At 47.1% G+C, this 54,430-nt stretch overlaps 1 protein-coding gene and 1 long non-coding RNA gene across 2 annotated transcripts; one reads left to right on the plus strand and one right to left on the minus strand.

Moving 5' to 3' along the window:
• The first annotated feature begins 10,081 nt into the window (after window positions 1-10,081).
• Window positions 10,082-14,124, plus strand: LOC129528243 (uncharacterized). Its single transcript, XR_008673486.2, has 3 exons — window positions 10,082-10,278; window positions 10,484-10,572; window positions 14,077-14,124. It is a non-coding gene; the product is annotated as an uncharacterized lncRNA (long non-coding RNA).
• Window positions 11,359-32,995, minus strand: DIPK1C (divergent protein kinase domain 1C). The gene is made up of 4 exons (XM_055368064.2): window positions 32,745-32,995; window positions 22,249-22,926; window positions 17,585-17,749; window positions 11,359-12,351 (listed from the first exon to the last, which is right to left on the minus strand). Exons 1-4 carry the CDS (start codon window positions 32,940-32,942, stop codon window positions 12,133-12,135), a joined length of 1,260 nt encoding a protein of 419 aa, XP_055224039.1. The 5' UTR covers window positions 32,943-32,995; the 3' UTR covers window positions 11,359-12,132.
• Window positions 32,996-54,430: the final 21,435 nt, after the last annotated feature.

The following is a 54,430-nucleotide window of genomic DNA, read 5'->3' on the forward strand; positions in this document are numbered from 1 at the left end:
TCCTGACTTGGGCAAGTGTGTCTCTGGAATGGTGTTGAGTCCCTCAGTAAGGGACAGGATGAGCGTGGCACGACCCTGCGGACAAGGAGAGCCTTGCTGGCCTCAGGAGGTGGCCTCCAGCCTCAGATTCACAGTCACTGGGAGTGGGCCTCGAAGCTCCAGAAAAATGTTTCCAGCTTTTTCTTTTAAAACAGACAGATCGCTTTTCAAATAAAAGCTGACTTGGGCCACCTGTATCTAAGAACATTAGGAAAAATGTTCTGGCCGAAATAGGATGAGGGGGCTCAGGGACAGGCCTTAGTTTCCCCTTTTCTCCCCATGCCTGCTCAAACTCCTTGCGCTCCAAGAAGCAAAGTTTAAAGCATCAGAGTGAGAACCGGCAGGAGACAACGACCTGTGAGACCGGGGGTAGAGCAAGGACCCTGTAAACAGGGCAGGGCAAATGGCAAATCACATCCTCCTGAGCCCTGCGGGCACACGGGGAGCCCCTTCTACAGGACAAACTTGGGCTTCAAATGGGAAAGAAGTCTGCAGAGCACAGACAGTACGGGGTGCAAGCAGCAGCGTGCGGAGGAGCAGTGTGAAAACTGTGCAGCTATCCTGAAATTATGAAAATTGTCACGATACCCCTCATATTGTGTCCCTCTGCCCCGTTCCACCGTGTGCAGGCCTAGAAATCACCCGTGGGCAAGTCAGTTTCCAGTCAGGAAGTCAGTTTCCCGTCAGGAAGTCAGTCAGTTTCCCGTCAGGAAGTCAGTTTCCCGTCAGGAAGTCAGTCAGTTTCCCGTCAGGAAGTCAGTTTCCCATCAGGAAGTCAGTCAGTTTCCCGTCAGGAAGTCAGTTTCCCGTCAGGAAGTCAGTCAGTTTCCCGTCAGGAAGTCAGTTTCCCATCAGGAAGTCAGTTTCCCGTCAGGGAGGGAACATTTTGATGACTGTTTTGAGCCTAGCAAGTCACCTTCCTGAGTTTCACAGATCTCAGGAGGAGACATTTGCAGCAGGTTCCTCATCTCAGTCAATAGCCACTGTGTTTATTGCACAGCTCCTCCAGGCCAGGCCTTGTGCCTGGTGGGAGAATATAAAAAGAAGCAAACAGACGTGGCTCCAGCCCTGGCGTGGCTTCTTACATAAGTGGTGACCGACTGTGCGGTGCTATGGAGGCAGCGTCAGGAGCTGAGGCCACCCTGGAGAGAGGGGCTAAGCCTGCAGCATGGGATAACTTCCCTAGGGAAGAGCCCAGGGAGGGGATGAAGAAGGTGGGTGGGGTGCAGGGTAGAAAGTGTAACATGGAGAGGGCTTGTCTCGGTCCAGTCCTGGGTCAATGGGAAAGTCACTGCTGAGGACTCACACTGTCCTCCGCTGACCACTTTTGATGTCTCTAGCCCTCCTCCCCAGGAATATCCCTTGGTTTACCCAATATCTCTGCTTCAGTGGTGGACAGACACCCACATTTGCCTTGCTGAAAACTCAGCGGGCTCCTGGTCTCCCCAGCAACACCAAGTCTCAATGAAGAACTGCATCTTCTCGCTCCAGTGGCCACAAAACATGGGGTGCTGCCGGGGTCCTTTCTCGGCCCATGCCTGGTCTGTCGGCAGATTCCATGCAGAGGCCGCCACTCCCCGACGGGGCCTCGCTGGGCCCAGCCATGCCCTGAGCTCCTGCCAAAGCCTTCACCCTGGTCTTCCTGTTTTGCCTCCCCTAGCCCTGTTCTCGACACAGTCTCCAAACCCCCTCTCCACTTCCCACCCTCAGAATCAGAGCCCAGCCTGTGGGATGATCTCCCCTGACCTCTTCATCAACCTCTGCTCATCTCTGGCCTCCAGAGAGCTCCTCTGCCACACCGCTCCCACCTCCACGGTCCAGCCTCACAGCCTTTGCCAGGCTCTGCCCCTACCCAGACGCTCTCCTCCCCGGACAATATCCCTACGTGGCCACCCGGCTCTGCTTCCACCCAGAGTGCTCACCATGTTTTAGCTTAAGGTAAACATAACTTGCTGTTTGCTGTATTTGTTATTTGTTATTTATTATCTGCCTTCAGCACACCCATCCCCATGCATCGGAATATCAGCTCTTTGAGGACATGGATTTTTGGCCTGTTTTGTTCATTGATCTGTCCCCAGGGTGCCAGGCACATTGTAGGTGTTCAATAAAAATGTGTGGAAGGAATGAATCCGGTTTGAAGGAGGGAAGGCTGTGAACAGAGCCTTGGACTTCTCCACCTAAGAGCGGGTTTGTGGAGGCTGCTGACGAGGCTGCCACATTGATCCAGGTACCAGAGGAGAGTGGCGCTGGGCCAGGGCAGGTGGAGGTGAATGGATGGAGTGAACTGGAAAGCACTGATGGGCTTGTGGGGGAACTGGGGATGGGGGAAGAGATGGTGTTGATGGACCCCCATTTCAGGATGGGGCACAGGGGTCTGAAAGCCCTGAGGAGCCCCTGGTCTGGGGAGCTGACACATTCCATTTTGGAGAACTGAGTTTGTGAAGCGTGTTAAGAACCAAAGAAGAAGGAAGATTGATTCTTATGGAACTGGGGGTGTGGATTGGGAAATAAAATTGTATTTGGCTTCACCTTGAACATGGAATAGGACTGCAGGGGCAGTGATGGGGAGAGAGCCCGGGGGTCTGTAGGTACCACTCGGATGGGCAGTGTCCACGCACCGTCAGCTTGGCGAGTGCTCACAGACAAAGGGAAACAGATGACAACAATGTGTCATGAACTATACAATGATCTCAGATGCTAATATTATTAGTTTCCCACCCAAATTCTGTAAAGGGCTGATTATTCTGGAACGCGTGACTGCGCTGCTGCTTTGGTGCTAGGTAAAACTCATAGTTTCCTATTTTTGGTGACTCTCCACCAGTAGCAATTTTGAAAAGTAGGTTTCCTTTGTTTTCCCACAGACAGGAAACCTTCAGTGACTTGGGCAGAGTGTCGCTTAAGTGAAATGGGTGCCAGTCCTGTTAGGAAGGGTAAACAGGTCTGTATCGTTCATGATGTGGGAAGGAGAGAGGCAGAATGAGGCGGCGGCCATTGATTCATGGAATCCCTGACGGCGCTAGAGCCATAGAGGCAAGCGGCAGTTCTGAACTAGATTCCTGGTGTGTGTGTGCACGTGTGAGCACGCACGTGGGAGTGAGGATGCGTGCATGAGTGTGATGGTGTGTGTGCACGTGTGAGCACACATGTGGGAGTGAGGATGCATGCATGAGTGTGATGGTGTGTGTGCACGTGTGAGCGCACACGTGGGAGTGAGGATGCATGCATGAGTGTGATGGTGTGTGTGCATGTGTTAGCATGCGCGTGGGAGCGAGGATGTGTGCATGATTATGATGGTGTCTGTGCATGTGTGAGCATGCGTGTGAGAAGGAGGATGCGTGCATGAGTGTGATGGTGTGTGTGCATGTGTGGACTTGCACGAGTGTGTGTGCATGTGTGCATGTACAAATGTGCACGTGAGTGTGTGTGTGTTGGGATTGGGGGTGGCTTCTTAACCAGAAGCAGTCAAACACAGGCCGCAGGTTTTCTGCTGGTGTCAGCAGAGAGGAAAATGACGCCCCGCAGGCTGGAGTGAGCACTTGGGGCTCTAAACCCAGGAGGAGCAAAGAGTGGGGAACCAGAGGCAATTGCTACAGAAGCTGGCAGGCTGTTGCACCTTAACAGAGATGCTCTTGGAATGATGCCCCGGTCCAGCCCAGGCCTTGTGGTCCCACCACTGATCATGAACAAGAAAGAAAACCTTCTTGGTCAAAGCCTGGGAGAGTCAGCCTGCTCTTGGTGCCCATGGACCCAACCAAGCCAGTGTGCACACTCTTTCCCTTAGCAAACTGGATTATAAATACCCCTCGGTGATCCAGATTACAGCACTTCTGAAGTTATGCTATTAAAGAAGCATTTAAGAATTTGGCTACTTTCCTTCCAAGAAACTGCATAAATTACATTATTATGAAAAGCAGAACATCAGGATTTTTTTTCCAGGCTATAAATTGTTCTTAGTAGAGATGTTGCTTTTCTTCTCTGGGATTTCTGAGCCTCCACAGTGAATTAAAGTTCATAGCTCTTACAACTCAGGTAAACTATTTTAAGTTTTCATAAATAGGTTTGCCGGTTTGCCCTTTTCACACTAGTTGTGTTAGCTAAAGCCTCTTGTTCTAAATGTTTGTGACGTTGCTGGCTAATGAGTTCAAGGGCATTGATTTTTCTTTCAAAGACAGCATCTTCCCTAATTATACTTCCCTGGCATGCAGCATGGCTCCCACCTGCCTCAGACCCTCCACACAGAACCTGGGAGCTGTGACCCTCTCAAATCAGGAGCAGAGTCTCTATCAGGTAACCCAAGGCCCCTCCCACAACTGTACCCTGGTCCATCTCATGTATTAAGGCCTCAGCCTACAGTCCTCCCTCCCTGAGCCTATCTGGGAACATCTTTCTAAACTCGCTTGGAGTGATGAAGCTTTGTTATCGCAGTGGGACAAACCGACCTCCTGCCCATCTCCTGTGGAGAAGGATGAGCGGCCAAGGTGGCCAAACAAGGAGGTGAGGGAGAGAGAAATGAACTTAGAGACTGCAGGCTGGCAGGGCCCCTCCTGCAGGGAAACCCTCCATCCTGCTGCCCAGCTTGCCGAGGGACAACTGGCTCTTGCCCACAGGGCAAATGACGTCTACAACAACCAAGCTGCTGCCTCCTCCACTCCAGAGGAACTGCAGGCTTTGCCCGTCTGCTAACCTCAGCTGCTCGAGGTCAAGCAGGAGCCAGGAGCTCTTGCATTGACTCAGTTCTCAGCTGCACAGCCAGAAGGTTCTCTGCAGTCCACAGCTCCACAGCAGAGCCCACCATTCTCAGGCAGGGAAGCTCAGTAAGTTCTTAGACAGGTGATACGCATCAGAATCACGTGTGGAATGTGATAGAAAGACATGTACCAGGCTCCCCACCCCTTAGGCTTTCTTTCCTGAGACAGGAGGTGGGGCCCAAACTCTGCTGGCTGAGGAGGCTCCTGTGTCAGCTGGAGCCCGTGTTTGGATTCCCCTGTGTGATGTGGCTTCCAGAGGGCTGGGGATAGGGCTGTCGCTGCAGCATTAGATCACTGAACAGAGTCTGTTCCAAGAAAGGAGTTCAAGGGTGCTGTGAGAAGGGGTTAGGAAGAGAAGCGGGAGAGACTACTTCCTACATCAAAGCCAACCTTGTGGTTTAAAATAGTCAGTACTCACCAGTTACTGACCTCTCTTGATATGTCCACTGTCCCATTAAATCCTCACAACAGCCCTGTGAGATAAGGCAATTACAATTATTAATGTGCTTGCAGATGGGGAAACTAAGGCACTGGGAGGTTAAGTAACTTGCCCAGTATCAATAAACTGATAGACGACGCTGCTGAGAAAAGAATTTCAGATTTTCATCTCAGAGTTCATGTTTCAGCCACCAGATGTAGGAAATACAATGGATGCCAGTGACTTTAATTTTTTAATTTTTTTGAGACAGAGCCTCACTGTGTCACCCAGGCTGGAGTGCAGTCGCACGATCTCAGCTCACTGCAACCTCCACCTCCCAGGTTCAAGTGATTCTTGTGCCTCAGCCTCCCGAGTAGCTGGGATTACAGGCGTGTCCCACCACACCCAGTTAATTTTTGTATCTTTGGTTGGGACAGGGTTTTGCCATGTTGGCCAGGCTGGTCTCGAACTCCCGACCTCAGTTGATCCGCCTGCCTCCACCTCCCAAAGTGCTGGGATTACAGGCGTGAGCCACCACGCCCAGCCTGCCAGTGACTTTAGAGGAGGAAAAGGTAAAGTCTGAGCCCAGAGTAACCCAAGGAAGAGGCAGGAGAAGCAGAGAAGGGTGGGTGAGCTTCTGGAGCACAGAGACTTCCAAAGACAGGAAGAAAGTGCTCTGCTTGTGAGCTCCTGGACTCCTGGCCATGTATGGCAGGTGCACTTGACATTGATGACTTAAGCACACCCTCAGAATGGCCATGTATGCATGATTCCTTAGCTCCGTTCTGAGCCAAGGAATCTGGGAGTGGCCATCCTGGAGATTCATTCCTTATCTCTGAGGAACATCTGAGCCCCCAGCCCACATCACAGAATGCGAGCAGTACCAAGGATAGAGGCCCTTTGTTTTGGGTTAAATGAAGGTTGCTGGGTGGAGGTTGTTCGTGGGAGGGTGCTCAGTGAAGGTGCTATATAAACTGCATGCCTTTTGCAAGCGACTGCAGTTCTCCTGTCCAGCCCAGCACTGCTGGATCATTCTGTATAAAAGTTCCCCTCAATGAAATCTACGTCTTGTGTGCTGGCTCTGGGTCTTTTCTTCAGCCTCCCAAACCTGCCGATACATGAGTTAAGAAGAAATTACTCAGGCAGATAGTGAGGGCATGGGAGTCCTCGGTAAGGCCTTTCTTTTTAATGACAAAGCAGCCCCAAATCATTTTCTAACAACGAGCAGCCTGTCAAGTCGAGCTGCAAACAGAGACAAGCAAGCTGGGAGTCTGTATGAGTGAATGCCGATGGGAGCAAGGGACTAGATATCTCCAGGGTAGCAACTCCATCTTCCCTTCTCTGCCAGCACGTGTACAGTAAAGAGCAGAAAAGATGGCCCCGATCCACTGGAAAGTCTATTTGCATAATAAGATTAGGGTGGGGTGACCAGCCTTCCCCACACACTATGTAAATGTTGTACCTGATCCAACCAATCTGTGAGGCCTCTGTAAATCAGACACCGCCTTCTTAAACCAGACTATAAAATCCAGCACATTGGCCACCAGCTGGTCCTTTCCACTTGGAGACCCCTTTCTCTGTGGAGAGAGCTGTTTCTCTTTCTCTTCTGCCTATCAAACCTCTGCCGCTAAACTCCTCATGTGTGTCTGTGTTCTAAATTTTCCTGGCGCACAACAAGGAACCCCAGGAATATAGATCTCAGACAATGTAGCTGCTTCACTGCCATCCCTGCTGCAGTTAATATGGGCCCAGCACCACAGGCCGTGTCAGCTGCTCAGACAAGACACTCAAAGCGGAGCCCAGCAAACGCCTTTCTCTGCTCTTCAAAGTGTCCTGTAGGATTTCTTGAAAGGCTGAGCCTCAGCAATGTGCAAGAGTGAACTACGCCCCACTGGAAAAATACAAGGAGCAGAAGGAAGGCCAATCTTGGGAATCAAAAGCCCTCAGGGCAGGTTTCAGGATCCAAGAGTGGGGACAAATCGTTCCTGGGTATTCTCACTTCACAAAGCAAAAGTGGCTAGTCCAGCAGAGGGCATGGCCCAGGAGCAGACAGGTCCCTTGGGTGCATTTTAGAAAACAAGCATGAAAGCCCTTCGACTTGGGGGTGAAAAACAGGCAGGCAGCCTTTTACCCTAAAGTGTACTCAACAGTGAAAAAAAAAAATGTTTCTTAGCAAAGGGTAGGCAGCTTCAGTCATCTGTTTCCTCACTGACAGTGGCACTCAGTAATCACACAGGCCATGCATTGGAAGAAAATATCTGCAGCACATATACTGGATTAATCATTTTTTTAAAAGACGGCCTAGTGAAAAATGAGCAAAGTATGTGCACACTTCACCAAAAAAGTACGCATGTAGCTAATACATGAGCACAGCCTCATCAGTGAGTGGAAATGTGAATTGATAAGATCTGTGTCTCCCTCTTCTGTTAAATAGGCGGAAACAGAATCAACCAATAATATCCAGTTTTTGTAAGGATATGAGAAAAGCATGTGGGCAGGGGGGTAAATTGGTGTAGTCTTCCTCAAGAAAAATTTGTCAACACCTATCAAAGTGTGCTGGGGCCCGGCAACAGAAGCTAGCTGAGGATGTCAATGTCGCTGATAGCAGCGTCCAGCTGGATGCACTCTCTGGTCGCCTTTCATGCAGGGGTCCCCAACACCCGGCCATGGACCGGTACTGGTCTGTGCCCTGTCAGGCTCTGGGTTGCACAACAGGAGGTGAGCAGTGGATGAGTGAGTGAAGCTTCATCTGTATTTACCGCCCCTCCCCATGGCTCACATCACCACCTGAGCTCCGCCTCCTGTCAGAACAGCAGCAGCATTGGATTCTCATAGGAGTGTGAACCCTATTGTGAACTGAACATGTGAGGGATCTAGGTTACATGCTCCTTATGAGAATCTAATGCCTGATGATCAGTCACTGTCTCCCATCACCCCCAGATGAGACCATCTAGTTGCAGGAACACAAGCTCAGGGTTCCCACTGATTCTACATGATGGTGAGTTGTGTAATTATTTCATTACGTATTACAATGTAATAATAATATAAATAAAGTGCACAATAATCATCCCGAATCCACCCCCCCACCCCATCTGTGGAAAAATTGTCTTCCATGAAACCAGTCTCTGATGCCAAAAGGGTTGGAGACCGCTGCTTTAAGTCAGTAAGGAAAACCCGGACGAAGCGCTTAGCCAAGACCAGCGTCCACAGAGAGTGGCAGGTGCAATGTCGTGCAAAGCGAAAACCCACTGGGTCTTCTTGAGAGAGTGCAGGTATAGTGGGATTCAGAAGCTGGTCCCCTACCTGGAGTCCTTCTCATTGGCATTTGTCCACTGCTACCGAGGAACACTCCTGTGCTTGTTTCTGCAGCAGACACTGCGCCAGGGGCTTGGTGCTCATCATCTCCTTAAATCCTCACAATAGGCTGTGATCGAGGTGATTATCCCCATTTCAGAAGGTAAGGAACGGACTCTGAGAGGTAAGTTTTTAAATGAAAATCAATAATCAGCTCCATCAGCTTCAGCTGTAACACAGATAGCTTTTTTTTTTTTTTTAAGGTACAGAAGTAAAAGGGTGGTTTTAAGGAGGAGCAGCCGATGAATGTGAGCCGGGTGGGAGCATTTCTTTTTTCTGACTGAACCAATAGATGTTAGACCCAGAGTGGCATTTGTTTGCCAACCACAGGGGCTAGCGTGGTGAATGCGAGAGTATCTTTATGCGGTCATTGGTTTTAGAAATCTCCAACCCAACTCCTCCACTTACTGCTGTTCAAAGAATAGCTTCCAAATCAAGATTTAAAAAGAGTTATTCTTTCAGTAATTTAAGGTAATGTCCTGGATGTTCATCTTAGGTACTCTGGAAGGGCTGAGCAGGCTGGGCCTTAGTATGGGGCAGGATGCTTGGGAGGCTAGGCCTGGTGGACTTCTAGGAGGCAGCATGTCTCTGAACTGTTAGCTTTAATTTGTCTCATGTGAGATGAGAATTGAGAGGAGGGTTTAGCAATATTGGCAGTGTTTGTAAACGTTTGTGATGTTATGTGACATTGCCAGTTGACATTGGCCAACTGACTCATTGACCAATCCAGGTATCCATGAACTTGTCTCCTGAGCCACCTACGATTTCTATACAACCCACATGTATTAAGGTGTGTCAGCTGTAAGCCAATGGAGTATACAATTATGGAATTCTTTCTTTTCATCAAATGAAGTTTTAACTACAATTTGTCAAGGTAAACTGTGGCAATGGAATCCTGATGAAGGACTGGACATGAATAAAGCACCATTTGCTTTAATTTGGATAAAACTTAAAGAGGAATAGCCTGAGCTTGATGAGTTTACTTTATAATCTTTCTCAGATCCCATCAACATGTCTCTGAGAGTGTTCTGTCTACTATGTGTTATTACAACAAAACATAGAAATCATTTAGGGAGACATTTTCCTCTATGAGTGCGGTTGTTGCTCAATTAGATCAGCCAGAAAAAAACCAATTTGTCATATTCAAAATACTAAATATTGATATACACAGTGTTAATTTATTATGTTATATAAAAGCATTAATTTGCAAGGTTTCAAAATTAAAAACAAAACTGAGCTTCACCACAATTTAAGAGCCACTGCTGTAATGGGAATTCCCAGGCAGGGATGGAAAAGGGTGTGTGTGTGTGTGTGTGTGTGTGTGTGTGTGTGTGTGTGTGTAAAACTGTTTAGCCAAACATAAAGGGAAGAGATAAAACAGCTCCCTTTCAGCAATAAAACCACAATTGTGTTGGATAATTATATATTGCACAGTCTCCATCGTAAACAAAAACATTTGTTTCCATTTTGGTTGAAATGAAAACTAACTATTTCTCTTTTCCAGGCTGGCTTTGCTGCCTGGTCAGTGAGCTCAGGCCACTAATGAATGGCTGGCATCCCAGCGTCTACCCACAAAAGACCCACTCTGACCTCCCAGAGCAAAACTCCACTGTTTAAAGGGCACAGAGGGCAAAGCCCTGGTGGCTTCCCTCCTTCCCTCCCTCCATCTCACACCCGTCTTCCTGTAAACTTTTTGCTTGTAGAGAACCTGCCTAGAAGGTGAGCATGGCCCAAAGTATGCCCCGACCACCACAGAAAGGCATTGCACCCAGCGCAGCTCTGGGGAAAATCGGAGCCTCCACCCAATAGCCCATAGCCCGCCCTTTCCTTTGGAATCCACTAGTCCTAGGCCTGGCCGTTGAACTTTGGTTTTAATTTGCTTGTGCCACAGGGTGACTGACATGGGCTTTTTTCTTCTTGCTAGAATACAATTGCAAAGCGAGTCTTCATGTCCATGATGAGGAGGCCCTCTATGGAACTCCGTGTCATTTGGAAGATCCCCAGTGGTGATGGGTAAGAATAGCAGCTGGCAGTGGGCCTTTCAACAGGTCTTTGGGGAAGGCAGAATTTAGAGTTGGGGGCCTCTGATCATCCTAGTCCCTCACACACCATTTCTCAGCGTGCCCTGAAGGGCAGAGTCAGTAAATGTGACCCCAAAGTCTGGAAGAAGGCACTCCCGTTTCTCTGGTTTAGAAAGGGGCTGCAGGCCAAGATAAGAGACCATTTGGAATGTGTCAATTTGTGACTTTCACAACGTCCGATTAATTTGTCTTCTTTAATGTGTAAACTGCCGACATGACTTCCTGATTCTCTCATCTTTCTCGATTTCCCTTTTCATGGGATTTCTGAAAAGGGGTGACCCGTTGGTTTGTTGAGCACTCGTGGGTCACAGTTATGGGTAGAAACCAGGTCCCTTTAAGTGAAAGCTCACTGGCTTCACCTGGCCTGTCCCCCTGCCTGTATTTTGCTGGAAAAGCCTCCTTGGGATCACCACTGATGAGCGTATCATGCCACCATATGATTTGATGCCTATCACTTGGTATTCAATCCATCAAAAGAAAGGTGCTGGTCTCTGGTCCTGCCTGGAGTCAATGCTGACCTCAGCATTTGCTCTACTTTAAATTTTCTCTGGAGGTGAAGAGAGTGCTGCATCAAGCCAACCTACAAGTCCCCGCCCAGGGGAAGGTGTATTGCAATATGAGGCGCCCTAAAACCCATCCATAACCTTGGTGGATTCCACAAAATGAAAAATACTATAAGCTGCCGTTACACACGCTCTCCAATGCAAATTCCCTTCCCTAAAGATGCAACTTATTTTCTTTTTATTGTATTTAATTCCAAAAGGATGGTCACACTTCTTTGCTAGGTAGGCAAGCTGTTCCGGAGGACACACTAGAGAAAGCACCACTCCCCACCCTAACCCACATCCCCAACACACTCACCTGCCCACACTCACACAATCACATACACATGCCCACACTTATATACACATGCTGACACCCGTGCACTCATGTGCACACACTCATTCACACTCATACACATTCACACTCAGGCATACTCATACTCCTCATGAGCACACCACACTCACCTGTGCACACTCACCTGTGCACACTCACACACATGCAGACACTCATGGGCACACTCACACATGCTCATTTGCACCCAGACACAGGCATACACATTCATTTGCATGCATACACACACACACTTTTTAACGTGGTAATGATTTACAGGAAAGAACAGCTGGAACTCGTGCTGGGATAACCAGGTACAAGTGCTCTCTGCAGAGAATAAGTGCACATAGGTTTCTGTCTTCTGACCGAGAGCCCTCCTGAAGGGAGGTCTGTACCTCCTCCCTCATCTCATTTTACACAAGGCGACAGGTCAGAGGCCAGGGTGGGACGAGATTGAGGGAGCACCGTCTCTGGCAGCAGCACTTGCCACTCCACACTGTGGAGACCAGAACGGCACCCCAGAGAGCACGGGGGAAATGGCTCATCTTTAAAACAATGGCAGAAGAAATCCAGCCAAGGTCACTTTTCCTGTGTGAGCATGTTTAAGGCCAGAGAGTGGCTACTTCTCTGCCTCCTGCAGCTCCCTCAGTGTGGCTTGGAGGAGTCGGCGAAGCTTCCAGAACACGCTGGGGGCTGCTCTCCGGGTGTTCCCACTGGGGACCCCAGGATCTGCACATTCCTGCACCGCCTCCTGTAACTGCAGCTGAAGCTGGAAAGAGACCGCAGAGCTCTTGAGAGGCGCGGAAAACCAATGGCGAAATATTTTGTCACAGATGACCTGAGGGAAAGAAGGGTGGACAGTTAATTTAGGGCAGCAAATCCTCCTAAAAGCTTCCCAAGCCCAGGATTGGTTCTGAAACAGATTTCAGCTTCTCTCCCACCCCCACCCCCGTCCTTCAGGGAGCGCACTCCAGAGACCATCCGATTTGGAAACATGCCTTCACTTCTGCCCCTTAAACCCTTCAGCACCATGAACAAAAGACGCCTCCGAGAGGAGAAGCCGACGTCTGTGCGAGGCAGAAACTTCCCTTTCCAGCCCCCTAGCAGATGGACAAAGTTCTGGGTGACACTGTAAAAGGACTGGACACATTTCTAGGGAGGAAGGGAAGCAGAAGTCACAGACAGTCACTGCTGCAGAAGGAGTTGGTCCTTTGCAGGCCTGAGGGAGGCCAGCTTTGCTGTTACCACCTGGAGATGAGGTTTCTTATCCACAAGCCGGTCCTAGTGACCACAGTGACCATCTGACTGGGCTGTCCAGAGGGCCAAATGGTGCGTGAGGGAGAAGTGTGTGAACTTGTATGGCTGCCTGTATAGCACTTTAAGGCTCATGAAACAACGGCATATTTGACAGAAAAGACTGCAGGCATAAGGCTCTTTGAAGGCTCTGTGAAATGTGTTATTCTAGGAGCAGAGGTAAAAATTAGACACTCTCTTTAATTCTAATCAGGTATGAAATTCAGTGATGCTGAGGATCACTAGAAATTTCTCCCTGTAAACATGTTGTTTGTTTTATAGCTCCTACAGCTTCCCCCACACTGGGAGAAATGACCTGCGAGCTGTGTGATGCATCATGCTTTATTTCTCTGCATCACACTTTATATCAGACTCAATTAACAAATGCCTCCATTGTAAAGAGCTACTGCTTCATAGAGGACAAAAACCTTCAACTTCCATTTCACAATCCCTGCAAAAGCAAGGATTCTTTTCAAAACCTAATTATGGTTTTTTTAAAATAGAGAATACATTTTCATGTGCAAAATTTAAAATGTTCTTAAGGCTAGACCGTGATCTCAGGCTCCACCTCGCCCCGATGCTCAGCTCCCGCTCTGAGAATGAGACATTCTTTGACATACACACTTCCTTTTCCTTTCATTTTACACATAGGTAATATATTGTACACACTGTTCTCAAACTTCCACCCCCATTTATATGAGGCAGATCCCTCCAAATTGATTTCTTTTTCTTTTTGAGACAAGGTCTCACTCTGTGACCCAGGCTGGAGTGCAGTGGTGCCATCTTGGCTCACTGCAACTTTGACTTCCTTGGTTCAAGTGATCCTCCTGCCTCAGCCTCCTGAGTAGCTGGGACTACAAGGGCATAGCACCATGCCTGGCTAGTTTTTGTATTTTTTGTAGAGACAGGGTTTTGCCATGTTGCCAACACTGTTCTTAAACTCCAGGGCTCAAGCGATTCACCTGCCTTGGCCTCCCAAAGTGCTGGGACTACAGGCATGAGCCACCACGCCCAGCCATTCCCTCCAAATCAGTTCTTATGAGGATATTCCATGTGATTTAATGGCTACTTCTGAAATGTGTGCATGTGTCTTAAGTTATTTAACCAGTTCCCTATTGATGGACTTGAAGTTGCATAATAACTTTTGCATTATGAATAATGCTGCAATAAATGTCTTGCAGATATATGCTATTGCATTTTGTGCACGTGACTACATTTCTAGAAATAGGATTTCTGGGTCAAAGGGCACGTGCATTTTTTGTTTTGATAGATATGTTAAATTGACTCCATAAAATTTCTACTCATTTACACTCCCCGGCAATGTATCCAAGACTGCTCGTCCTCCCTTAGCCTCTCCAACGCAAACGCCACAGATTCATTTTGCCAACAGGTGGGTGAAAATGGTTTAATTTGCATCTTTCTTAGTTTGAGAGTTATTTGTGCTTCCTTTTCAATGAATGGTCAAGTTTATATTTTTGGCCTTTGTTGTGTTCATTTGTAGATACTCTTTATATCTTAAGGATATTGCCCTTGCTTTAGGTTGGTTCCCCAGGAAGTAGACTCCAAGATGGAGGTTTGCATGCAGGGAATCTTTGAGGCCTGTCCTTGAGAACCACACTCCATGGAACTGAGGAAGAAGTAAATGTGTGGGGCTGGGGGGTCTCTATGGAGTTGTCCCTTAGTGAGGCATAGGGCGCTTGGTGTCGGGCCCACCCTCTTTAACCAATCACTAGATGCTGCCCCCGGAAAGTGGGTCTCCCCTTGGCGAAGCCAGTCCTGGGGGAAATGAGCCCCAGCAGCAGGGAATAAGGCCCCTTCCACCCTCTACATTCCTGGTCTATAAGAAGAACTACAAATGTTTTGCAAATTTTCTCATTTAACTTTTAAATTTGCTCTTTTTTTTTGTAATTTTATTTATGCCAACATGGGTTTGTTTTTTTTTTTTTTTTCTGAAAGATAATTAAATTTGTCAACTGTTTCTCTTCGGCTTTGTTTCATACTTACAAAGGCCTTCTCTACACTAGAATAGTATTTGAAACTCTCCCAGCTTTCTCTGGTACCTTAAAGATTTCATCTTTTTATGTGTAAGTATCTGAGCCATCTGGAATCTAGTCTGAGGTTAGGAGGAGGGAGCTCCCATGGTGTTTGTCATGCCTGGCCAGCCAGTTTACCAGCACCGTTCACTACGCGACCCAGCTCTCCCTGCCTTGGTCTACAAGGCCCCCTTTATCAGGGCTAAATACCTGTATTTCATTAGTCTATCTCTGAGACAGTTTTTATTCCATTTCATTGATTTGTAAATTTATATAGAGCAAGAATTTTGGGGGTAATTTGGGTTCAAAATGCAGAAAATTAAGGCTGGGTGTGGTAGCTCAAGCCTGTAATCCCAGAATTTTGGGAGGCCAAGATGGGAGGATCACTTGAGACCAGAAGTTTGAGACCAGAAGTTTGAGACCAGCCTGGGCAACATAGTGAGACCATGTCTCTGCAAAAAATAAACTAAAAAATTAGCTATGTGTGGTGGCACACACCTGTAGTCCCATTTATTTGGGAGGCTGAGGTGAGAGGATCACTTGAGCCCAGGAGTTCGAGGCTGTAGTGAGCTATGATTGTGCCACTGCACTTTGGCCTGGGTGATGAAGCGAACCCTGTCTCTAAAATAAAATAAAACAGAAATAAAAAGTAAAAAAGTAAGAAAATATAAAATAGATAAAGAAAATTGTAATCCTACCTTCCAGAAATACTTGCTTTTGACATTTTGGTATATAAGGGATCGTATACTTTTTTTTTTTGAGACGGTGTCTCGCTCTGTCACCCAGGCTGGAGTGCAGTGATGCAATCTCGGCTCACTGCAAGCTCCGCCTCCCGGGTTCACGCCATTCTCCTGCCTCAGCCTCCCGAGTAGCTGGGACTGCAGGCGCCCGCCACCTCGCCCGGCTAATTTTTTTGTATATTTAACAGAGACGGGGTTTCACCGTGTTAGCCAGGATGGTCTCGATCTCATGACCTTGTGATCCACCCACCTCGGCCTCCCAAAGTGCTAGGATTATGGGATCGTATTGTAAATATTAATTTGTAACCTGCATTTTCTTCACCTAATAATGCTTCATATTTTCTCATATCCTTAAAGAAAATGTAATTTCATTTCTAGGACTTTATTCAAAGTCAATAACCAGATATGTGCACAAATAAAATTGCTCAGCTAAAGAGCATGGCTATGTCTAACAGCCACATCCCCTCAAGAGAGAAGTAATTCATTACAATCACGTTAACAATATAGACACTTTTCTATTTCCCTGAAGCCTCAACTGTTAATAGCATTTAAAGAACTATTCCCAATTGGTAAGTGAAATTTACTATCATTGGATTTTAATCTGAATGTCTTTGAATGGTAAGATAAAATACTTTTCCAAGTTGTTTGGCCATTTGGATTTCATCGTTTGTGTATTCGGTGTCTGTTCTCCTGCCAATTTTCTGTGTGTTCCTCTTGCCCCTTAATGAATCGGTAAGAGCCCTTTCTACAGAAAGGGTATAAACTCAGCCTCTCGTTACATTGCAAAGAGCAGGCGTTTGTGTTCCCATTTTGAGGGTTGGGATCGCAAGTCGGTGGATGCTCAGGTGAAAGTTATCTTCTTCCCACATCTCAAGAAGAATGATTTCATGACGAACCCCATCAAGGGTGTGAGTCCACATTAAAGAGGCTGGGATGGAGACGCCTCTGAAGGCCACTACATTCCTAGGCTTCCTGAAAGGGGAACTACTCAGTGATTCTTTGGCCCAGAAGGTCTGTGTAGACCCTGGGGTGGCAGAGTCGGGGTGTTTGTTTGGCCTGGCTGGGACCACTAGGTTAACAGCAGACCTGTCCCAGCCTTCCCAAATCATCCCCCATCACAGCCGATGCAGCACCACGCTGGGCTCCCCTCTCCTGCTCCCACCTCACCTGCGTTTTGGGTCTGCAGTGGGCTCACATTGGCCTTTCAGGTTTAAGGAATGAGGAGGACAAGCTACAGTGGAGGGCCCACTAGGGGAGCGGGTTGGATAGTGTGGGTCCAGAGCCTCTGTAAGCCATCGCATGCAACCAGGCCGTGGGGAAGGTCTGCCTAGACACTGCGGGGCCTCCTCCGGGTATGATCAGCACCTGTGGGCCCAGATGCATCCTCCTTCACCTGAGAGCCTCAAGTGAGGGCAGAAGGAGACAGCTTCTGCCAAAAGAAGAGAGATGATCCAACCCCAGATGGGGGACCTGAGACCCGCCAGCTCTGAATGCCTGAACCCTGTATGTATTCCACTTGTAGCTGATCTCCTGGACTTGGCTCCTTTCTTCCTGTCTAAACCACCTCCTGGTCCTGACCTCTGGCCTGTCTGGATGGTGGTTTCTGTCTAACCTCTAGTTAGGCCAGTGTCTCAGGACTGCTTTGCACCCTTCTCAGTATTATCTTTGATGGATTAGTCTCAGGATTCTCACAGTGTATGTGCCCATGTTTATGAGAGGTTGCAGATACGTGGGGTGGAGCCTGGGCAAGAGGAAGCCCAGCAGCCAGCTCTGCAGGGAACTCCCTCATCAGATGCCCCTGGTCGCCTGACCAACAACCCTGGGGGCAGGCAACCAAGAGCACGATTGTCCCATCCCCACCGTCCTGCCTTTATTGACCACATCGATCTGGATGGATGGCCTGAAAAGGTTGACCTTGAGCTCCACTGAAGGTATCTGAAGAGCTAGCGGGCAGAGACAGCCAAACAGCACCCTCTCCTCCCCCAGCCCTGGCGGACTCTCATACCTGCAGGTTGTTGTTTACGCGCTGCGCTCCGCACTTGTTGACTCGTAAATCACACCTTGAAAAACAGTCAAAGAAATTGCAGTCTTCATCTCCTGTGCAGTTTTGCTCAAGGATTTCCCTCATTTTAGGTTCAAAAAAGGCCATGTCCACATCAATAGCCACCACCTGTAATCAAAACAGCACGGGGCTATCAAAGGGCTACTGGTGGGCTCCGCAGAGAGGGAGGCTGTTCACAACTTCTGTTCACCTTGTGCGGGTGCCACTGTCCAGGTCACAGGTGATCCCAGAAGTCCCACGAGCCAAGACGAAAGCCCCAGCCATGCCCTGGGGAGTGGATTCATCCCCTAACGTGTCTGCATGCATTTTCTTTTTCTTTTTCTTTTTCTTTCTTTTTTTTTTTTTTTTTTAATTGAGACGGAGTCTCACTCTGTCACCCAGGCTGGAGTGCAGTGGCGCGATCTGGGCTCACTGCAAGCTCCGCCTTCCGGGTTCACGCCATTCTCCTTCCTCAGCCTCCAGAGTAGCTGGGACTACAGGAGCCCATCACCACGCCCGGCTAATTTTTTTGTATTTTTAGTAGAGACGGGGTTTCACTGTGTTAGCCAGGATGGTCTCGATCTCCTGACCTCGTGATCTGCCCGCCTCGGCCTCCCAAAGTGCTGGGATTACAGGCGTGAGCCACCGCACCCGGCCGCATTTTCTTTTACGCAGGCAACTGTCATAGCTACAGTGGAAGGCTTTAACTGCAAAAAGGACCTCTGCAGCCATGGGTGAAAGCCCAGGATTTGGAACTATCACCACAAGTATTGCTTTTCATCTTTAGACACTCTCAGCTTTGCAAGTAGGATCTCTGAGAGGCGTTATACATGAATTTCCCCTCTACTGCCTTATCACTTGGGTCTGTGACCTTCAAGGGTCAGAACTGTAAAAGCTGTAAGATACAGAGAATCTATTCCCGTGAATACAAGCTATCCAGGGAAGCCACGTTCGAGTGGCTGGTCTCCGGGTGTGATGGAGAAACTGAGGCGGGCAGTGCCTACGTTCTCTTCATGACACGTCTGTTACCTGAGTCAGCTGGTTTTGGACCGACCAGTCAGACGACAAAGTGGGGGAAATATCAAAGTTCTCGAATTAGGACTGATACGCAGAGGCCCTGAACAGGAGCGACGCCTGAGTTCCACTGTCATTGTGAGAACCTGATGACCCCTGGAACTTCAGATTTATCTCCCTGGCATCCAACCAAACAGACTTCAAAACCAGAGAGAGAATAACTTCTAAATTATGCAGCTCTTCCTCCGCCACCTGGATGCAACAACAAAAACAGATGAGCTCAAACCTGAGAAAACCTGGAATCTGCCCAAATCAAGCCGTTTATAGCTTCGAGGTATTAAACAGCCACTAGGAAAGTTGATGAATTTGATGGAGTCAGTGGCATTTCACAAGCCTTCACAGGTCAGCATCAGATATCAGCCTTTCTGTCTCCCCCTGGGAGTTTCAAAAAGGGTTGCATTTGTTGTTCATTCCCTCTTCAATTCTACGCAGTCTGGGAGGCACCTTTTGGTTTTGGTTTTAGTTTTTCATTCAGGATTGATGCTAGAAGGCAATGAAGTTTCTTAGGGATTATTTAGTAAAACAGAGTAGGGGGAATTATTTATTTCAAAATATGTGGAGAATAATGAAGATAAACAATACAGACCTTTTCTCTATGTAAGGGGTTTTGCCTAATTACTAATTCAGGTGCTGTAAACAACTTCTCATTTTAATCTTTCCTATCCCATTATTTAGCCACAACAAATAGCCGATTTCATTATTTACTCTGGTTAATAAGTGAATAAGGACTATGCTAATGAATCTCCCATCTTTATAATTCAGTACTGGGGCTACACGACTCTTCTATTCTTTCTATGGTTTCTGCCGATCTCCCCAGCCTCCCCTGGGCCCCTACTTAAAATTTTAGCTTCTTACAACTTCTCCTTCCCATTTCTGATAGTTTCCTTCTCATCTCCCAGGGAGAGCCAGGTTTATTTGTTAATTTTTAGTGTATGGGGTCTAGAATGGATTACAGCTGTTATAAACATAACCCTATGCACCTAAAATAAGAACAGTATTAAAAAAAAAACAGAAAAACCTACATCATGTTTCTTAATATCAGGAGAATCATAAAGTCCTTCCTGCATAAAATTACCCAACTTGCCTCATCTTCTTCAAACTTCCTCCTGGCATCAGAGTAGGAAGATGAATGAGAATTATTTCATTCTTCACCAAAAACTGTGGCCCTGGAGTAGGAAGCCATACCCTCTGTTGGAAAAGAGCACTGGCTGGCAATAGTTTCAGATCATGAAGGTTCCTAGTTATTCATTTACAGCCACTGGACACATTCTCAAGATCTGCAAGTGGGCACCTGCCCTGCAGATGAGAGAATGACTGTGAATGACCAATTCTTACACCTCTGCTGGGAGGCGCCCCTTCCTTCTGCCAGGGCAGCCCAGCAACCTGGGCTCGAAGACGGGACCCACCTGCCGGGACTCTGAGATCACTAGCTCTCAAACTTGAGCACGTGTGAGAATCAACTAGAAGCCTCGTTTTGAAGACGGGGATTGCTGGCTCCCTCCCCATCATTTCAGATTCAGTAGGTCTGGCGTGGCATCTGAGTGTCTGCATTTCTAAATGAGCTCTCTGGTGAAGCAGATACTGTTGGTTTTCACTTAAAAGTTGTACAGTCTTGGGTAAAATAACTCCTTGAACCTCAGGGTCTGCAAGAAGGGTCGAGAACCGGACTGGTGAAGGGGACTCCTCCTGCCCTCCCCTCCCTATTCTTGCCCAGGCCAAGGCTGCAGTGGAGGTAAGAGCCCTGAGCGGTGCAGCACCAGCCGACAAAACACAGTCTGGGGCTAGATTGAGGATGCATAGTCATGATTTCGTTAAACAAATATTTTCTGCTGATGGTGTGCAAGATACTGGAGGCACAACTTAGGGGGCTCCCACAAACCAGTAACTGGATAATCAACAAGTATGTAGGTAAAAGCATCTGATGTCGCCCACTCGGCATCACAGACCCCATCAGCCCTAGCTCCTTCCAGAAGCAGATATCCTTGAAATTCCCTCAACAATTACAGCATCTGCTGGGTCCCACTCATTGATGCCCACTGATACCTGCTGGAGGAAGAAGGGAGAAACTGAGTGGCGAGAACTGGCCGGCAGCTGCCCAGAGCTGGGGGTGGGGGTTGTACGTGGACACTCCCTGACTTCCTCCCCAAGGCCTCAGTGTGGCTGTGGGTCGTTTCCCCCCAACACACATATCAGGACAGTGTCTGGGAGACGCACATGGCACTCAGGGAATTGCAGACGCGGGTGAGTTCCCCCAGAGCTCCCAGCCCAGCACACAGACCTCCTGGAACCTCCCAGAACCTCCTAGTTATTTCCTTGCCACACTTTGAGGCACCCCTAGGTTGTCAGCCCCTCCAGGGCAGCAGGGGGCAAGGCATTAGGACAAAGCACTGAGGGTAAGATGTATGATGCCCTTCACAGGCATGAGGCCATGCTTAGAGAAGGGATTTACACCGGCAGCAAATTTAGTTTTCCAGCTGCTTTCAGAAGACCATGCCATTCCTATGCCACCTGCCTTGAAGGCCATGACTGGCAGTCACAGTGCCTGCTTTTTGTCCCTTTATGTTGCAACCATGCTGAAGAGCATGACCCCACCATGAGCCAGGCTCCACAGTGACCAGCATGCCCAGGTGACGAGCTAAGCTGGTCTGGCCGTTCAGCTGCCGGCACTGGCCGCCTAAGAATGAACTCGTTACAGCAGGTGGGGGAGCAGAGCATTTCGCCCTCCCCAAACCCATCCCGCACCCATGACATCCCTGCCAGTCTTATTACTACTTCCTGTTGGATGGTCCCAGCGCCTGGCACAGCGTGAGGGCACCGGGATGATCGCAGCAGCATGAATCTGACCCATCAGTGTTCGCCTAGCTGGGTGAATGGAGAGGGGTTTGTGTTACACGGAGACACTGAGGCTCCTGCTGCCGTTCTTGCACACCTCCCTGTTCTCACGCAGCTGCCTGGCCCCACGTGCCCCGTAGTGCTGTGACAGATATTTCTACCTGGCAGGGCTTTCCCTTGTGGAAGGCACTAAAACCCCATTTGTTCCTCTAGAAGTCTTACATACGGAATGGAAACTGACTGGAACCTCTCCAGACAAAAAGCACTGGGAAAAGTTACATGCCACAGAGCAAGGGCAGCTTGAGAGCAGCGCCTCCACACCGGAGGCCATCCTCCCTCATCGTCCTCTGCAGCTCCTTGCCTCCTGCGGACTGTTTTCCGCACAAGTTAAACAGACCCGCAGGAGAGGCTGCTGTTACGTGAGCTCAAAGCAGCCACAGAGCGCAGGTGAAGGAACCAGAGCAGCCCTCTGGGAGGACGAAGCTGGCCCGGTCTCTGCCCCCCACTGTGGGCTCCGTTCATTCAGATTCTCACTGGAGATGCATCTGTTCCTTATTAACACCCGGAAGGAAGTGTTCTGGTATGTGGGAGTTCTCTAAGGCTGCAGAAGCGACAGTAGTTTCCTAACTCAGGCCAGGAGCTCAGAGACCTTCTCATTTCTTTCCCTCCAGACCCGAGAGCTCCGTTCTCTGCACATAAACACACCGACCTGCGCCACTTACTGTGAAGTCGCTCCGGATGGCAAAGTTTTCCGGCTTGATGTCGCAGAGGTGGAGGCGGTGGGAAAAGTCACTGTCAAAATGGTTCACCATGTCCAAGAAGCTGAGTGCGATGTCACTGATGGCCTTGGCCTGGCCACCCCCAGGGGCACCTGGGGCCCGGTCCAGGGGGAAGAGTGCCCTGTGGTGGGGGCTGCCCGCGGCCAGGAACTCCACCGCGTAGAAGTGGCCGCAGGAACCCAGCACGGGCAGCACGTGTGGGCTCAGGTCCTGCAGCAGGCTGAAGTAGACGTACTCCTCCTGCTGCAGCAGGGCCCACAGGCTGGCCAGCTGACCCCGCCAGCGTGGGCCCCGCCTGCCCGGCCACCACGGCCCCAGGCTGCTGTTGGACAACTCCAGGCCCAGGGCGCTTTTGACCTCCCCAGCCACCATCAGGAGGAGTTCGGCCTCGGGCATGTCCTGGCCACCCTCCCCTGCCTCCTCTTCCAACAGGCTGAGGGGCGGGAAGCTGGAGAAGGCCTCCTCCTTGGACTTGAGGACCACGGGCCGGCCGCGCCAGTCGGCCTGCAGCACCTTCTTGCCCCTGTCGTAGTGCAGGCAGCGTTGGAACAGCAGCTTTCCCGCCACACACAGGTCCTCGCAGAGGTCCCCGGCCAGCGCGCCGCCCCGGTAGTCCTGGCACTGGAAGGAAGGGAACAGTCGGTCACCATGGGGAGGGTCTGGTGCCGTCCGTCTCTCAGTTGGGGTTAGGGAAAGGGACAGCCTGGCCTCTGCCCTCAGGACGCTGATAATCCAGCTGTGCAGAGAAACCTCAGCCCTGTGGATCGCAGAGGCCACTCAGCCAGTGAGTAATTCAGAGGAAGGTTAAAGGAGCCGCTCACAGTCATTACACGACTCAGTCAGGCCTAGGACGGGTCTACAGAATCAGGACACCTGCGGCCGGGAAGCACGACTTCCCATCGTTCAGCTGGGTGACTCCGGGAAAGCCAGAGGCCAGGAAACCAACAGGTGAAGGGGCTGGACCAGGCCAGTAGCTCTCGACTCTTCCTACACTTCAGGGTCACTGGGAGAGCTTCTAAGTCCCACATCTAAGCAGCTAGGTCAGGTCTCAGCAGAGGGGACCCCAGGAGCCCTATCTGCCCCCAGGCTTGACCACAGTAATGACCCTTCCTGCAAGTACATTCCTTGAGCTTACTGTTTTCCACATGAAATGGAGTGCCCTATTAAGCTTGCAGGCTGCAGGTTTGCAGATGTTTAGAGGAGAAGCCTCTAGAGGACACATGAGTGAGCACAGGGCTCATGGCTGGTGACCTGGAGAAGAGGAGGGACCGAGGAGGACCCATGCAGGATACAAGAGTAGGGAGTGTTTGCATCTGAGCGGCGGTGAGCAAGGCTGTCCAGGAGCCCCCGGATGGGGTGTTTCTCCTAAACCTCAGGAGGCCTTAAGATGGAGCCACTAGGGGACCTGGCGACCTTCCCCACCACACCACAAATTCCCTGAGAAGCCCGTCCAGCCCGATAATCCTGCCAGAGGCAGGGAAGGAAGAAGTGCAGAATGGAAGGAAGGAGAAGACTGTCATCCTCTTCTCTCTTTTGTTTTTCAGAAAATCTAAACCATGGGACCACTTTGATTAAGGGTTGAGTGTATTTCCTAATCCTGCCCACTTCCCCGACAAATGAATCTTCCTCCATGTCAGCAAATAAAGGCTGCTCTTCCTTCCAGGAACTTCTATAGCACATGAAACAACAGAGTCACCCTCATTCCTCTAAGGGCATGAGAAATACCAAATCCCAAAGCTGTTGTTCTCACCCCATTTCATTTGTGAGAAAGGACCTTGAAGGCTCAACGGTAGCAAAGGGCAGCTTGCTGCTGGGACAAAGGATGGGGTCAGGGGCCACTGAGCTTTGATTCCATGGTCTAATAACCACGCTGCCACATCCTTACCTGCTCTGGGCCTCAAACTCCTTCCTTGCATCACACCCCCTGCCTCCCTGCATGATGATTGTACTGGCCAAGAGGGAAGTGTGTGTGCACACCACAGCGTATGCACAAGCACCAGGCATCAGGAGAGGCCTGGGAACAGCCTTGGGTTCATAATCAGATACTGCCCAGCCTCGCAGGTGGCTAGGTAGATCAGCTTTACCCATTCCAAGCAGATTACAAGTAGCTCCTTGAGGTCAAAAGCTAGACCTCCAGTGTCTAGATGTATAAATAATTCCAAAATCAGGCTGAGTATGATGGCTCACCCCTGTAACCCCAGCACTTTGGGAGGCCGAGGCGGGCAGATCACTTGAGGCCAGGAGTTCAAGACCAGCCTGGCCAACATGGCTAAACCCAGTCTCTACTAAAAATACAAAAATTAGCCGGGCATGGTGGTGCACACCTGTAGTCCCAGCTACTAGGGAGGCTGAGGCAGGAGAATCACTTGAAACCGGGAGGCGCAGGTTGGAGTGAGCTAAAATTGTGCCACTGCACTCCAGCCTGGGCAACAGAGCAAGAATCTTTCTCAAAAAAAAAAAATCCAAAATCAAAAAGCCTCTGAAAACTACGAGTTTTTCATGACTCATTTGACCTTATGTGGTGTCAAAACCCAGCTGAAAAGACATGAGCCTATTTGTATCTATATGTGTTTGACTTGGTGTGAATTCGCATACATTTTGCTGTAGAATTATTAACTTGATTACTGGCACTGCCCCATATGCAAATATAAGGTACTATATGATCTTTCTAACATTCAACAAGATTTGAATTTTGAGACACACCTGGCCCCAAAACAGTAGATAAGAGAGGGACTGGGGGCCTTTATAAACACTGCGGGCTAATCGTTCAAAGCGCTTACTGAAAAGAAGCACTCCCAGTGCTTAAAAGAGGTATCTAGATATTTTTCAGAACTATTTCAGGTAGTACAACAGCCTGAAAGGCTGATGCCAAGCTGTCTGACTGCCCCCCTGGCTTCCTGCTGCGGGGGGACTCCTGCCAGCCGCTGCATTTTAGATCTCTGCATAATGCATTGGGCGGGGACGAGGGGGGTCTTGCTTGGCTAACACAATGATGCAAGCGAGACAGGCCTGTAGATAGAAACTCAGGAACCTGGCCCTGGAGCTAGTGACACCACCCTATTTGCCTGGGGCTGACTTTATGTCTTTGGAAACCCACACCCGTAAGGAAGTTGTATGAACACACACTCACCAGCTGCTTTAAACACATTTGGAGTTGTGCTCCTCCTCTGTTCATCTTGGAATTGAACTCAACAGAATCTTGGTTAAATGTCATTCTTTGGCTTTAACCCTGGTCACTCTTTCCCAGGCACGGGGTCATGAAAGGTGCATGGGAGGATCTGGACCCTTTGCGCCCAGCATGCTTTGCTTGCCATCACCTCCACATCGCCCTTCGGAGGAAAGCGGCAGCTGGTCAGGCTCCTCCGAGACCTTTCAGGAGAGCCCTGAGAGGTGAGGTGAGGACGAATGATAAGGAACTGAGGCCACCGTGAGCAAGAAGATATAGATGGCAGGAACAGTAAGGTCTGTTCATTTTACTTATTGGGGTTTGTCCCCTACTTGATCTGGTATTTACATAGTTTCACGTCTCTATAAATCTGATAAGAAAGTGCAAAAAAAAATTGTTTCCTGATCTCCTTTTAAATTAAAAAAAAAAAGCTTCTGTAAGCATGATACCCAAAATAGTTGGATTCACTCCCATAAAATTTTATAGTGTTATCACATATTTAATTTAATCAAAAGTACTTTTGCATAAAGTAGAGAACCATTGAAAAAGAAAGGAAAGCACACAACAGGACTCCAGTGCAGCCAAAGGTGTGATCCTAAGCTGGGAGCTTCAGAGTCCCGCAGTGCTGAGGAGGGGAGGGCGGGGAGATGTGGTCCTGGTTGCAACTGAGAGAGGAGGCTCAGGAGAAAAATGTCAGAGACACTGGGCCCGGTTTTCCATTAGCCTGTGAAAAGCAGAGTGAGGAGGGTGCCTACTGTGACTGCCAGGGCCCTCGCCCCTCTCATCTGAACTGTGGCCACCATAGCCACTAGCCATGAGAGACACCTGCCGGCCAAGAAGCCACCTCCTCTCTGCCTCACTGGGATTGGGACTGGGCCACTCCCAAATCAACAGCTCCAGCTTTCCCAGCTGTGCATGAGCCTGGATGGGCCACCATCTGGCCACAGCTGCCAGGTTCCAGAGTTCACGGAGCAGAGGGGACAGCCTTCGAAATTCCTAAATGATATTAGAGTGACAGGGCAGGGCCACAGTGAGGCTAAGCTTGGCACAGATTGGGTCTGCCTCTGGGCTCTGCCCCTGGCTTGCTGTGTGGCTTGTTTCCGAGTCTGGAAAATGAGGACAACAGTACTGTGTAATGGAGTCAAACAAGGTCACAGGGAGACAGTCCCAACACAGTGCCCGGCCTAAGGTGGCTCGCTCAAAGCTAGCTCCCTCTCCAGCCCTGGTTAGGAAAGGGTGGGGGGCCAGGGCATCTTCTTCCTGGGGGAGATGCCTCTGAGCTCAATTTTGAAAGGGAATTAGAAGTCTGCCTTAGCAGACAAGGGAGAGGGCAGCTGAGTCACGGAGAAGAACTTGTGCAAAGGCCCCGAGTTTCAAAGTAGCCCTGTGTGTTCAGAGAACCAGAAACGGCCCTGGGAGGAGAGGGCACAGTTGAAGCAAGCACCTACTGACAGGGCTGCGCTATTCGAAATGCCGTTTTGGGTGTCTCCATTGTACTTACACACTTCCTACCCGGCCTGGCCAAATCAACCTTTGCCCGGAAGCCAGCCCCACCCCTAAGTGGAATTCTTGTCTTCCTCCCCTACCCCAGTGCTCATTAAATCATGGCCATGTGAGTGCATCACTGGGTCAGGTCCCCACAGCACCGTGTTTGACACAAACTGTGCCTCATCGATGAAATACAAATCTATACGAGATTCGCCCCTGTGAATTTGGAGGGCAATTCCAAACAGGAGTTGTGAGACATTTAGAACAATGGTATAACTTTGAATTTGGCATCCAGCCCATGGATTTTGGAAGGAAACATTCATTTTGGCTGTTTTTCTGAAGATCAGCACATTGACTTGTAAACCTGCCTCCCCGACGCCTGCTTCTTGCGGCGACACTGGGTGTCAGAAAGGGCAGAAAGTGCAGCAGGTGACAAAAGCCCTGACCACAACTGCCAGCTTCCACAGGTAAGGTCTTGGGTTTATAACCTAACTTTTCAGTATCCCAGTCACCGCGCTTGTCCTAAGAGAGCATTTACATTACAGCAAAGCATGCCCGAAAACGCACACAGCTCTTCCTCAACTTAAAATGGGTGATACCCCAACAACCCCAGAGTAAGTTGAAAATGTGTTTCATACACCTAACCCACTGAACATCATTGCTTAGCCCAGCCTACCTTAAACATGCTCAGAACACTTACATCAGCCTATGGCAGGGCAAAATCATCTCATACAAACCTATGTAAAATAAAGTGTTGACTATCTCACGTAATTTATTGAAAACTGCCTTGAAAGTGAAAAACAGAATGGTTGCATGGATCCTCAAAGTGGAGTTTCTACTGAATGCATCTCACTTTCACCCTGTCATAAAGTTGAAAAATCATAAGTGAAATCATTATAAGTCAGGGACCATCTGTATACAAGTGTGGTTATGGCACAGATATTCCTTGATGTCCTTTACAATGAAGTATTTTTGGCGTTTCAGTTCCTATTCTTCTTATGTAGAACGCAAAATTCGTCTCCCATGGCTTACCAGTGTTAAAGTAAATCTGCAGCATTGTTCTGCATGTCTGTGCCTGCTAAGCACAGAAAAAGATTTCATCCAGCCTTTTAAAAAAAACAGTCAACTTAATGTACAAATTGCAAGTTTGAATTTAAAATTTTCATCGGGCCAGGCACAGTGGATCATGCCCGTAATCCCAGCAGTTTGGGAGGCTGAGGCAGGAGGATCACTTGAGCCCAGGAATTCAAGACCAGCCTGGGTGGGCAACATGGCAAGACCCCTGTCTCTACAAAAATTAAAAAAAAAAAAAATTAGCTGGGCCACACTTATAGTCCCAGCTACTTGGGAGACTGAGACAGGAGGATTGCTTGAGCCTGGGAGGTAGAGGCTGCAGTGAGCCACCCTGTCTCAAGAAAACAAACAAAAACCCCAAAAACTTTCATCATGTTAAAGATAATAGTAGAATTATTTTATTAGCAGCATGTCCTGTTGAAATAGCTGGTTTTTTTTTTTTTAACTCAATAGAAGTTGTTTATGCAGGTCCATTTTAAAAATCAGTCTTTCTCAGACTCCTTCTGTGCGTAGGAGGAGTTCCTAAGGCCAGCTTAAAGACAGGTACATTTTTGTACCCAAATGTGTGTGCATATAAAATCCACAGGTATTGGAGTTGAAAATAAACTGAAAAAAACAAGTTAAAGTCTCATTGCAGCTAACTCTGGTGTGCTTTTAAAATTAATTACATTTGCAGTGGATTTGTGCTTCTCATGGATGTGAAAATATCCACACTGATGCACATTCCCATCAAATCAGCCCCAGCTTTGGTAAGAAGCACTCTTTGCAATCGTTGCTTAGTATCTCTCTAATTTATGTCATGGTTCTCAGGCAAAAACAAAACCTGTCCACTCTAGTCTAGAAAAACTGTTGATAAGGTCCCAGAGGTCATGTCTGAGGGCCGGGTTTTCTTTTGTGTGTTTGTTTTTAAGGAGCATTAAGCTCCCACACAGTTAGCAACATTCAGACTTCACAGTGGTATTCCTTCCCAAAGCAGCTATGCTGTGCTTTGCAGAATCTCAGCTCAGTTAGCTCGTCCACTGTGTAACCGCTCCCTACTTTAGGAATGTGGCCGAGCATTCAGGCAGAGCCATTCGCTGCTGAGAAATCTCTCTGGATATGTGCCCTGGATGCTGTAGTCCCGTTGGGACCTTGACAGTTTCTATCACAGCAGCAAAGAAAGATAAGCCTGCCCTATTAAAAACATATCTCTAAAGTAGTCAACTACATGAAATTCCATCAAGACCTAACTAGCCAAAAGGCAGTTAAGCCTTCAGGATAACAGAGTCTGTGGGAATATCTTTGACATGCTTTGAAAATGATTTGCTGTGGAAGGGTTAAGTATACGAGTTGTTATGTAGGGTTTCCATTATTAGAGAAGCCACTTACTGTCACGTCATTGCTACCATCAGACTACACAGAGTCATGTCCTGGCTCCTCACCATATTAACCGTGTGAAGCAGGGCAAGTCACTTCACCTCCCTGGGGCTCAGTTTTGCCATCTGTAAAATGGGGATACTAAAAGCAAATACTTCATAGAGGTTGTTGAGGGAATTCAGTGAAATAAGCCCCACGAAACAATTCTCACAGTGCCTTCCCAGAGGAAGAGTCAACAGGCAGCAGCCCACATCTTCAGCCTCTGTGTGAAGAGCTCAGCCTGCAGAATGAATGAGAAGCCAGGTGTATCAATGATCCAGCACCAAGCTAGCTCCCCAGCTGGCAGGGCCTGCTGACACAGCCCACTAGAAAAGCGGGGCTCCAGAGATCTGAGTGCACCTATTTCTTGATTACAGTGTGTTGTTCCTCTTAAAGCCGCCATTAAGAGGAGCCCTAGAGTCTGACCAGGAAAATCTAAGCTGGAAGACCAGGGGCTCAATTCCTTTGGAACAATTCAGGTTGGCTCTTCTAGAAACTTGTCAGTGGGACGTGGTTGGCTAGAGGGGAACCTCCCTGGGGAGGTTGAGTGTGGGCTTGGGGAGAACATGGAGACCTCTGACCCCCATCCCCTGACTCGTCCCTAAGCTTTTTCTTCTGATTCCTTTATCCTACAGGTGGGTTCACCCCTGGCAGGCCAGCAACGCCCCCCGCCAGGCGAGAGCCTGGGAACACTGGCAGCCGCCGCTACCGGGGGTGGGGAATCCACCACAACTCCCTGGGCGCTGCCAGAAAGTCTCCCTTCAGCTCAGCTGGCAAAGTGGTTTCTTCTGTGCTCTGGTATTCAGAGTGAAAGCTAATGAGAGTCTGGAGGCCCATCAGGAAAATAACAACCAGTTTTATTATTACGGATGAAAGCCAGGCAGAATGAATCGGAAAGTGCCAGGGGAGCAGAGACAGAGGCTCAATTCAGTTCAAGTCCTCGGAAGCCACAATGCCAACCTCTACTTGGCAACTCAGCCCAGCAGAGTTGGGATTGTGAAGATTGGGGTCGTATTTAAACCCTATCCTAACTGAGTGTGTCCTGGGTAAAATTTGAGCCAGGGCACTGTGTGGGTCTCGCATCAACATATCCAGGATGAAAACGGTAGAAAAGGAAGTGGCAGGAAGACAGGGGGAAAAAGAGTTCTGAGAATGTGTAAAGAGTAAGGAACTCAAACAGGGCCTGTGGCAAAGTCTGCTCCCCCACAAACCAGTTCGTGGAGACAGCGTCACATCAACACCTAGGGAGATGGATGTGGCCTCCGACATCGTTCTTTTGGCAATAGGAAAGATTGCCAAACCTTCAATCTTCAGGGGCAGAACCAACCTCTCCAGCTTTATGTCTGACTAGAAATGATTCCATACTAGAAATGATTCTGCCATTGAAGATATATTGGTAAAGCCTCTAAACAGAATTGGTTTTAATTTATGACCTGGAATGCTGGGAAAGTCATGATTAGCAATTTCTTAAATTATACTAGACGATTTAATTTCCATTATTAAGCCTTTCCTCACTTAACCAAAGGTAAATGAAAAATGGCATTCGTTTTCTATCTTAATCTAAAGGATTACTACATGAAATTTGTGAATAGGTATTCCACTCTAGTTAAACCATCAATGTTTGTTTACTATAATTAGTCTATCAGCACTCCTTTCACAAGAAAAGAAAACCAGGGGGGAAAAATTTATAAATGAAAAGGACTTTTATGGGTTACTAAGAAAAATCAAAGAGCTCTTGCAACTTAAAACTTCATAAAACTGGCCCGGTGTGGTGGTTCACGCCTGTAATCCTAGCACTTTGGAAGTCCGAAGTGGGCGGATCGCCTGAGGTTGCGAGTTCGAGATGAGCCTGACCAACATGGACAAACCACCATCTCTACTAAAAATACAAAATTAGCCGGGCATGGTGGTGGAGGTTGCGGTGAGCCGAGATCACGCCATTGCACTTTAGCCTGGGAGACAAGAGCAAAACTCCATTAAAAAAAGAAAAAGAAAAAGAAAAAAAAAACCAAACCAACAACAACAAAACTTGCTAAAACTTCAGTGTAACACTAGAAGGCGTCAATAGAATCTATGAGTGACTCACCTACATACGTTCAATTCACGATGACACGATGACACGCGTCAGAATCAATTAGGAGCATAACTTGTTTTAGCTAGTATACCTGGCTCATTTTTTTAAAAAACAATTTCAATCTCACTTAAAAAATCATTTACTTTAAAAATCTTTGTGGTCCCACATTTTGAAAATCTACAATCTCAAAAGGCCCACCCATATGTAAGCAACTGGACTGAAAACTTCCCATGTGTTTCTTGAAGATTTTTTAGAAAATAGATCTCTTTTCAAACCAAATGCTTAGATGGTCACTATTTTAGGAAATGAATAATCGCTTAAGAAGTCATGCAAGAGTAGTTGCTACTATCTTCCCCTTTCTGGGATTTAGGGGACTCCCACCTTTACTGAAGTCTCCTTTGCGCCTGAAAGAACGGCTAGCCAAGTTTCCAATCAACTAAAGGTGGGCGTTTCATTCATATGATGTGAGCCCAGCGTACGCAGCAGTCTGCAAAATGCGAAATGTTTCTTTCTCTCCCTAATTCTCTGGCTCAGCTGAGGAGCTGCTGGATGCGAGCTTTCGGGCCCTCCCAGGTTAGGAGGCGCCTGTCGAGGACCGGGACCCGGGATCCTCCCGGTCCCAGCTGCCTCCGCAGCGCTCTCTGCTCGCCCGAGCGCACACTGCATCGGTTCCCACAGACCGCGACCGCGGAGAGCCTGGGCTCTGGAGCGCAGGGGGGCCGGGGTCAGACCAGCCCTCCGCATGGGCTCGGTGAGATAGGGGGTGACCTGGTAGCTCAGGGTGGAATCACAGAACGCGGGCTGGGGTGGAGCGCTGCGGACCCGAGAGACAGAGGCGTGGCAACCCGGATCCCGAACCCCGCACTGGCTTGCGCCCCGAGCCCAGCGGCCTGACACCGGACGCGGCACCTCCCTGGACACTCGGATCAGACCCGCAAACTTTCTTCCGGATCTCGGGCTCAGGGGTGGCGAGAGTAGGACGGAGAGGCTGTCTGGGGACAAAGGGCGAATTCTGGCGAAAAGGGGAGAGACACCCCCAGCGCGCCCACAGAGCACTGCCGGCTGCGTCCCCATTCGGGGGACCGGGGCGTGCGCCTCTGGCATTCCACGCAGGTGTCGGGAACCCATGTCCCCGGCGGGTGCCACCGCCACCCAAGTCCCCGGGAAGGCTGGGGACCGGGAACGGGTGTGATCCCCCCTCCCCGGACGCGTGGCGCGGGGCAGAGCGGCGGCGGGACCTACCAGCGCGGCCAGAATGCGCCGGCTCTTCTCGTCGGTGCAGCGCTCGGAGAGGACACCCGGGTGCGCGCGGAGCAGCAGCGCGGCCGCCAGCACCCAGCCCGCGGTCCACGCGGCGAAGGCGAGGAGCGTGCCCCGCCCGCAGCGCCCGCGCCTCCTGCACCACCCGGCACGGCCCCGCGCGCCCGCCGCCCGCGCCATGGCCAGCCCGACCCGCGCCCGGGCCCCACCGCCGCCCGCGCCCCGAGTTCCGCACTCGCGTAGCTGCTCCGCGGCTCAGGCCCGCTCGGCGGGGAGGGGGAACGGGGGAGGGGCCGCGCGAGGGTTGGGGCAGGCCCCGCGCCTGGGGCGGAGGTGCGGGGAGGGCGTCCAGCAGCAGCGACACCCCGCGCGCCCCGAGCACCCACTGGGGGGTCCACTCGCCGCATCCCCTGCTCCACCCTCTCCACTTTTCTTTTTGCACTTTTTCCCCCCAAGAAGACCAGCTCCCCACTTAAACGAAATCCGGGTAGATTCAATCGCCTCTCTCTTTGGGGACTGATTCCTCAGACTACATATCTTTAATTGTCACATTGCCCTCCCCCACCAACTTCTTCTCTGAGAGACTGCCAGGCGCCCCTGCCCCCAGCGCTCTTTACAGCACACCCTCGCCCCAGGGGGCTGCAGCGTTGTCCCCACCCGTTTACCTCTCCACTAGAACCGCCCTCCTCTGAGTCTCACCTCAACTTGGGTTTTCTCCGGGCCCTCCCGGGAGTGAGATCCGGAGCATGCAGAGAGTCAGGGGTCGAGGACAGTCAGTAGGTTCTGGGACGACCCAGCCCTCCCCTTCCCACGGGCACCCCTGAATCAAACCCCCCGCCGTCTCCCAGGCTGCACAAACTCGCGGGCGTCCTTCTCAGGGCTACAAAGATCTGCTCTCTGGAAACATCTCCGTTACCCCGGGGAGGAGAACACGTTCACCACGTGTGTCTAAATCTATATTTATAGATTCGCAGTATCATCTGGGAGAGCAGGCATCCGTGATCCCATCCCAATTGTTCTGTAAAGCAGGCTGGCCCTGGGCCCACAGGGCGTCCCTGGTTCTCACCAGCATCCCCCACCCCACCCAGGGATGCTTCTCACTCCCCGAACGCCTTTCCCCAGGACAGGGGGAGGCGGCGCCACCCCAGGGGAACTGTCACAGCTAAGGGGCTGTGAAAGCCGCCACGCCCGGGGCTCCTGCATTCACTGAACAAAAGCTTATTCAGTGCCCAGTACGTGCCATCCCATCCCGGATCGCTCTCCCGCCTGCCCTGCGCCTGAATTTCACATGACCCATTCCCGAGTTTAGAGATAATAGAAACATGCCCTGATCACCGCGTGCTGTGATTGTCCCACAGGAGCTGGCTTTTTGCCCTTGTCTCTTCTGCAACTCGCTGCTTTAACTTTGTTTTATGGCTGGCTCGGTGGTAGGAGTCCCCAGGAATGACCAAACATCAGATGAACAAACCCTGAGCCCCAAGAAGCACTTCGGGCACATCACAAATATGCCCCGAATGCAACAGACCCTTGGGGTTTGGGTGTCACTCAATCAACAGCGGTAAGGCCAGGTGAAGCTCTCTCTGTGTGAAGCTTCCCCCACCTCCATCCATCCCAGCACACGCCCAACCAGAAGTACCATATTTTCATAGGCTGGCTGTATGGAAACTGTGTTGTCTCATTTCAAAATAGGTGTGGAGCATAGAAAGCATCCTAGAATGCTGCATTAAACTCTCAATTCAAGGCCAAGCCTGCTGGCTCATGCCTGCAATCCCAGTGTTTTGGGAGGCCAAGGCTGAAGTATTGCTTGAGGCCAACAGTTCGAAACCAACCTGGGCAAAAAAAAAAAAAAAAAAAAAAAAAGTTAGCAGGCATGGTGATGTGGGCTTGTAGTCCTAGCTGCTCTGGGGGTAGAGGCAGGAGACCTACTTGAGCCCAGGAATTTGAAGCTGCAATGACTGTTGTCACACCACTGCACTCCAGCCCGGACAACAGAACGAGACCCTGTACCTAAAAGGAGAAAAATAAATCTCAACCTGATGTGAAGTTGTTTTCCTTTCCCAAGAATTGTATTTGGTGTGGGGAGGGGAGTGCAGGAATGGGAAGAATGAGATGAAGCAGTGTGACTACTTATCCTTTAAAACATAGGAACAGAAATTACAGGGGGGAAAGCAGAACTTGAAATCAAAATTAACCACATTCAGATCTACATGGTGTTTGACTTTTGTGGGTTTTAAAAATCCGTTATTAAGCCCACTTCTTTTGGCATTTTATAAAGTAGTCAGAAGAAAATAAACTTATAATCCCACAATAAAGAAATCCTTTTCATATTCAGCACTGTTTTAACACAGAACTGATGGTGCTCTCTAGCACAAGGTGGAGAATGCAGCTTAGGTTGATACCAAAGGAAGTTTTGTTTATTTTGCAGTTTTGCCTAGGGCCCTGAAGCTGCCTAGTTTGTAAAGCTTATGAACTGTTTTGCACTGATTTAAGGTAATTAGGAATTTTTGCAGGATATAGGCAGATATTTAGCATCAAGATGCTCTTTAGAACACAGTTTGTAATAGCAACATTGGAAGTAACCTACTGTGTGCCATGAGGACTGGTGAAATAAGCCTTAGTCCTCCACTGGTGGGAAAATGATGCTGGCATAAAAACTGTGATGTGAGGTGTATGTGGGCAGGAAAGATATTACAGGAGAAATTTGTCATTTCTCCTTGTCCTGCGCCTCTTCCCCTCCTCCTTGCACAGAGCTTCCTTCGGAAATCACACCCTCTCAAGCTCTGACCCCATCTGCAGCGCCAGCCCAGGGTGGGCTCCCGATCCCTGGGCTGAGATCAGCTACTCATTCCCCAGTCACAGGGGCCAGTCAGGCAGCCCAGGCCCCAACACGCCAATCCCAGCCAAGCACGCAGGCTTCTCAGGCTTTTTCTGAACATTTGGGAAAGAGAAGCTTTATTTGGGCTGAGATGGCCAGGCTCTGAGGATGTGATGGCCAGGCTCTGAGGATGTGATGGCCAGGCTCTGAGGATGTGGTGGCCAAGAGTCACCACAAGGGGAGAATCTGCTGAAGGGGAGGCCAGCCCAGAGGAAGGGGGAGGAATGGAGAGGGACTTCTGAGGATGTCCTCCGAGTTCCCGACTTTCCAATTACCCAAATGATACATTCTCTTCATGGCTTAAGCAAGTTCGGGTTGGGTTTCTGTCATTTACAATGGAAAGAGCCTTGACCGGTACAGATGTTCATGATATCATTGAGGGAAAAAGCAAGTTCCAAAACATTATGTTCCGTGTGATTCGATCGTACTTGTTTTTGTTTTTGTTTTGTTTTTAAAGCATACCATATCCTTAATGCAATGTACACACTCACAAAATCTGAAAAGTGGTATGAAAATGTTTCTAGTGTTATCTCCAGGTAGAAGGATTGCAGGTGATTTTTATTTTATTCTTTTTGCTTATGTCAATTTTCTAATTTTATTTCAGATAAGAACACATTATTTGTGTAATAGTAAAGCCGTGTTATTAAAGAGAAGAATTACCCAAAGAGACTCAGATATGGGAGTCCTGGCCTCCGCAGCTCTGGTCTCTGCAGCTGCTCCAGTGAGCGGGACGTAGGAAAGATACAGCTTCGGCCATACTGAACCACTTTGAAAGACTTATTGCTTTGTCTGCTGTGATCTCCCAGCCATGTTCATTTTTCTGTAATAAAGCTTAACTTGATAGGAGTTCATTCATTCATTCATTCATTCATTCATTCATTCATTCAAAGCACTACTGAGCACCTCTATTTTGGTGTCGAAGATATAAAGATGGGAGAAAGTGGGCTCAGCCCTCCTTGGTGAGGGCGACCATCAAGCAGCTCTCCAGTGGGTTCTGTGCAAAGGGAGATGCTGTGTGTCCGTCACTGTCTGTCCCTTCCACTATCCCTGCCCCATGGGGCTTTGCCAGAGCCAGGGCTGCTGCTGCTGCTGCCCTCATGAAGGCCAGTCCCAGGGCCACGGGTGAGGTCTTGCACTCCAAATGTCCATAAGGATCCCCAGAAGGACTTGGGTGAGAGCCGTAGCAGAGGAACTGGAGTGGGCCAAGGCACAGGATCCTGTCATTTTTCTTTTTCTCCTGATGACTTTTCATCTCATCATCTTGCAGGCCTGAGTGAGTCTCTCAACCATCTGCCCAGGAACTCAGGACAACAGCTCTTGCCCCTCCAACTCCTGCCTGTATGATGAGAGGATACATATTCTTGAACTTCATGCCTCCTCTCTTTTCTTTTTTTCTTTTTCTTTTCCTTCCTTCCTTCTTTCCTTCCTTCCTTCCTTTCTTCCTTCCTTCCTTTCTTTCTCTTTCTCTTTTTTTTTTTTTTTGAGACAGGGTCTCGCTCTGTTGCCCAGGCTGGAGTACAGTGCTGTGATTATAGCTCACTGTGGCCTCCAACTCCTGGGTTCAAGCAATCCTCCTGCCTGGTTACAATAATTTTTTAAAATTTTATTTTTTGTAGAGATAGGGCTCAATGCGTTGTCCAGGCTGGTCTCAAACTCCTGGGCTCAAGCAATCCTCCTGCCTCTGCCTCCCATAGTTCTGGGGCTGCAGATGTGAGTCACTGTGCCTGGCCCATGCCTCCTTTATAAGGGCAGGGGGATCATAGCTCTTCCACACCTTAGGTCTTCAGACTACTGCTGGGCTATAGTCGTCATCTTATTTATTTATTTATTTATCTTGAGACAGAGTTTCACTCTGCTGCCCAGCCTGGAGTGCAGTGACATCACCACAGCTTACTGCCGCCTCTACATTCTAGGCCCAGCCGTCTTCCCACCCCAGCCTCCTGAGTAGCTGGGACCACAGTTGTACACTATCACTCCCAGCTAATTGAAAAAAAAACTTTTTTGGTAGAGATGGAGTCTTGCTATTTTGCCCAGTCTGGTCTCAAACTCCTGGGCTCAAGGGATCCTCCTGCCTTGGCCTCCCAAAGTGCTAGGATTACAGGCATGAGCCACGGTGCCTGACTACTATCATTGTTTTTAAGCAGATTTATTGAGGTATAATTTGTATACCATGAAATTTCCTGAGTTTTAGGCATTTAATTCGGTGATTCTCAAGACATGTGCAGAGTTCTGCAGCCATCACCACCATTGTGTGGCTGTGGAGCGTCTCTATCATCCAGGAAGCTCCCTCCTGCTCACTTGCATTCCCTCCATGCTCCCACTTCCAGCCCCAGGCAACTGCTAATCAGTCTCTACAGCTGGGGTTTTTTGGACACTTCATATGAGCAGAATCATAGAGCAGGCATCTTTTGCACCTGGCTTCTTTCACTTAATGCTTTTCAGGGTCATCCGTCTTGCACCATGTATCACTACTTTGTTCATTTTGTGTTAAAAATAGCATTCCATTGCACTGTGTGAATACATCAGACAGTGTTATCCGCTCTTCAGTTGAAGGACATTTGAATTGTTTCTACTTTTTGGCTATTGTACATAGTGCTGCTATTTGGCTATTGTACACTGTGTACACAGTGACACAGATGCATGTGTCTTATGTGGACATATGTTTTTATGTCTCTTCAATTCCTAGGAGTAGAATTGCTGAGTCTCATAGTACATATATGTTTCGCTTAAAAAAAAAACAAACTGCCAACCTATTTTCCAAAGTGGTTGCATCATTTGACATTCCTATCAGCCACGTCTAAGGATTCCAGTTTCTCCATATCCTCATCAACACTAGTCATATTCCTTATAACCATCCTAGAGGGTGCACGGTGGTATTTCAATCTGCATTTACATTGCATTTGCCTATGAAGAGTCATAGCTTTTATTTTTGATAGCTAGAAGTCACCCTGCAATTTAAGTAATCATTCTTTCGTTGTCCTGCAGCTGGGTCCTTTTATGATAGAACCACATTTTGGGAATTTTAGTCCACATTCTCTCCACTTTGTGGCACTGCCTGGGTTGACCTAGTGGCAAGAGCCTGCACAAGAGGTGAGGAAAATACTGTTTGTCATGGAGTTATCAGGGGAGCTGCAGCCCAAGAACATGGGGCGCCCCATCTTCATTGGGGGTGCCATGGGGATTCCAGCTCCTGGAGTACACATGAGCACAGTGTTATCCTTTGATCTTACAACAACTACCATATTGATGAAGGCCCGGGAAGTGGAAAACTGAAGATGCTGAACGTTATTTGCTTGGCTGTTTTGAATGTCATACCTCTAGAACCACTCACTGGAGTCTTTGCTGTTCCGTTTTGCGATGCTTTTGTTGTTTGTTGAGGTTGGCTGGAAACCTTTGCACAAAATGAAGCACTTTGTTCCTTATAGGACTCAGCTTGGTTTGTAACCCTCTGGGATTTCCTAACCACCCACAGTTGCACTGCATTCATTGGGACTAAGCTTTAGGAAATTCCTAACCGTTTTTTGGCCGCCCTTCTTGTATTTTCATTCCAACTGAGACACAGCTGCTGGTTGAGATTTCCCTCCAGTGCAAAGGGAGAGACAGGAGGAGTCCTACTGATGCTTGATGCTACTCCTTCCCGCCCTCACCCCCACATACCCGGCACTGTCTTCACGCAAGCGCATGAAGATTCCTGTCAAGCCCACTCTACTCAGGCAAAAGCACAACGCAGGGGAAAACATATCGTGCTTTTTGGCTTTGGAACTCTCACACCAGGGTCCTTAGGAAAAAGTGACATCCTAGGATTTGTCATTTCTCTTTCAGCAAATAACGTGCAACTCTTGCAGAGAGCAGTGCTCCATTGTTAAGCCTGCCCGAAAGAGCCTGTAGCCTGACCTGCTCACCTGACACGAAATCAGGACCGACTGGGTGGGTTCTTCTCAGCAGCAGACGGAAGAAGAAGGCTCTTTACTCTTTGGTGGGCCCAGGATGTTCACATCCAAAAAGCCGTAGCTGCTTTGCCAAATAATCTCCTAAAGATTCTGATGGCTCTGAAGTTAGATTCCCCTTACCAAAGGATCAGGTGGTTACTAAAGGTCAGCATATAAGAAGCCATAGTGTCACATCAGCACCATCTCCCTCACCCCCTTTAATCTCAGCTCTCCAGATGCTGGTGTAAGACGGCACTGGCTTCATCAGTGAAGACTGCATTATTGCATAGGAGAGTTGGTGGCAGCTGGCCCCACTCCCCAAAAAGGGCCTCATAGCCCTTCTACTCTCAGACAACTTTTGCTCAAACCCAGTACTCCTGGGAGTCCTTAAATCCACCAATGACAGCACAATCTACCTAGTAACCTCCTAATACAGAAAGCCAGGAAAATCCTTGGTTCCACCTCTCTCTCACACCCAACACCAGATTTTTAAAAATAGAATTTTTAAAAGCAGTTTTAGATTCACAACAAAATTAAGAAGAAGGTACAGAGATTTTCTATCTACTCCTGCCCCCTGGCATGCACAGCCTACATCAACATCTCCCACCAGAGTGGTACATTTGCTACCATCAATAAACTTACACTTGGCACATCATTATCACCTGAAGTTCATAGTTCACATTAGGGTTCACTCTTGGTGCTCTACATGCTGTGGGTTTGGATAAACATATGACATGGATCCACCATTGTAAATACAAGGCAAACATAAACATACATAAACATACAGAAACAGTTACAGATGGAGTTACAGATACAGATACAGTGACAGTTACAGATACAGATTAGTTACAGATACAGTTAGAGATACAGTTACAGTTGATACAGACACAGATATAATTAGAATTACAGATATAGATACAGTTTCAGGTACAGATACAGATACAGTTACAATTATACATACAGTTACAGATAGAGAGTTACAGTTGATACAGATACAGTTACCAATACAGATACACATAGACACAGTTACAGTTACAGACACAGATGCAGATACAAACATAGATCCAGTTACAGTTACAGTTACAGATACAGTTATAGATACAGTTTGTGTGTGCGTGGCAAGTCGGGGGTGGGGCGGGTGGTTTGATAGGGAGTTTTGCTCTTGTTGCCCAGGCTGGAGTGCAATGGTGCTATCTCTCCTCACTGCAACCTCCGCCTGCCGGGTTCAAGTGATTCTCCTGCCTCAGCCTCCCGAGTAGCTGGGATTACAGGCATGTGCCACCACACCCAGTGAATTTTTGTATTTTTAGTAGAGACAGGGTTTCTCTATGTTGGTTAGGCTGGTCTCGAACTCCTGACCTCAGGTGATCCACCCGCCTCGGCCTCCCAAAGTGCTGCGATTACAGGCGTGAGCCACGGCACCTGGCCTAGATACAGTTTTAAATACAGATACAGTTACAGATACAGATACAAATACAGGTACACATACAGTTACAGATACAGTTACTGATACAGATACAGTAACAGATACAGTTACAGTCACAGATATAGTTTCAAATACAGATACAGTTTTAAATATACAGATACTATACAGTTGCAGATACACATACAGATACAGTGACAGTTACAGATACAGACACAGTGACAGTTACAGATACAGATACAGTTGATACAGATACAGATATAGATACAAAGCAGTTTCATGGCCCTACAATTCCTCTACATGTCACTTTACTCATCTCACCCTCACCACTAACTCCTGGCAACCACTGATTTTTTTCCTAGGGAATCATACAGCATGTATCCTCTTCAGATTGGCTTTTTTCATTTAGCAATAATCATTTAAGCTTCATTTATGTCTTTCATGGCTTGATAACTCATTTATTTCATCACCGAATAATATTTGGTTTTCTGCTTGTACTACAGCTTATTTATCCATTCACCTCCTGAAGGAATTCTTGGTTGCTTTTAGATTTTGGTAGTTATGAATGCTATAAATATATGTGTGCAGGTTTTTGTGTGGATTTAACTTTGCAGCTCATTTAGGTAAATAGCCAGGAGCATGATTGTTAGATCATATGGTAAGAGTATGTTTAGTTTTCTAAGAAATTGACAAACTGTTTGCCAAAGTAGCTGGATCATTTTGCATTCCCACCAGCAATGAATGAAAGTTCCTGTTGCTCCATATCCTTACTGGCATTTGGTATTGTCAGCGTTCTGGATTTTGGTCATTCTAACAGATGTGTAGTGGTATCTCATTGTTTTAATTTACAGTTCCTTGATGACACATGTTGTTAAATGAATTTTAAACGGGCATTGTAAGCACACTTACAATGTTGAAGGCACAAGGATGGCATAAAAACTCAAAATAATTTTTTAAAATATAATTATATTAATTATTAAATTAAGTATATTAAATAATTAAAAATAATTTGATTTTGGATAGTTCATGAAAGGCAATGAAATAATCATCATGGGAAGCTAAATTTGATATACTCCCTTGCACCTGACTTATGGTGGAGAATTATTTTTATGTTGACTTAGTTTTGGGGGGTCACTGCCATCATTCAGCACTTTGGGACACAAAAGAAAGATCTCCACTGGCCTCTCAGGCCTCGTACCCAGTGTGCAAGTCCTGTCTAGACCACTATGACAACATCTCTTCCTCTCCCCAACGGCTGCCATTTGCTCAACTCCCGTGTAATCTCTGTAGACCTGGGTCGCAGACTCTAGGCTGGCCTCTTCTAATCCTGCCTCTGTCAAGCTATGAGTTATTTTCTTGGAAAAGGAAACCAACCAGGGTCCTTTGATTGCCCTGTGAAGTGCTCCCAGCCAGTGCAATTCCCGCCCTTTCCTGCACAAGTCTCCAGTCCCCATGGTCTCCGTCTGCTCCTCGATATTTGTCACTGGAAGTCTTGATCCTCCCTTGTTCCTGGGCCCCTGCTCATCCTTCAAGACCACCTCCTGGGGGCTCACCTGACTCCTCCCTCCTCCAGCACCTCTAACACTTCCTCGTGTGTTTACCTGTGTGTTCGTGTGTGTGCACATCTGTGTGTGTGTGCGCACATCTGTGTGTCTGTTACAGACCTGGTCCTCCCACTAATGGGGGACTTCTCATTCCTCCTGGACTCAGCATCCCGCCCGCTGCACGGTGTTGGTCCTCAGATGGCAGCAAAGAAGACTCTACCTGCTCTTCTCACTCACCAACTTTGAGATTCAGAATCAGCAGGAAGCCCTTCCAAAGAATACTTTCCCTGCAGATAGCAAATCTGTGGAAGACAATACCCCAAAAGATGATAATGGGAAATAAAAGTCGCTTCAGAAGAAGTTAGTAAATGAATTTACAATTACATTGGTTCCATAGTGTTTCCATGGATACCTCTGCTACAGACATAACCCAGACCCAAGACACTTTTTCATTTCTCTTAAGGCCTACTGCTCATATCCTACCACTAGTTGCAACTTTTACCTCACTAAATAGTGCTTCATAAAAGGAGAAAAGGCGGTCATGACTTCCTGAGTCAATATGCACTTTGTTAATTTTCTAGATAATTTTGCCACTGAAACAAGGAGTAAAGGCGAGAAAAGTCAGTAAAGGATAAACCATGAAAGCAGCTCATAAATAGATTAATGATATTATATATTTTCTTGGTTGATATTAATTTTTAATGATAAAACAAGCGACTGCAAGATACATAATTCCCCTTTATAAAACATGATTCTTTTATTATGGTAAAATATATATAACATAAAATTTGCCATTTTATCATTTTTGAGTGTACAGACATTAATTAAGTGCCTTCACATTGTTGTATGAGCATCACCACCATCCATCTCCAGAACTTTCTCAACTTCTCAGACTGAAAATCTGTACCCGTTAAACACCAACTCCCCTTTTCTCTGCTCCCCCCAGCTTCTGGCACCCACCATTCCACTTTCTGTCTCTATGAATTTGACAATTCTAGGGGCCTCATATAAGTGGAATTATGTAGTATTTGTCTTTTAGGTGATGCTTATGTCATTTAGAATTGTCTTCCTAAGGCTGAATCACCTTCTGTTGTCTGTATATACCATGTTTTACTTATTCATTCCTCGGTCGGTGGACATTTTAGTTGCACCCACCATTTGGCTACTGTGAATGGTGCTGCTATAAACATTGGTATACAAATGTCTGATTCCTTGCTAGAAAACTTGTTTTTTAATAAATAAAAATATCAAGCAGTAAAGAAAGTCTTTTGATAAAGCATGATTGCCTTTGTGAAATTTAAAAAAACCTGATTCTCTATAAAGCATGGATTATGGCTCTTCTGTTGCAACTAAGATATGATAGCCATGTTTTTTTTTAAGTTTAAAAACTATATTTTACAAGCTTGCCAAGGTACAGTATTACTCAGGAAGACAATCTCATACAACAAATGCCACTCAATGCAAGGAATCAGGTAACTCTAGCCAAAAAATAAAGTTGACTTTCATCTGCACAGATCAATTAACTCAATATCTTGATAATCTAATTCCCTACAGGCCTTCCTCCAGCATGCCCTGTGTCTCCCTTTCCAGCATCACTGCCAAGTTTCTTTCCTTCTATCATGTCATTTTCCCCTTGTTCACTCATGCCTTCTGCCAAATGCACTTACCCTTTTTCTTTAATGGGTTCCAGTTTTAATGGGAAAGGCTTGTTTAGCTATCCACAAGCCTCACATGCCCCTTCACATCAATGCTGTCTTATATTGTAAATTCCAGGAATGCAGGGTAGGTATTGGTTTTGTTTACTTTGAGTTGGGAAGTTGCCTGTGTTTCCTGCTCCTCTGTGTGGAGGAGATGGAGGGAACTGGGGCAGGGAAGTTGCAGAGCAGGTCCTGGCCTCCCTTCCATGTCTCTTTCTTGCTTTTATCGTATCAGGGGGTGAACATCTCATCAGCATACTTAATTAGCTTGTCTTATTATGGTGCAATCAGAAAGCAGACCTTTTTGTTCACAGCATCTAGTGTTTTTAATGCTCTTGGCTCCTGACATTTTTGGCAACTCTCATAGATTAGTCACTTTCCCTGCTAAACAATAGCCTCTTTTTTTGGTAGTAAAGCGTCTAGTCCTGCTTAACATTAGGACTCCAGAATTCATTACAAATTCTCTCCTCTCTTGGCTCAGGTCAGCCTCAGACCAGAACATCTGCACTGAAGAAGGAGGGGTATGATCAGTTTTCTCTCTATTTCTTGGTCTCCCTCCTCCCCTGCTTACAAATAATGATGTTTTTGTTTCCTTCTTCCAATCCTTATGTCTTCAATTATTTTTGGACCTCCAGTGCAATGTTGTTTAGAAGTAGTAGTCGTTGCAGTAGTAGTAGTGGTAGGCATCCCTGTCTTGTTCCTACTTTTTTTCCTGTAATTAAATCAAATATTTTATTTGCATAACTGAAGAAAGCATACAGCTGGTACCAGGAGCTTTAAGGAGTTCTTCTTTAATGAAGGTCTTGCAGATATCTATCATTTAAGATACATAATAATCATCTGTACAAATTCTGATATAGCTTCTACAGTTTTATTTTTAAATTAGCATAACAGAACCAGCCTTTGTGTGAAAATGTGTACTGTTCTATGAATTATAACACATGTATAGATTTGTGTAACCGCCACCACAATCAGGATATAAAATAGTTCTGACACCAGAAAAAAACTTCCTCATCTACTATTTTATAGTCACCCTTCCCTTCACCCCTACTGTTTTATAGTCACCCTTCCCCTCACCCCTAACTATTGCTTAAGCTGCATCTCATCATTTTTGGCATGTTGTACATTTGATTTAATTTGTTTCAAAGTATTTTCTAAATGTCTTTGTGATTCTTTATATTTGCCTATTGATTATCAAGAGGTATGTTATTTAATATCCAAATACTTGTAAATTTTGCAAATTTCCTTCATTCATTGATTTCTAATTTTATGCCACTGTGGTCAGAGAACATACTTTGTATAATTTCAGTCATTTTAAACCTGCTAAGGTTTGTTTTATGACCTAACATATGATGTAGCTTGGAGAATATACTTGAGAAAAAACATGTATTCTGTTGTTGTTGGAGAAAGTGTTCATTCATGTCTTTAGGTCTCGTTGGTTTTTACGACGTTCAGGTCTTCTATTTTCTTGTTGATCTTCTATCTAGTTGGTGTATCCATTATTGAAAGTGGATTAGAAGTCTCACTCTTGAACTCTCTGTATCTCACTTCAGTTCTGTCCATTTTTGCTTCATGTATTTTGGGGCTCTGTTGGTAGGCAGGTATATGTTTACAGTTGTTATGTCTTTCTGATGATTTACCCTCTTAACCAGATAACATGTCATTCTTTGTATCTAGTAAAAAGCCATGAAACTTGTTTTGTCTCCTATTAGTATAGCAACTCTGTCTTTCTTTTGGGTACTGTTTGCATGGTTTAATTTTTTCTATCCTTTTACTTTTCACCTCTTTGTGTCTTTGAATCTAAAGTGTATCTCTCATAGACAGTATAGAGTTGGATCATGTTTATCTACCTATTCTGCCGATCTCTGCCTTTTAAGGGAGTGGTTAGTTTATTTACATTTAATATAATTACTGATCAGGTAGGCTTTGTATCTGCCATTTCACCACTTGTTTTCCATATGTATTAGAGTTTTTTGTTCCCCTATTTATTACTGCCTTCTTTTGTGTTAGATATTTTGTAGTATAATATTTTAATTTCCCTGCTCTTTCTCTCTCTCTCCTCTTCCCCCCAGCATGTATGTGTGCATGCATTTTTTTGAAGTTATTGTCCTAGTGGATTCCATAGAGATGACAATAACTTCTTAAGACAATAAAGTTTGAATTAATACCAACTTAATTTCAATCACATATAAAATCTTTAATATAGCTCTACTCTCTCTTCTTCTTTGTGCTATTATCACATAAATTACATGTTTATACATTATAAGCTTATCAACATGGTTTTATAATTATTAATTTATATACTTATTTTTTAAATCATATAGGAAAAAAGAGGAGTCACAAATCAAAAATGCAGTGCTACTAGCTTTTATATTTGTATATAAGTGTATATTAATAAATATATAAATGGTAGTTACTTTTACCATTCTTCTTTCTTTCTTCATATGCTTTTGAGTTACTGCCTCATGTCCTTTCATTCCAGCCTGGAGGACTTCCTTTAGCATTTCTTGTAGAGCAAGTCTACCAGTTATAAACTTCCTGATTGTTTATCTGGGTGTGTCTTGTTTTCCCCCTTCACCTTTGAAGGATAGTTTTGCCAGATATAGAATTATTGATTAATAGTGTTTTCCTTTCAGAATTGTAGATCTGTCATTCCGCTGACTTCTGGCCTTCATGGTTTCTGAAAAGAAACTGACTATTAATCTTTTTGAGGATGACTTACACATGACACATTGCTTCTCTCTTGCTGCTTTCAAGATCCTGTCTTTGTCTTTCAACAATTTGACTATGATGTATCTAGTTGTCTTCTTGAGTTTGTCCAACTTGGGGTTTGCTCAGCCTCTTGGATGTGTAGATTAGTATCTTCATCAAATTTGAGAAGAGTTCAGCCATTATTTCTTCAAATATTCTCCCTGCCTCTTGCTCCTTCTCCTCTCCTTTTGGCACTCTCATCATGCATATATTGGTGTGCTCAAGTGTGTTCTATAGGTCCCAGAAGTCCTTTTCACTTTCCTTAATGCATATTTTCTTCTGTTCCTCAGACTGGATGATCTCAGTGTCCTATATTCAAGCTCAGTGATTCCTTCTTCTGCCATTTCAAATCTATTGCTGAGACTCTGTAATAAAATTTTAATTTCAGTTATTGAACTTTTCAGCTCCAGAATTTTCCTTTTGTTCCTTTTTACAATTTTGATCACTTTGTTTGTATTATCTATTTGCTGAGCTATCATTCTCATACTCTCCTTTAATCCTTTAGGCATGGTTTCCTTAAGTTCTTGGAGTATATTTATAGCAGTTGGTTTAAAGTCTTTGTCTGGTAAGTTCAACATCTGGGCTTCCTCAGATATTTCTATTGATTGCTTTTTTTCCCCTCTGTATATGGGCTATACTTTCATGCTTCTTTACATGTTTTGCATTCTTTGTTGAAACCTGTACCTTTAGAATAATATAGTGTGTCAGATCTGGAATTAAGATTCTTCTTTTATTCCCAAGTTTTGTTGTTTTTTCTGTTTGTTGTTGTTGTTGCTATTTGCTTGTTTAATGAGTTTATTGGACTAATTATATGAAGTCTGTGTTCTTCACCATGTACAACCACTGTTGGAGCACATCTCTTCTTGCAGGCAACTTACAACTCTGTCTTAGTCTTTACTTCCTGCTTGTTCAGAGCCTCAAGGTCAGCCAAAGATGAGACATTAGAGCCTTCTGAGGTCTTCTCTGGGCAGGCACACAGCCTTGCATTTGTGTGTGGCTTTCTCAGTTCCCAAAAATATGTTGGAGTTTTTCAAAGTCTCCTGTAGTCATCTTACTCATTAGTTTTTTCTTTAAGGTTTTTTTGTCCTAACTGTTATCACCACTTCAGGAGGATACAATGTTAAACAATTGCTACTGTTTTTGAGGAATGCTCTGGAGATAGGGCTGTTTACAGCATGAACTCTGAGTCAGGTCAAACTAAGACAAATAGGGTCAAATAGAGACAAAATGAAGCTTTTCCAGAAAGCTTCCAGACAGGTCAAATAGTGACAATTTTCTGGGGATGGGACTTTTTGCATAACTCCAAACCTGTTTTTTCCTCTCCAGTGACTGCCAGGCTGAGCAGCTTTTTAGGCTACTGCAGAGCTGGGGAAAGGGAATATGAGAATAGGTCAAGTTCAAATGGCACAAAGCTCATCATTCATGCAAGCATGCTCTTAGTTCACCCTCTTTAAAAAACAAAAGGAAAAAGCAACAAAAACTCTTTGCCTCCATCTTCTGCCTAATCTCTCTCCTTCTATGCACAACAAAAATCCTCGAGAAAATCATCTATTCTCTGTCAACGTTGTCTTTTGAATCCATTCCAGTCATGGTTTTGCCCTTACTACTCTGATGATCCACCAGTGCTCCTCCTCTCCAAGTCACTGATTACCTCTACCTTGCTATATTCAACGGTGATTTCTTGGCTGACATTTAATTTGAGTGAGCACCAACATTTGACCACATTCATCACTCTCTCCTCCTAGATGCTGTTATTCCTCTGCCTTCCAGGACACAATCTAACCTGGTTTTCCTCCTTTTTTCTGCTTCATTCTACTTACTGGTTTGTTCTCAACCCCTCGGCTTCTAAATGTTGCAGTGCCCAGGGGCTCAAACCTTGGACTTTTCCTTTCTACTTACACACACTCCCTGCTGATTTCATCCATTCTCATGGCTTTAAGTACCTTCTGTGTGCTCATGACTTACCACAATTGTATCTCCAGCTCTGGCCTGTGACCTGGACTCCTGACCTGTTTAATCGGTCTCCAACAGGATAATGAATATGCATCTTAAACCTAACCTTTCTGAAACGGAGGTCCTGCTCTTCCTTCCTTAACTAACTCCCTCTGCATTCTTCCCCAACTCAGGAGACAACAACTTCCTTCTTGCCATTGCTCAGGCAAAAGCCCTTGGGGTCTCCTTGCCTTCTGTCTTTCTCTTACCCCCAAACCCCATTCATCATCAAATCCTGTTGGCTCTGCTCAGCATCTATTCAGATTCAGTTACTCATCACCATGCACTGCTGCCCATTCACATCTCTACTCACAGTAAGCTAACTGTTCAGCCAACCTCTACCCTTGTCCTGCTGCAGCTCATACTCAAGAACAGATATTCCTCTGCTCAAACCCTCTCATGGATTTCCATCTCCCTTAAGCAAAGCCCAAATCCTCACCACTTTCTACAGTTTCTGCCCTTGGTGACTTCTCAGACCCCACCTCCTGGCTTTCTTTTTCCCACTCTCTCCATGAAAGCCTCACATGCTCCTTTGCTGTTCTTTGGCAACACTGGGCACGTGGCCACCTAACAGCCTTTGAACTTACTGCGCCCACCAGGAATGCTCATCCCACAGAAGTCCTGATGGCTCACTCCCTCACTTCCTTCTGACCTGTACGCAAAAATCACCTTCACTACTTGTCCCTGTTTAATTTTTTTCTCTCTAGAACTCATTATTATCTTACATACTATATATTTTGCTTCTGTTATTTAATATTGTCTCCTCTCAAGAATATAGATCCATGAGTGCAACTATATTTCCAGGGCCCAGATAAGAGAGAACTTGGTAAATATCTGTTGAGTAAATGAATGCATGAATCACCTCGTCACTCAGCAAGGCTTTGGTGCTGCCCTGGTTCCACTCCCACAGACACCTCCATTGTTGGTCTTGGGCAATGATTATCCCTATGCACTGAGGAGGGAGGCAAGAGGAGAACTTAAATTGCTTTGCTCTCAATTAACTTACCCCCTCACAGCACAGCCACCCCAGCTACCACTTCCCCCCAACCTCTCCCACACCAACAAAAGCAGCCTTCGGCCTTCCCCTCTCCCCAGGGGCTTCTTTATTTGCCTGTTTGTGGTTTTCTTGATTCCAGGTTTTTCTCTTTTATCCAAGGTTAATTTGTGGAAAGACAGCCAGAGCCCATGCTAAGTCTGCATTTTAGCAAAAACTGGCTGTCCCTCCCCCTCTTGTTGGCTGATGTTTCAGGCCCCTGCAATGGTGGAGTAGGCAACAGTGAGAACCATGCTGCCCTGCTGCCCTGTGTGATGGTGCAGGCTGCACACTGCAAAACTCCAGGGAGTGATTTCACATGCATATGGCAGCCTTGGGCAGGAAGGGTCTCACTTGAGGAAGACAGTTGTAATTTGACATTGAAGCCCCCAAGATATCATGTATTTCAAATGCTGGGGGGTTTTCCCTCAAGGGATGCTTTACAGGCTCTTCAGAGATGACACTCCAAAAGCTGAGTGTCTCTCCTACAATTTCCTTGACGGCTCCTCTGGCTGCTTGTACCTGTGTCCACCGCCCTTGCCCCTTCCAGGTGGTTCCCGTGAGTGGTGCATAGTCTGAATGTTTGTGTACCCCTCCCTGCATTCATACATTGAAGCCCTAACTCCCAATGTGATGGTATTGGTAGGTGAAGCCTTTGGGAGGTGATCAGGATTATTAGAAAAGAAAAAAGGAAGCAAAAACTGCAATTACTTTCGCACCAACCTAATACGAGGTCATGAAGGTGGAGACCCTATGGTGGAGTTAATTAGTGTCCTTATAAAAGGAAGAGACCAGAGCGTGTGCGCTCTCTCTCTCTCTCTCTCTGTCTCTCTCCCCGGCCCCCCAAACCCCTCCATGTAAGGACACAGCAAGAAGGCAGCCAGTCACAAGCCAGGAAAATGGTCCCCACCAAGAACCAAATCTCCTAGCATCTTGATCTTGAACTTCACCCTCCAGAACTATGAGAAAAGAACTCCCATTCTTTAAGCCACCCAGACTATGGTGTTTCGTCATGGCCACCCAATCTGGCTGATTCAGTCGAGGCCCTCACAAGATGATCCAGTCTGATTCCTTCCATGGGACCCATACCTGGCCCATGGGAAACTCTAGAAACAGACCAGTCCCATCCCAGCCACTTCCTCTCTGCTTTCCTAGGGCAGCCAGCAGCCATAGACATTCATCTGCAGGCTTTTTCAGCATAAATCAAACTCATATCAGTAGATACAGGCCAAGCACCTCCTCTCCTTTCCAGTGGGGAGAGGAGAGCAAATTCTAGCACCCCTACAACTCACCCCAAAGAGATTCGCTTCACCTGCCTCCAACCTCTGCCATGGTCTGAAGGTTTATGTCTCTCAAATATGTATATGTTGAAACCTAATCCTCAATGAGGTGGGAATAGGAAGTAGGGCCTTTGGGAGATGATTAGGAAATAAGGGCAGAGCCTTCATGAATGGGATTAGTGCCCTGATAACTGTCCCCAAGGGAGCTTGTTGTCCCATTCAGCCATGTGAGGATGCAGTGAGAAGGCACCACCCATGAACCAAATCTGCCAACACCTTGATCTTGGACTTCTCAGCCTCCAGAACTGTCAGTAATACATTTATATTGTTTATAAGTCACCCAGTTTGTGGTATTTTTGTTATAGCAACCCAAATGGACTAAGACAACCTCTCTAAATAGTCTTAGCTTTGCTGGTAACCAGGGGACTGGGGAGAGGTGAAGGGCTAACCCTGGTAGGACCCAATTTGGGCATCTCCTTTGCAAGTCTTGCTGGCTAGTCTAGCCCCTCACGCTGAGATATCAGAGTACTTGGACCTATTCTATTCTGGTCTTAGAGCTTTCTGTCAAAACTCCAAGGCTACAGGAAGTCTCATGTAACATCTCGTCACACACATAAAACAAGGTGGTTATTAACAAGAGAGAGGAAGGAGGGAGGAATGGGAAAGAGAAGAAACGTTTTCTGTTAATGTGAGCCAAGTGAACACGAATCCCCCATCCAAGCAAAAACCCGCTGTGTGGAAGCAAGAGACCCCCAGTGGTCCTTCCGGATACTGCAGGATGGATCTGAGAACTGACTGTTCATTTCCCAGACTTTTCCACTAATACCTCACAGTGTGGGGGCCTGAATAGTGACCCCCTCCTCCTCAAAGATGCTTATGTCCTAATATCTGGAACCTGTGAATATGTTACCTTATATGGCAAAGGAGTCTTTGCAGAGGTGATTAAGTGAAGGATCTTGAGATGGGAGACTATCCTGGATCATCTGGGTGGACCCAATACTGTAATCAGAAGATCCCTTAGAATAAAGGGAGGCCAAAAGGTCAAAGTCAGAAAAAGTAGGTGTGAGGATGCAGCCAGGGGTTGGGTGATGCACTTTGAAGATGGAAGGAGGGGCCACAGGCCCAGGAATCGTGGTGGCCTTCAGAAGCCAGAAGAAGCAAGGAAGTGGATCCTCCCCTGAAGCCTCAGGAAAGAACCAGCCCTGCCAATACCTGGATTTTAGGCTTCTGACCTGAAGATCTGTAAGAGAATGAATTCCTCCTGTTTTCAATCACTAAGCTTATGTTCATTTGTTACAGTAGCTACAGGAAGCTAATACGGTATACACAACTTTTATTCGCCTTTTATTTGCCCAGAGGAAGGAAAGTTCTCCAGGCACTTTCAACATCTAGAGAGCATAATAATATACAGTTATGAGGCAAACACAGGTGCTAAATTCAGATGGGTTTTCCACTATCTCCTGTGGATTTTCAGCAGACTTAAAGGCAAGACTGGAACACTTGCAACATTCAGCTGAAATGCTACTGTGGGCTAATTTAAGGATGAGTTCCTCATGTCCATAAAGCCAAGCTCTGATTCATTTGTTTTTCTTTTCAGAAGCACAATGAAAAGTGACACCTGAATTGTGAGTGACAACAACTGTTCACAGCTTGAAACCCTGAATAATAATCCATGATCAGGTTACCTGCCTGAATTCATGACTTAATTTATCTTGCCCATGTTCATCCAATAGGAAACATGTGTTTTAAAGAGAAATAAAACTTTATCCAGGGTTCCCAGCAGCATTTAACAACTGAGCCCATCTGTTCAATAAAATCTTTAATTGGGAACTTCTCTTCAGTTGTATTGAGGGAATTTTTAAGCCACCAAACTGCAAGATAAGTTTATGTTAATATTTCTGCCTTAGTTCAGGCTACTCTAAAAGAATGCCACAAACTAGGTGGCTTAAACAACAAACATTAATTTCTGAAAGTTCTGGGGACTGGAAGTCTGAGATCAGGGTGCCAGCGTGGCCTGGCTCTGGTGGGGACTCTTTTCCTGTTTTATGGATGGCCGCCTTCTTGTTGTATCTTCACCTGGTGAAGAGAGATCACTCTGATCTCTTCATCCCCTTATAGGGACACTAATTCCCTTCCTAAGAGCTCCACCTTCATGACCTAAGTACCTCCCAAAGATTCCACCTCCAAATACCATCACATTGGGGATTTAGGCTTCGCCGTATGAATTTTGGGAGGATACATACGTTCAGACTCTAGCAGTTACCCATATGTTTCCAGTCTTAGCCAACAGTGACTAAGAAGTAAGGACACATTTCCTCTCTACGCCCACGTTCTAGCCACGCAGCACTCCAGTCGGCTTGACATTATACATTTGCCCATCCCATAAGTCCCCAGTAGTTCTCAGTGTCTCCAATGGGGTGGCTCAGGGCCTCACACTGAGGTCTCCTGGCCCTCCTGTCAGCTCCAGCACCTGAGGGCACCACCATCCCCTTTAGGCTGAGTTGGGTGCTCCCTATGCTTACAGCCCTGCAGCATCAGAGTGCTGCTGGCCTGGGATGCAAGGAGGAGAGGGGCTGCCTCCCCAGCCTGGGGCCACACTGCATCCCAGAGCAGCGCCCTTGTGGTCAAGCGAATTCGGCCTGGGCCTGGTCCTCACACCCCTGGCCACAGGCCCCCAGCCCTGCCTGCAGCCTCAGCCCTTCCTGCTCCTGCCCCCACCTGCTCCTGCCCCCACCCACTCCTCCCCCCACCCACTTCTGCCCCCGCCTGCTCCTGCTCCCACCCATTCCTCCCCCCACCCACCCCTGCCCCTGCCTGCTCCTGCCCCTTGACCCAACTCCCAACTCCAAGGCCTCACTGGACCCGCAGTTCTAAAAAAAGGAAAACCTTCCCTACACATCTCATAAACACACCGCAAAGGAGGAGTGATGGGGAGAAGAAACCCCACCGCCCATGCCCCAGCTGCCTCCCTGGCTCCTTCATGGGCCCAGAACCCTGTGACCCATTACCCTGAGTGCACAGAAAGTTCCCTAGCTTCTTCTCAGACATCCCGTCCTAATGGCCCACCATGCTCCAGAAAGCAGGCCTGGATTTCAGACCTACCGGGCTTGGAGACACCCCAGCGGCTTGAGCATCTTGACACTC

Source organism: Gorilla gorilla, chromosome 17 (assembly GCF_029281585.2).
Source record: "Gorilla gorilla gorilla isolate KB3781 chromosome 17, NHGRI_mGorGor1-v2.1_pri, whole genome shotgun sequence".
NCBI lineage: Eukaryota > Metazoa > Chordata > Mammalia > Primates > Hominidae > Gorilla > Gorilla gorilla.

Excerpts from the sequence above, each read along its gene's own strand:
- DIPK1C (XM_055368064.2), bottom strand. The coding sequence starts at position 32,942 with ATGGCGCGGGCGGCGGGCGCGCGGGGCCGTGCCGGGTGGTGCAGGAGG. Across the intron at positions 22,927-32,744 it reads GGCGCATTCTGGCCGCGCTG|TGCCAGGACTACCGGGGCGG; the intron begins GTAGGTCCCGCC and ends CCTTCCTTCCAG. Across the intron at positions 17,750-22,248 it reads CCATCCGGAGCGACTTCACA|GTGGTGGCTATTGATGTGGA; the intron begins GTAAGTGGCGCA and ends TTTTGATTACAG.